The sequence below is a fragment of the Prunus dulcis genome, chromosome 5, assembly GCF_902201215.1.
Source record: "Prunus dulcis chromosome 5, ALMONDv2, whole genome shotgun sequence".
Lineage (NCBI taxonomy): Eukaryota > Viridiplantae > Streptophyta > Magnoliopsida > Rosales > Rosaceae > Prunus > Prunus dulcis.
Window position 1 is genome coordinate 2719440 of NC_047654.1, and position 71412 is coordinate 2790851.

At 40.1% G+C, this 71412-nt stretch overlaps 3 protein-coding genes and 1 pseudogene across 8 annotated transcripts; 3 read left to right on the forward strand and 1 right to left on the reverse strand.

Moving 5' to 3' along the window:
• Nucleotides 1-2982: 2982 nt before the first annotated feature.
• Nucleotides 2983-12499, forward strand: LOC117627315 (bZIP transcription factor 16). 2 transcript variants are annotated; one of them, XM_034359339.1, is made up of 14 exons: nt 2983-3229; nt 3847-3951; nt 4360-4531; nt 4638-4694; nt 4783-4857; nt 5946-6035; nt 6139-6198; nt 6289-6458; nt 6956-7010; nt 9801-9843; nt 9921-10207; nt 11029-11106; nt 11199-11324; nt 12067-12499. In XM_034359339.1, the coding sequence occupies exons 3-14, from the start codon at nt 4457-4459 to the stop codon at nt 12178-12180; spliced, it is 1230 nt and encodes a 409-aa protein (XP_034215230.1). In that variant the 5' UTR covers nt 2983-3229; nt 3847-3951; nt 4360-4456; the 3' UTR covers nt 12181-12499. The 2 variants fall into 2 exon arrangements, with proteins under 2 accessions (XP_034215230.1, XP_034215231.1); XM_034359340.1 differs by having other exon boundaries at nt 4360-4523; nt 12067-12323.
• An 837-nt stretch (nt 12500-13336) lies between these two features.
• LOC117627982 (uncharacterized protein At1g32220, chloroplastic) lies at nt 13337-18954 on the reverse strand. 2 transcript variants are annotated; one of them, XR_004585878.1, is made up of 8 exons: nt 18699-18954; nt 18458-18560; nt 18200-18288; nt 18049-18104; nt 16693-16839; nt 14757-14882; nt 13810-14371; nt 13337-13722 (listed from the first exon to the last, which is right to left on the reverse strand). XR_004585878.1 is itself a non-coding variant. In XM_034360315.1 (7 exons), the coding sequence occupies exons 1-7, from the start codon at nt 18800-18802 to the stop codon at nt 14091-14093; spliced, it is 906 nt and encodes a 301-aa protein (XP_034216206.1). In that variant the 5' UTR covers nt 18803-18954; the 3' UTR covers nt 13337-14090. The 2 variants fall into 2 exon arrangements, 1 of the variants encoding a protein (XP_034216206.1); XM_034360315.1 differs by having other exon boundaries at nt 13337-14371.
• An 8567-nt stretch (nt 18955-27521) lies between these two features.
• LOC117627549 lies at nt 27522-28021 on the forward strand (annotated as a pseudogene).
• A 23317-nt stretch (nt 28022-51338) lies between these two features.
• Nucleotides 51339-64629, forward strand: LOC117627713 (glycerol-3-phosphate acyltransferase, chloroplastic). Of its 4 annotated transcripts, XR_004585826.1 has the most exons (14): nt 51339-51760; nt 55063-55160; nt 56256-56342; nt 56465-56562; nt 58670-58727; nt 59391-59492; nt 59590-59651; nt 59739-59849; nt 61065-61143; nt 62415-62534; nt 62602-62715; nt 63505-63685; nt 63884-64008; nt 64150-64629. XR_004585826.1 is itself a non-coding variant. In XM_034359919.1 (13 exons), exons 1-12 carry the CDS (start codon nt 51451-51453, stop codon nt 63637-63639), a joined length of 1374 nt encoding a protein of 457 aa, XP_034215810.1. In that variant the 5' UTR covers nt 51339-51450; the 3' UTR covers nt 63640-63685; nt 64150-64629. The 4 variants fall into 4 exon arrangements, 2 of the variants coding, with proteins under 2 accessions (XP_034215810.1, XP_034215812.1); XR_004585827.1 differs by lacking the exons at nt 63884-64008; nt 64150-64629 and adding an exon at nt 62870-62928 and having other exon boundaries at nt 63505-63615; XM_034359919.1 differs by lacking the exon at nt 63884-64008.
• The last annotated feature ends 6783 nt before the right edge of the window (nt 64630-71412 follow it).

Genomic DNA, 71412 nt, shown 5'->3' on the forward strand with positions numbered 1-71412 from the left:
ATCGTAAATATTTTGAAGTTCAGTTTTTAAAACCCATATTTTTTCTTCTTTCTCTCTCTCTTCCCCAAAATAGCCCCCATGTATAGCCGATTGGTTTGTGGCTGCCACCACCACCTCCGGCCACCAATCTTGATGGGGTTGGTACCAAAAGATCCGTCATGACCTCCTATCTCCATCCCACCCCATCCCCGCCGCCAGCCACTGCCGCTGCCGAAAAATATCAAAAAGTCGTCTGTTTTGACCCAAAACTTCTGACGTTCGTTCCGGCGATTCCAGCTACCAAATATGTTGATCTAAGTATGCTTTCTCATCCTCTGAATGTGCTCTAGCTGATGATTGGGTTGATTAGGATCGATTTTTGAGTTTTGGAACTCGATTTACAACTTAAAGTTTCAGCCAGTTTTCGGCAAGTTTCGGTCACATTTTGGCCATGGTCGAAGAATAAAAGTTGCTCCACTCGTTGTTCTAATTACGTAGGTATAGGTATTGATGGGTGTTTTGAGAATTTTTCGGTCACAAGAATTTTTCAAGACACTTACGCGCTCCCGATGCGTGGGCATTGTTTGGGTGACCCATTTGGTCATAAAATGATCCCCATGTCGTCCCGAGCACGATTGTATGCTCTGATTTGAATTTGGTTATCGTTTGACTATCGATCGGATTATACATATTAGGCGTTATCCGGGTTCAATATGTTCAGACCGTTGTATCGACTCCAATTTCAAATATGTTGATTTAGGCATCTCTAATAAGGAGATATAGTCATCATCAAATTAGGAGATTTGGATCCCAATAAAATCCATAATGGAATCAATCTCTACGAATTTGGGTAAAGAATACAATAGTTTTATTCTCTACGAAACCCTAGCCTCCAAGGCTCCTATAAATAGATGGCTTCATTCATCATTCAAGGTACATCTAAACCTACTTGGAAAACCCAATAAAAATACATGAAGCTCTCTCCCTCTCTCTCTCTCTCTCTAGCTGGCGGCAACACCCTTAACGCCAACCTCTCAACTCCCCACTCTCCATATTTTCTCTATACGGCTCTGACTGCCCAGTTCACACCATACATACATCTCCGTACCCTTTTGTTAGCTATTGTTTTCTTACAAACACTCGAACTAACTTAGACAGCTTGGCCAACACCTCCTGGGTATGGTCTATTGACTCTAGTCTTTTTTACACGAATCGAGGTGAAGAGAGATGAAAGATCAAAGTGCGAAGGATCTATAAGCAAATATTCTCATGCAAGATTATTTGCACAAACATTTGGTGCTTTCATTAAGAGCATGAGTTATACTCAACGCGTGCTCAAGGAATCCGTTCCTCCTATTTTCCAATCCACCGAAGCCTTCCAAACAACCATGGTTGGAAGCAAGCACATGAGGAGCAAGACTGCCTAGATGGCTCAATCCGTGACAGCCACTCTTCCCACAATCCTGGGATCGACATGGTGGCACCACCTCCTCACGCAGCCATGAACCCCAAAAAAGAAAATACGAAGAATAAAAATATATATATACGTGTTCGACTTTCCTTGGGATGCACGGCAACTCCTCTCTTTGACAAGCGGTACAAATTCTCCAAAATCTCTCTCAAGCTAAGAAAGTAGAGAAGTTAAGTTTGTGATGTGAAGAAGAGTGAAGAGAAGCTCTACATTTATACATGTTGGGCATCTTAGGTAGAGAAGGAATCACAAGCCAATTCCTACTGGGAACCCAACTCTAAGAAAAGTCAAAAGCCCACTTCAATTAGGAATCCAATATGCAAAAGAAGTCTAACTCACTGAAGAAAGCCCAGACACAGTTGGAGAGCTCGAAAAATAATTTCATCTCTTACATGCCACACAAGCACCATGCAGAAGCTAGGGGGCGTTTGTGGGAGCAAATATTTTTGCTACAATCGCAGGATGCCAAGTGGAAAAGAAAAATATCCCTTAGATTAATTAATTGAGCCCATTTATTTGCCCAATTAATTAATACTAAAAATTAAGATAATATCTTAAGGGTGGTGATTTTCCCACTCCCTTTTTATCCACCTACACTCCCTTTTGTTTTTTCTAATACTTTTACTATAAGATAAAAGTGAGTGTAAGTGAACAAAAGAGGAGTGAAAACATACAATTTTAAAAAAATGGAGGGTAAGTGGATAGAAAGGGAGTGGGAAAATCAGTACCTTATCTTAATTATGTGATATTGTCTTTATTTAATAAGATAATACCACTAATTTAGATATTATCCTAATAAGGAGATATAATTATCATCTTCAAATTAGGAGATTTGATCCCAATCAAATCCCCAATGGGCTCAATGTCTACAATTTGGGGAAAGAATAAACTCATTCATAATAAAAGTTTTATTCTCTATGAAACCTTAGCCTCCGAGGCTCTTATAAATAGATGGCTTCATTCAACACTCAAGGTAACTCTAAACCTAGCTCCGAAACGCTACAAAAATACCGAAGATCTATCTCCCTTCTCTCTCATAGCTACCACACACGGCTCCAGCCATTCGATTCTCACCCTAGAGAACTCTTCATACCCTTTTTAGCTATTGTTTCACCTAGACTCAATCGAACTAACCTAGGCATCGGAGGGTTTTTGACCAATACCCACCAAGTGTGGTCGATTTACTCTAGTCTTTTTTACAAGAATTGAGGAAGATATAGAAGGAAGTTCAAAGAACGAATGATCTAGAAGTGAATATTCTCTCGAGAGATTATTTGAACAAACAAACGGGAAGGATTATATTGGCAATTTTAATTAGTGTGAGATTAAATTGGCTAAGTTTTTAGTTCATAAGTTTAATTTCTACAAGGTTATAATTCAGAGAGTAAAACATATGAAAATCCAAAAAACTATGAAGTGTGTTTTCGCGCACACACAAATTACCATGATGATTTGAATGTGAGACCAATTGTGGGCTCAAGGCCTATTTTGACACTAGACGAAAGTATAACTTAAGCGGTTGAGGAATTGTCACAGCAGGTGGGTAAGGAGTATAGTTTGGGAATTTTCCCCCAACCAAAAAACTAAAAAGAAAAACCCGGAAAAAACTATTTCACTCTCTAATCGCAGAAGACGCCCAAGAAGTAATAACACAGGACACAAACAAGCTCCATCATCGCCCATCCGCTCTTCTTCGTTTTCTCATTCTCCGTTTAATTCTTCAGCTCCTCCGTTGGCTCCCGTTGAAGCACCTATCGTCATCTCTGGTCACGCTGATGAGTAAGTATGGAGCTGATTTGCTCTCTCGCGTCTTCCCTTTTTGTATAGTTCCTCAATTTGTCACCGGTCGAGGACAGGCTTAAACTCGTTATGGTATTTCTGTTTTAGGGTTAAGATTAATGGGTTATTTACCGATCAATTTCACTGGCTCCTAAATTCATGTTAGGGTTTTTCTTGTGTATTTCTGTCTTGCAATTTTCGGATTCAGGGTTTCCGTAAATTATTGTTAGAATTTGCCAGACAATTTTTTTTTTCTCATTTCATATTTATGTTTCGTTATTTGTTTTTGCCCCGAACGTAAGCCATCAATGGTGAATATTCAAGCGAATTTTTTAATTTTAATTTTTTTTTTACAATCAAAGAGTTTAAGAGCTATGTCAGTGATATGAAAGTAGATAGTCTTCTTACTAAGTGCATATTACATCTATAATCTTGTTACATAGCACGCATTTGTGGGTTCTTAAAACATGTAAGTTCTTATTTATGTGATTTTTGTATAATGCTCATGTTTTGGTTTCATGCTTGGATTCAAAACTGCCTTAATACGAAAAAATTGGTAGTAGATCTACCTGCTATAACTTTGGTATGCCCACTATAGATATTTGGTTTCTCTGCAGTACGAGCCTCATACAGAGCCACGCCCCTTTAATATCCTGAGGAGAAGAGCAGCCGCTCTAAGCTTGTAATTTCTGTAGCTCCCAAGAAGCTCATCTGGCCCCAAGGTAGTACCTCTCCTGTAAAAATTGTCAGAATCATAAATGGGATTTGAGACACTGAACACACTTTTAGACACTCACTCTTGATGCTAGAAATTGACCTAGTAAATTAAGATTGATAACTTAACTACAGAGTTATATCTATCAAAATTGCCTGAATGAATTCGGTGGTGTACAGTAATACAATTTTGTGCTAGTTATTGAAGAAAAAAATAGTGTTTATACTTTTAGGTTTTCACTCTTTCCGTTTCAATGATTAGTGAACTTATTTTGGGATTTTTTGACGTAATGTAATGAAAACTATTTAAGTTTAGTGTTCAGCATGAGATAGATATATAAATTTAGCATCTGTTGTTTTTTTCCATCATGATGTACTTCATCTCACATTTGGGCACTGAACATTTGTGGCCTCAGACATTATAGGCCACTGTTGCGAACAGGGTCCGCTCGATGATTTTCTTGTGGTGATTGTGGGATGGTTCGATGAAATTAACATTGTTGATATAGAGTAATGGGTAGCAGCGAGATGGATAAACCTGCTAAAGAGAAAGAGAAGGAGTCGAAGACAACACCTGCTAGTACGCAGGTCCATTTGTGTGTCTTTTCGTAGTATCTGTTATGATAAAATTGAGGTCCTTCCATACTGGAAGTTAGTAATGAGCTTTAATCTTACTTTTTTTGGGAACTTTCAGGAGCAGTCTGCGACCACTAGTGCTGGCACTGTTAATCCTGACTGGTCGGGATTTCAGGTTTTATATTGAAAAGCCTCAATTTTTAGCATTTTTGTTGTTTTAGATATGTTTGAAATTTATTATGGGGTAATTGTTTTCTTAACAGGCGTATTCTCCTATACCTCCACATGGTTTTTTGGCATCAAGTCCTCAAGCTCACCCATATATGTGGGGTGTTCAGGTATATGCTTGTGTATTAGAATTATTTGTTTAATCTTAATAAATCATTGAAAGAAAATAAAAATGATTGATTATTCAATTTTTTGATTGTATTTTGTGAAACTTTGACTTTAATGCTATTTTTGACATGGTGGCTTTTGGCCATCTAAGAGTTGGGAGTTGATGTAGGATATGGGTGAATTAAGTATTTAGGTAGTTTAGCGGAAGCGAAAACAATGGAAAACAGAAAATAGAACGAACAAGGATGGGTCTGGAATCACTCCAGGGGTTTGGCTTCACAGCACGGAGTCTCCAATCTCTGGAGAATAAACTTTTCTTAATATCTCAACAAAACTTCCTAATGAATTACATGAGAGGGGTATTTATAGCAAACTAAAACCTAGAGACAATAGGATAAAAGATCCCTTGCTAAAACATAAATTCTAACCTAAATAAAATAGGAAACTTAGAAATTCAACTGAAATCTGGAAAACTTAAAAATCTTACTAAAATCTGGAAAACTTAGAGAACAAGTTAGAAACTAATCGCGGGAATACAAAATTACCAGATTTGAAGACCAAATTAAATGATTTCCTCTTCCATCTCTTTCTTTTGTAAACCCTAATGGGTTTGACAAAAATGTCCTCATCAGGAGTGGTAGGCAGTACAATGGGAACTTAAAGATATATGCTTGTACTCTTAGAAATCATTTGAAATGTGTTAACAATCAGAGAAAATTCGTTCATGAGAAAGATCTTGGCTTTAAGCTCCTGTGTAAATTTCTGAGGCGCTGAGCATGTTCATTAGAAAGAGATCTAGACGTAGTACCATTTTGGCTTTGTAACAGTTTGACTTTTTAACTGTGGACTCTTGTACAATTGGACTTAAATTGAATATTCTTTTTCTGGTTGATGGAGACTGGTACACTTATCTTTTTGTCTCCTGTTTCCTGTCAGCCTATATTTTGATTTTGTCTCTGAGGTTACCTAAGGAAGTGGGTATTTTTTCAAAAAGATTATACCGTTGATATGTACCATAATTTTCTTGAAATCCACAAATCCACAAACTGGTTAATAACTGGTTCATTTCTAATAAGCTTTTAAATTTCAGCATATTATGCCTCCATATGGTACCCCTCCACATCCGTATGTTGCCATGTATCCCCATAGTGGCTTATATGCTCATCCATCCATGCCTCCGGTAATTTCTTGTCTATCTTGCTTCAGCTGAATTACCTAGCTGCTTTCTAGCCTCATTCTCTGGATGGCACTAATAATTTATGCCATGTGCTATATTTAAACAGGGATCTTATCCTTTTAGCCCATTTGCTATGCCTTCTCCAAATGGTATTGTAGAAGCTTCTGTAAGTGTCTATAATCAAATTCTTTGTTGCTTGAAATAATTTCTTTATTCATTTGAGTACATGAGACATAATTTGTAAAATTGCATTTAGGGTAACACACCTGGAAGCATGGAAGCAGATGGTAAGCCCTCTGAGGTGAAGGAAAAATTACCCATAAAAAGATCAAAAGGAAGCTTGGGCAGTTTAAATATGATTACAGGGAAGAATAATGAGCCTGGGAAGACATCAGGAGCCTCTGCTAATGGAGTTCACTCTAAAAGGTATACTGATCATGTTTAATACCTACTGGCCTTTGCATCACGAATTGCAGTGTCCTCTTACTGAAATCTTTGGATTTAAAGACACTGTAGATTGGAAGAAAAGAAAAACGGGGGGAGGGGAGGATGTGGGATACTGTAGGTAGAGCCTTGTCACAGAAACACAGCAAGCCATTTATTTGAGAAGCTGCGTGTGTAATTTTCTGTGTCCCGATTTAACTGTTTGTTGATCTCTTAGCTAATAAAAACATCTATGAAAGTGATCGCGAAGCTCAGCAACTTGGTAATCATGAATTGTGGAATAGATAATTTCTTGTTGCATAGATGTTTATGTAGCTAGCTCACAATTCTAGTTCTGATTGGATACTTATTATGAACTCATATCTAGGCCCAACAATTTCGGATCCTTATGGAGTCTATTCTTACAGGGACCTCTCATTATTATATCATGTTGTTACATATTAATTTTGGTAATGGTTGAAATGTATTTCGATATGCAGTGCTGAGAGTGCCAGTGAAGGTACAAGTGAAGGAAGTGATGCAAATTCTCAGAGTGTAAGTTCCATACTATTGAAGTTTCTTATTTGTAGATCCGTTTGCATTACTTTGGTTTCTTTGATTCGGGCCAGATAAAGTGGCCCCTAGGCTGTTATATCAAGCCTACTGTAGGAAGCAAGTTACATGTTGATGTTGCGTTGACTGTGATAGAAGTTTGGTGTAATAGAGGAACTCTCCATAATTCTTAATATTAAAGAAAAAACTAAATGAAAAGGAAAAGGAAGAGTGAACTTATTTAAATAAATTTGTCATAATGAACTTAGATCTTTGTTCCCTGAGGTGCATTCACGCTGTTACAAATATGATAATTCTTCTGGGTCGTTAAGTTTAATAAAAAACTAGTAAAAGTGCAGAATTCCTTTTTCTGAGTGAAATTTCCTCTTAGCATTAGACATCTTTTCTTCATTGGGTGCAATTAGGACGTAGGTCGCTTGACAGCAAGGCAAGATTGCTAATTTTAAATTTGCTTGGTGTCCTGAGGCTTATTGGAATAGTAACTTATATATGTAAACTTATTAAGAGGGATCCCTTTTGGTAAAAATTGAAAGGGATCGCATGTGGGCCCAACCCTCGTTGGGATATGAAGATCCCAACTGTCCATTTATTATGCCTCCATGCAAGCATTATTCTTACAAAAAATCAACTAAATCGGAAATGATTTAGCCATCTTTTGCTGACCAAATAAATAAACACACACAATGGTCCATATAAAATTGAACTGTTCATAATGGCAATCAAATGATCAAACGATTTCAGATTTTGCTGACCTTTTGCATTGTTCAATAGGTATCTAATACTTTTAGATAGTTCAGGTCATTGAACATATTGCGACATGGCTTGACAGCGTGATCACTTTGGCATATCCTCAAAAGGGATCCCTCTTATAAAGGGGAACGCGATTGTGTGTGTATACACAAATATGTTTTTATTTCTATCTCATGGCCTCTTGATGCGGACATCTATGACAAACCTTTTAAGGTTTACCAAAGAAGGAAGAAACAATCAGCCAATCCAACATTATCATTAAGGTTGGGGTGAAATCTTAGTTTCCAGATTTCAATAGGAAAACTAGTTTTCCAGATTCCAGATTTCACTAGGATTTCTAGAGCTTCCAGATTTCACCAAGTTTTAGTTTCCAGTTTTTAGTAGGATTTGATTTAAGTTTCCTAGTTTATTTGGATTGGTTCCATTGTGGATTAGGATTTTCTTTTTAGTAAGGATTTTTATCCTATTCTCTCTAGGTTTAGTTTGCTATAAATACTCCCTATGTAGGTCTTTAAAATGGAGATTTGAGATATTAAGAAAAGTTTACTTTCCAGAGATTGGAGACTCCTTGGTGTGAAGCCAAGGCGTCGTTTACCACCTATTTTCTGTTTTTCCATTGTTTTCGCGTCCGCTAAATTACCCAAATACTCAATTCACCCATATCCTACATCACCTCTTATGTTTACCGAGATGCGGATCATACTTGCACGAGTAAAAGAGTGGTGCTTAAAGCTACGAAAGTTTTCTAGGTCATCTAATGGTTGATTGTAAGAATGCATAGTGGGTTGCTAGATGCATGTGGTAATCACTTTCAACAATAAGAAGCAACAAATTGAAGAATTTCTTTTTAAATTGAAGCGTTGGTTGATCTAGAGTTTTAGAGAGTACCTCAAGGCCTGATAAAAACCTTGTGAATGGAAAAGTCCATTTCTTGTTTCACTATCCTACATAAGAAATAAATCATATTTCCACCTGACAAATGGTTATGTCCATACCTCCAGAGCCAGTTGACTATTGACTGCTCGGAGGGTCTCACATAGGGGTTTGGGACTTGACACTTGTGGTTCAATGGCTCAGAGCTGTAGGAGGAGAATCTTGTGTTTTGTAAATAAGTTAGTGATGTAGGATATGGGTGAATTGAGTGTTTAGGTAATTTAGCGGAAGCGAAAACAATGAAAAAAACAGAAAATAGATGATAAGATGTCTTGGCTCTGCACCAAGGGGTTTGGCTTCAACCAAGAATTGTCCAATCTCTGGAAAGTAAATTTTTCTCAATATCTCAACAACTCAACTCCGTAATGAATTAAATAGAAGGGGTATTTATAGCAAACTAAAACCCAGAGACAATAGGATAAAAATCCATTGCTAAAACAGAAATCCTAACCTAAATAAAATAGGAAACTTAGAAATCTGGAAAACTTAAAAATCTTACTAAAGTCTGGAGAACTTAGAGAACGAGTTAGAAACTAATCGCAGGAGTAAAAAAAATTTCAGATTTAAAGACCAAATTAAATGACTTCCTCTTCCATCCCTTTCTCTTGTAAACCCTAATGGGTTTGACAAAGATGTCCTCATCAGTTAGGGCCAGGAAATGATAAGTGGCAAATGGTGGCCAGTTTTCATGAGGGCAGGTTTTGGAGGGATAACTGGGGGGGATCAAGGATGTGAACACATTTAAGTATGGTTCAAGTTAAGGAAGAAATGGATGAAGGATTTAATGGTGCAAAGAAGCTAGAAGAGCTTATAGGGACTGTTTAGTGGGTGTGAAAAGTACCTGCGTGAAGAGCGCATAGTTGCACAGCACGTACACAAACAGGTTTTAAATTTGTATGGCATAAGTTGCGATTATTCAAAAACTTATGAACTTATGTGTCAGCCTTTGATTTGCACTAGATTAATGCACATCTTCTGTTACCTATGGGCAATATATTTTTCAAATGGCTCTTGATTTTCTTTTTTGTTTAATTATATTCCTTTTTTATGTGTGTTGCTTCAACTTTCTCATTTCCATTACTTTTGTAGGACTCACAACTCAAGTCAGGGGGCAGGCAAGATTCTTTGGAAGGTTTGATTATATTATTTTTTGTGGCTGTCAATCTGTGTTAAGAGATTTTTACTAAGGATTTTTATGTTTTATTGCAGGTGATGCATCTCAGAATGGCAGCTCTGCACATGGTTCACAGAACGGAGCACCAAATACTCATAGTATGTTGAATCAAACAATGGCCATCATGCCAATAACGGCTGCTGGTGCTCCTGGTGCTGTTCCTGGTCCTGCAACCAACTTAAATATTGGGATGGACTATTGGGGTGCTCCACCTTCTTCTGGTGTGCCTGCAATGCGTGGGAAGGTTCCCACTACTCCAGTAACAGGAGGATTAGTTACTGCTGGGTCTCGGGATAGTGTTCAGTCACAGCTTTGGTTACAAGTTAATCTCTGTCCCTGTATTTCAAGTGCAATTTTTTTTTTCTTCTTATCACGTTTTTTCCAGCTCTGAGTTGAGACTGTTTTAATTTAAGTTACTTTATAGATCTGATTAAAAATGGTGAGAATAATCTTCACTTTGAGTATCTTGTTGGAGTTGTGAGGGTAGATTTATGTTAATTGGCTTTAAAATTGGTTTAGAGCACCTAGTGTAGGTTACATTTTAAGTTGCATTACTTGTGAAAATTGATATTTGCACATGGATTCTTATGGGTTAGGCTATGAATAGAATTTTGGAAACGTTATACCCTGTGTTTGGAGTATAGTGTGACTTGTGTGGATGGAGGTTGTCATATGCAAATATGGTCTAGTTGAGTTAATGGAGCTCATGATTCGTGGGTTTAACAATTATTTTGTTGCATATGAAGAAAGCAGTAACCGCCAGGGCATCCACTTGAATAACTTTTCCTCACTTATTCTGATTTTCATGCATGTTTGGAATCACATTCTAGCTTTTTTTCTGAGCTTTTAGCCTTGTACTGCTTTTAACATGAACATATTAAGATTGGCAGTTAACTAGTTCTGATTGCCAGTCCCCATGGTAACTCGGCAAGTACCTGCTTTGTTTATGATTGTTATTACCTCTAATTTATTTTAATTATGCCTTTTTATTTACTTTTCTTGCTTTGTGGCTATAGCATACAGATAAACAGGAGTTTTTTGCTTCTCAATGCACAGAGATGTGCTCTATCACCTTTTTAAGCACCTCTTTGTTTGTCTTTATCAGATTTTTAAGCACCCTCACCTCTTGTTTTTCTGACTCAGGATGAGAGAGAGCTTAAAAGACAGCGAAGAAAGCAGTCAAATAGGGAATCGGCTCGTCGATCTAGGTTGCGCAAGCAGGTAATGATGTAACTTTTTGCATCTGTTAATTATTTCAGGCTATTTGGCACTGTATGTGCAATATGGCCTCAACGGATGTACTTTTGAGTTAGGCGGAATGTGATGAGCTGGCCCAGCGTGCTGAATTATTGAAAGAAGAGAATGCCACTCTTAGATCAGAAGTTAGCCGGATCAGGAGCGAGTATGAGCAGCTGCTCTCAGAGAATGCATCTCTGAAGGTAACATCCACTCTTGGTTTGTTTTCGAACTTGTTTAGAGGATGTTGGTTGACTTTGCAGTCACTTAGTACCACATTTTTTGTTTTTGTTTTTGTTCTTTTAAGGGAGTCAATTATGCTGATCCAACTCTATCCTGCTTTAAGCACAAAGGATTTGTTGAATCGTCACTATAATTTTTTGTTAATTCACTGTGTAAACAGAACTGATCTGAATCGGTCTACATCTCTGTTCCAAACCGTGATTTGGCAAACTTCAAAAATTCTTCAAACGTTACTAGAAATTGTTCTAGCAAACCTTGATTTAGGATTGCTTTGATCCAAAACATAATGCACTTACGTTGGTGTTCTTTAGATTTCCATTTTTTCCCTTTTTACATTTATTTCAAAGGGGGCGTGCATCAAGTGACAATTCAATTCCACACAGATTTTACAAATGTGAAGATAGAACACTTTGATAAGTTTTGCTAAAATGCAACATTCTAACTCCTTATAGTGTAATCTGCATAATCTATTGCATAAGCCTAACTGCACGGTTCCTTGGTTTGGGATCAGCGATGTGCTATCAGTCTGATCCAGATCCCATGCTTTTATTTCCCATAAAAGTTTTGTGCATCCAGACTCCAGATAAATTAGTTTAGCTAATAATCAAACAGAAGTTATACCACAGGGCTTAATTAAGGGAAATGCAATTTTAATTTGCAATGTCCGAAGTTAAACTTGGAGATGCTATTTTGCTTCTACAGGAGAAGCTTGGAGAAATTCCTGGGCACGAAGATCCAAGGTCTGCCAGAAGTGAGCAAAAATTGAGCAATGACACTAAACAGATTGCACAAACAGAAGTGCATGGAGGCCAGTAGGATGAGTAACCCAGCTTTATGGTGCTTTCCAGGGGCACCATCTAACCAATTAGCAGCAACAGGGAGTTTCTTTTGCATAGCAGCATGTAGTTTGACTTTTGTCCAACTTTTAACTTTTTATATTTTAGGATATGTTTATTTGCATATCATCCTTTATTTCTCACTGGGCCTACCTTTAAGAGTGGAAGCCCTAAGATATGTGGTGTGAAAGTCATGTCCTACCCTTGTCTCTTTCATAAGGGTGGTAGTATTCACACTAAAATTCATATGTATTAAATATGGTTGGTGAATGTGTAGCTTGGGATATTGATTAACTAAAGTATGCTACTCTAACAGAAATCTTGATTTATAAACTCGTTCTATGTTGGTTGGCATTACAGGCGTGTTGAAAGCCAATTGGGAGGGAGCCGAGAACAAATGTTCTTAGGTATTTCTCCAGTTGTGTTTTGTCATCCCTGGCTGCGTTTTGTTTTGTTTTAATTGTTTATATATTTTCTAGTTTGGTCATTTTTATCCATATGGTTTAAATCTAAAGCAATTCAATGACAATTCTCAATTTAGAAACAGTTCTTCAAAATTTCAGAAAAAAATGACATTCTCAATTTTTGTCAAATATTTTAAGCTTCCTTAATGTGAGAATAATTTGGTACGTAAATTATAATAAAGTCACTCCTTTTAAAAATAAACAATACAAATATAAATTTTTAAAAATTTAGTTTAAAATAAAAATAAATCCCCATCTCTGTTTCCTTTCTTTTTTTCTCGTAAGATTATGAATTAAAAATTCCTTTTTACTTTTCCTTATTATGGGGACTTGGTTATGGAATATCCTTTCCCCAAAAAAAAAAAAACAGAAAAAAAAAAGTTATGGAATATTCTTAGGGCTTCTACAAATGGTGAGTGACGTTTAGACATGTTATGGGGTTGCTTGGTGCAGTCTCTATTTTGGAACATTTGGCTGGAGTGTAACAGGAGGATTTTTGATGAGTATGAGGGAGTGGGTGTTGGCGAATTATGGGATAGAGTTAAATTCTGGGCAGCTCTATGGGCTTCTGCCACTTCAGATTTCAAAGATTATTCTTGCTCCACTACAGTCTTGACCTCCCTCAACAAGGTCCACCAAAGACTTAACGAAAAGGGGCACTATAAAAAAAGATGATACACGCTTTCCTCACTCATTTTGCATAGAACACACCAATGTGGAGACAAATACATGTACAGTCTTCGTCTTTGGACATGATCAGATGTGTTTACTTTCCCATGGACCACCAACCAGACAAGAACTTTAACCTTAGGATGAGATTTGGCCTTCCATATTAGAGAATAAGGGGAAAAGGCCTCTGCCATCCCATTGTTGAGAAGAAAAGAGCGAAAAGATTTGCACGAAAAAGACCCTGATCCCTCGAGCTCGCACAATCTCCTGTCCAATCTGGAAGGAGACAATCTAATTCCGTCAAGAATGTCCAGCATCTTGATCACCTCAGCTAACTCCCTCTCATTTAGATTCCTCCTGAATCCAAAGTCCCAATTATAAGGGAACACCTGAATGTCCACGAAACAAGAAATGCATAAGAAGTGCTTCGTAGACAGCGTGAAAAATCTTGGAAAAATATCCTTCAAAACCCTTACTTTTGTGGCTCTCTTGGCCTGCTAGTGGATTGATGGTCTTATCTGGCCTCTCTTTTCGATGCAAGTCATTTTCGAAATACCAGAACAAAATCTAATGGCAAGTTCCAGGAATTCTTGTTGCTAACATTTTTTATTCAATTAAGAAACAATTTGCACGTCTTTACAACAGCAGAACCAAACTTATCCTCATCTTCCCAACAAGGGGTTGCAGAACCAGGTGTTCTGTGACACTCAGACCTGTTTGCATTACTTACCTGCTAATTTTACATGCCAAAAGATATTCACACCCTCACCTTATCTGCGGCCTCCTTAATTTGAGCAATTGTAAAAATGCCGAAGAAGTCATCATCTCTGATTCCATTGATTACAGCAAGTGCAACATCATCAACACTTACAGGTGGAGCCAAGAGCAGATCGGATGCCGGAAGAGAACTCAATGGTTTGGTAAAGTTCTCTGTAGCACTCATAATTCTTTCCACTGGTTCTCCTATCAGATCCAACGGAAGCTCAAATCCATCCACCCTCCTTTTCCCATATATGAAACCAGGTCTTAGCACAATACCTGAGGACGTTCAAATTGAAAAGAAATGTTAGGAGAGAAAGAAAGGAAACGACAAAATATAAGGAGGGAAGGTAGATTTAATTAGTAATCAATAAAGCTAGAAAACAACGTCGATATGATTTATGTAGGTATATCAATGAGTACTAAATTAACAAAGTTGCCAGTTGCTCCAATTTAGTTGAGAACTCTATATCAACTTAAACAAATGGGCCAAAGGGCTTTAAATAATGATGTTTTCCAATCAATTAAAAACATTTTTCTAACAAATACTATTCTTTCACTCATCATCATTGCTTCTTTAGCAAAATACTTGATAACTAATTTTACACGTTCCACACTTAGTCTTCTAAAATTTCCAAAAACGGAGAAAAAACTTAGGTATTACCAGAGTTGGGATATTTGGAGAGAACCTCGGATTCAGCTTTTCTCTTTCCCGTGAAGTATCCAGATGAAAGTAAAAATGGAGGCAGATTGTAATTATGCACTGAGATCAAGATAAACTTGGGAACTCCTGCCAAGGAAAAAAAGAGGAACAAAAAAGTTACATATCTAGCGTCTTTTGCGTGCAATTGTGAGACATAAGAGTAGCTTTAATTAACATCTAGGATATACAAATGAGACCATCATTGTTCCATTAATGAATACATGATGAGAAATTTTCAAAATGCAAATCAGTATGTAACTTAATACGGATCAAACTAATCTTTTGGGTCCACTCAAGAAATGGTTTTATGATCTGAACCTTTCATGTTTTAAGTATTCCTTCAAAGACAATCCACACAAGAAATCAACAAAATCGGAAATCAACTAGCCATTTGAATGTATTCGTCTGGTAAATTGATTAATGTGAGATGACTAAATGACTTCTGAATTTGGGTGATTGTTCGGATGGACAATCTTTGAAGGGGAACCTAAAAAAGGAATAGGTCAGATCACAGAGCCACACTGTTGAGTACCTTAAATGAGTGTTTTCTTGTATGCATTTCAAAACAAATTCAGCATGTATATATATATATATATACAGTTATGCTCTAGTCCGGACGTCTGTATATTTTTTAATATGCAGATGTGCTGGTTTAGCCATTTTCCTTGCATCCAATTAGTTGTTTTTAGATAACTCACAGCTTACATTTGTATAAAACAAAACAATGAGAGACCAAATAAAAGCAGCCTACAATGGGACATCAAAACAAAAGCGGTGAGAAAGTGGTGGAATATATGTTTTTACTTCCTATGCACTAATATACAATGATATGAAAATTTTTGAGTTGACGTAAGTAACACAACAAGTGAAAGAAAACACACATTCGGACATTAAGAAAAATCCAGATGTCCGCATTAGAGAACTCCTACACTTTGACTACCAGCTTGACCAGAGTCAAACCCTATAGCCTTAACCATCTCCCTCTTTCAAAGAATATTGCTGAGAAGAATTCTTAAGCTACCTCTATCCGTTCCTAACGGGTGCTGACTCTCTTGGGAATTCAAGGGTCACAACAAGGTGCCTTTAATGTTTTGAGGGTTCTATGTCATCCTCTCTATTTAGGTGAACAAACAAAAAGTTAGAAGTCCTCAATTGTAACTAAACTTATAAAAAAATAAAAAATAAAAATAAAACTACTGTCAACTTATAGGTCCTTCAAAGGCAGTACCTTGACTCAGAGAAGTGAACTAAAAAGAACTAGGAAGATCAACGGAAGACTCTGAAGGGAAATTGCATGAGTAGCTCTACAATTGTTATTTACGAATTTCTGTTAGCTTCTTGTTGCAAAGAAAACAAGCATGATGAATAGAGTTTAGACACAAGGTTACTTATAAAAGGAAATGAATAAAAGAGAGGAAAGTGAGAGAGGGAGGAAGCTTCAGTACCAAGAAGAGTGAATCAAATAAGGGAGATTCACTATTAGACCCAATATAGGGGCCCAAATTATATAAATAAATAAAAACCCTACATAAAATAGACTTTAGAAACACACTCAAAGCCCATTTACAACATAATAAAGAGGCTTTTAACTTCTATAAATTACAAAACAGCCATCAATTTCTTAAAACGAGCCCAACCCCAAAACCTCATAAAAATACCCAAAACATTCAATAGGGCATCAAAGTAATTTAATAATCAAAATTTAATTCAATAAGGCCAGCTGTCATTTTTTGGGTTTGTTTATAGAAATTAAATGGGGTAGGGGTTATCTATATTATTAGTGCTAAGAATGGGTATATGACTAAATATCTCATAAAATAATAGATGTAGCAAAAAAGAAGGAAAAAAACAAGCAAAAGAGTATAATTTACTGCAATATGATAATTGACATCACTACCATAATCCTTTGCAGCATTTACAGCAACAACATTTGCATCCCCATTGATCCTTTGCATCTGTTCCTCACTGCCAAAACCACCGATGGTTGAAACCACAGCAGTGGCCCCAACAAGTACATCATCCCAGTTTACGTAGAAAACATCTCCTGCATCACACGAATTACTTCAAAAATTGCATGCCATTTAACCAGCCAGTCCAAGATGGCATCAAATTGAACATATTCAGAACAATGACACCAATAAACTCTAAAAGTGAACCAATGGTTTGGTCGAAAGGAATAAGGCCACATCATGCTCAAGCTAGGGTTATATCATATTCACTTCAATCACACATCATAAATTTCCAGGTCAACAGTTTTATATGCATCAGTTTTTATCTCATTTTACTTCTATATTCTACATTCTCCAGGAAGCATCAAGAGCAATCTTCCCTCGTCACTTTATTTTATTTTTACAAATATCATTTTTCTATTTCGGAGAGGATTTTTAGCCGTTTTGCCCCCTGAACTATTAGGCAATTTGAACTTACCCCCCCTAAATTATTTCGTCTGCCGATTTAGTCCTTTTACTCATAATAAATATTCAATTTCACCCTTACCGTCAAGTTTTTCTAATTTCATCCACTTTTCTGTTAATAACAAGGACAAATTTGTAATTTAAAAAATATATAAATTAAACCCCTTTGAAATACGAATTATATTTTTAAAAGTTAGAAGAAAATCAACAAAATGGACAAATACCCAACACCAGATCCCTATCCCCTCCCATTTCTCTCAAATGGCTTCTAAGCTACAATGAAGTAGAAAGACCTAGTTTGGCTGCTCCAGTTATTTGTATGTCAGCACTGGCGACTGAAGCTGTGGCAGCTGCAAGAGGTTTAGATTTGGCTGTTCAACATGGGTATAAAAATGGGATTTTGGAATCTGACTCACTGGCTCTTATTGATGGTCTAAAAGGGAGAGAAGAATCGGGCTTTGACAATTTTGCCTATTATCAATGAAATCAGAAGCAAGTCTTCTCTGTTCTTGTTTCTGATGGACTTACTGCCCTCCCCCCGGGTAGTTGGTCTTTATGGTTGGGGGAAGTTCTTTTTGGCTGGGGTTGGTTTAGCTTGAGCTTTTTCCCTTTTTATTGTTCTGTCTTTTCTGTAGCTTTCCTTTTGCTGGACTCTGTCTGGTTTTTCCTTTGCAATGAATGAGATTTCAACCAAAAAAAAAAAAAAAAAAGATCTAATGTACTTGACTCCCAGGCCTTTCGAGCATCATGAGTGGAAGCTTCATGTTCTTAAAAATTAGAAAATTTTTTTTAAAATAAAATAAAAGAACTAAACACGAAGATTGAAGAATGTAATATACCTGGCACCCAGTTAACCTGATCTATCCATGAACCGGAGTAAGTAGGACGCCCTGACCTGCGAAATTGAGCAAACATTTCACACATAAAACAATGGAATTCACAATTAAAAAGGTGCAGGCCAAATGAAAAAAGCAATGATGTCTTCAGCACCTGCTTACACCAATGACCTCTATGCCTTTGGACACCGCAGCTTTGCATATAGCAGAACCAACAAAACCGCTGCCTCCTAATACGACAACCTACTAAAGGGAAGCATACGACATCATTCATAGGCACAAAAAAATACCCAACACAACAAATATCTGAAGCTGAAGCTGAGGAATTAAAAACGAAAAATTGATTTATAAACTAAATAAATGTGAAATTGTTTGCAAGTTGTGTGGTGCTTTGGCTTTGGCTTTGGCTTACCCGTTCAGGCTTAACATCAGCCACAACATCTATGGTGGCGGAAACGGAATTGAAGGCGTCCTTGTTCACATTTGCCTCTGCATATCTGCATTTTATGTTGAACCTGCATAACCAAATTCAGATTTCAAGATTCTTAGCAGAAGAACACCAATTTGTTAAGGCAAGGCAATAACCAAATAAAACCCTGTCAAAGTTCCAGCCGAAGGGAGAGAGAGAGAGAGAGAGAGAGGAGAGAACGAACCGGGTCTGGAAAAGCGAGTTGGGCCTGGAGCCCGCTGGGAAGGAAGCTCCGCGCAGAGGAGAGGGAAGTGTGAAAATGGCAGGGAGGTGCAAAAACGACGCCATTTGACTGAAACAGACGACACTCGCTCAGCTCCGTATGCTGACTTTGAGGTGCAGAGCGTCGCGTAATTCAGCCCCATGTGGTGTGTTTTAGCCTTTGGACGGCTGATATGAAATGCTTGTGGGACCACAATTTTGTAGTTTGTTGATGGGAGAAGGGAAAACAGCGCAAAATTTTGTACTTTTTCTACACATTTTGCTAGTCCTATAAATACATACTCATTGCCCACTTAACACTTTTTCTCACTTTTCTGCGGCCACCACCACTTTCTGTCTCAGCCTTCTCTCGCAAAACCCATCTCATCCTCTCATCTCTCTATTCTGAATCGTGAAACCCACCATCGAGCCCATCTTCTAGCTCTCTCTTTCGAATGGCCTAAATTCGCAACTGCTTTCAACCTCGAAACTCAACTTCATCGCCGACTTCCAATAGGTTGTCTTCTTTTATTCTTTGGTGTACTTTTCTAAATATGTGTGGGTTTCTATCAAATGGGTTTGTTTTGATCGCTTTGGTTTCATGCTTTTAGTTTATATGGTCATTTTCTTCATCTTTGTGGGTTTCTCACAGAATTTGATGTTGTTATTGCTCTGGGTTATCTAATTTCATAATTTGATATTGTTAGTGGATTCTATGAATCTTGAAACTAGGTTGTTCAATATAATGTAAAAGTTTTGGTTTTCTAGTTTGAATTGTTCTTTTATGATTTTTAACACTTGATGACAGGACTCGACCCAAATTCCACTTTGGAATCGGCACCGAACCATATGCGTGTCCGACACCCACACTTGACCAAATTGCCCTTCTAAGACTCAAAATTTTCACCTGTATAAAATGCAACTCATATATCCACAATCGTTCAGCATGCATCAAACAAATAACTTTGAATGGCCTCAGACCCCTTATACCAAATAAATCATTCTACCGACACTGGTCTCAACTCTTAGAACAACATAGATACGTTATCAAGTTCCAAAATAACTTACTTGGACAAATTTTCAACACTTGATCTTGTGGCTGCACCTAATAGCTCTAGGTTGCCTACGTACTCTTACCAAGGGATCAAGCTATATGTAGTTCTTTCTATATAAATTGTAAGTAACCAAAGATAATTTAATCAAATAAAATCGAGAAGCCTTCATAAATAATTCAAGTCAATCCACTGAAACTCAATCAAGGGCTATTGAGGTTAGAACATTCTTCTACTCATCCCACATGTGCATATATATATATATATATATAATTAACTTATTATTTATAAGTAGAAAAATGAGAAAATTATTAAAATAGCATTTACCACGTGAAACCTTAATGTCAATATCAACAATTTAAATAAAATATGTTTCCCTCTTTCACATATAAAAATAAATTCATCACTTAAGAAAATAATTGTAAATTATATAAAATTCTTAAAACTTAGAAAACTCTCAATTCATGTCTCATAAGTTGGAAAACATATATTAAAACCTTCACCAATTAGTACCAAAATAAAATCATCATTTTAGTTTAAAACATTTCAAAACTCAAGTACTCCCCACCTAGGCGTACCCCCATTCATGATCCATCAATTCCAATAATATTTCTTCAATTCCAAGTGTCACATAAGCAACACATCCTCGCAGACCTCGGAAACACAAAGTCAACTTGAGCCACATTCCTAGCAAGACTCAGGGGACACTTTGTCAGCCTGAGCCGCATTCCTTACAAAACTCATGGGACACTTTGTCAACCTGAGCCGCACATTCTCGCAGAACTCAGGGGACATGTAGTTAGCCCAAGAGCGCATAACCTCGCACCTGTAACACCCCGACTCTAAAATAAATTCCTAAATTAAATTTCTTAATTAATTAATTTTGAATTTACGGATTTACTCTTGGGGTACAGGTATTTTGGTCATTTTATTACCCGGGCAGAGTTTGGGGCAGTGGGTGGTATTTTTTTGGTAGATCATATTGAGTTGAGTCCGTAGACACGTAGTGGACTCGATTTGGAGTTGTAACGAAGAAGTTATGATCAAAACATCGACAATGGCAAAACCGTAAATATTTTGAAGTTGGTTTTTTTAGAAAACTAGATCTCTCTCTCTCTCTCTCTCTCTCTCTCTCTCTCTCTCTCTCTTCTGCGAACCAGAAACCCCCTCCCTTTTTATTTTTTTTGGCTTGCGACGGCAGCAACTTCCCACCGTCGCCACCGCCACCATACACCCCACTTGGGGCGGCACCGGTCCCGTTAAAACAGCCTCACTTCCCTCTTCGATTCTAGACCGGTCCCAGCCTCGATCCGCTGTCATGGTCACCGAAAACAGCCACGAAACGAAGCTGTTTTCACAGTTTTTCATCCAACTTTCGGCCTCTCGTTCTCTCTCATTTCTCGACCAAATTTGACGAGTAAGGTATGGTTTTCTACCTAGTTTCCATGCTCTAGCTGTTGGTTGGGTAGGATTTCGTTAATTTTGAGCATAGGTCAATTGAATCTCAACTTAGGGTTCGGCCGATTTTGGATTTCCGATTCTGGCCACCTCCGGTCACTTTTTGGGGTAGGGCCAAGAACAAAAGTGACTCCAAATAGGATGTTGTACCTAGGATAGGAGTCTTGTAACGAGATGTTGAGTTTTTCTGACGAAGGGTTATCGCTATTGACACCCACGAGCTGCCAGCGCTTGGTACGGCGCGTGGGCACTGTAGCAAACTTGTATTTTTGTCCCAATACGATCTCTTGGTTGTCACGAGTCCGTAGGATTTCGCGGATCATGAATCGGAGCCCCGGATGTTATGATTCAATAATTTAAAGTTTGTAGATTTTTCGATAACCGTCCGATCGTGAGCGATCTGCGATCTAACTGTCCTTTTCGGACGAAACTTACAGGACATGTGTTTTAAACCTTGTGGAACTCTTAGGAACTTCCAGTTTGTTCCGTTCCTCGTACACTCGCTAGAAACCTAGGAAATTAGGATTTTAATTCAAGTTCTCGTTCAAAACACTTTGTATTAATCTCGTATTCGTATTCTGAAATAGGTACTCCGACCACGCATACGCAGCAGGCGGGACCCTCTCAGGGTCAGGCAATGTGGGGCTACTTGTGAGTGGACTTTGTTTTCAACTTATAAGCATGGTTTTATAATGAGAATTTTATGCATATGAATTAAATAGTTATTGAAATGCATGTTATATTTAATAGTTAAATTCTTTATTTTCACAAAGTATTGGTAATATATTTTGGGTTTTGACATATTTGAGTATCTTGAGTATGTATATATGGATTTTGAGAATTTATATATATGGTTGGCTATGTGTGAGGTACTTGGGTTGTTGAGATGAGATTGTGAAAAGTGGTGAGTATAGAATGTCAATTTGGAGTGCTATAAGCACTACCCTATGTACCTCCCCAGATTTGGAACTTGGATACGGAAACTTGAGATACTTGGAATTGTCGGAACCCGGGGCATCCTTGACGAGATGTTGCTGTAGACCCTTGATTGGGTAGTCTGTGCGCCTAGGACTGATCACAGACGTACGAGTTTTGAGGGTATCGCATGTACGTGCTGGCTGAGAGTTAGTCCCCCAGTTGGACGGCTCGTTCCCTAGTTACATAGTGAGTTGAGGACTCTTCATGGGGACTTTGCCATGGTGACTAGTCAAACAATCCCCCGGTTGGATTGTTTCCCCGGTACAACTGGGTGTTGGTCATATTTGTATTATTATTGTTATATAGGTATTTATATCTCTTATATTATATATATATTTACATATGTATATAACTTTTCATTCATTCTTGTTTTTCGGTGAGGATACTTCCTTGCAGGTCGTGCCAATGGGTACGCTTTCGAGAGTTTGGTTTGGGACTTATAATATTTAATTGGTGGGTTTGTTTAGTGTTCTGTTTGGATTTCGAACTTGGCATCCGGCATTGGTTTGGTTTTGACATATATAAATATTTATTTGATTTTGATGATTTGGGATGCATTCGGATTTCTTGCTTGGTTTATTAAACAGTGGGGTTATATTATGTTGGTTTACACCGAACTGAACTTTATTTTTGTCCACTCACATTTTTCTGTTTTGCGCCCCCAGCCAGTAGTCGACTGAGCTCCGCAGCTGAGCCGGATCGTGTGCTCACGAGCCTTGAGCCTTCGTAGGATTCCTTCATTCTGTTTCCCTTGAACTTTGTTTTTGTTGTATTTAAATTCCTTAGATATGCTCTGTTATCGTCCTTGCTAGGGTTTGATCTTTGAGGCCAGAGGTCTTTGTTGTAAACTGTTTATTTGCTTTAAGCATGCTGCTGGTTGGGTACCTTAAACTGTGAATTTTGAGCAGGTTGAATTTTTGGGGAAATGTTAAATTTACAGGGGAGACTCTGCAAAAAAATTTGGTAGAAAGTCTCGATCCTTAGTAAGTGGGCCCGACATCGAGGGGGATGTCGGTAACAAGACGAGATTCGCTCCGGTTTTCGAGAATTATGGGACGGGTCTTGTCAGCTTGGTATCAGAGCATTAGGTTCACTTTCCTTCGACTTTTGCGCTTTTGTTGCATTGTTGAAACTAATGATTCTATGGTGCCCTTTGTTTAGAATCATGCATCCTCGACGCCCTAGGACGACGGGTGGTCGTGTTCTGAGATGGGGAGCCAATCCTCCACCTCCATCCCCGCCACATTCTCCACCTCCATCTCCACCTGTTGAAGAGCATGCGGAGGGGAATGAGCCCAAATTCTGACATTTATTATCCCAGTTCACCCGGACCATATCTACGGCTTTACAAGGGAGACAAAGTACTGAAGGTTCTGATATAAAAAAGGTCAAAGAATTGGGGGCAAAAGAATTCTTTGGTACTTCGGATCCTGCTGAGGCCGATGCTTGGCTTACAAATATCGAGCGGATATTTGAGGTTATCCCGTGCCCTGATGGAGATAGGGTTCGTTTGGCTGCTTTCCTTCTGAAGGGGAATGCTTATCACTGGTGGAAGACAGTCTACAGAGGGTATGCTAACCTTGCTGCCCTTACCTGGGAGGAGTTTCAGAGGGTATTCTTCGATCAGTTCTACCCGCATTCTTACAAGAATGCGAAGAAGTCTGAGTTTCTGCATTTGAGGCAGGGTTCTATGTCAATATTGGAGCATGAGCACAAATTTAATGAGTTGTCCAGGTTTGCACCTGAGTTGGTCACCACAGAGGAAGACAAGTGCGCACGTTTTGAAGAGGGTTTGTGATTAGACATTCAGGCGGTGGTCACTACCAACACATATCCTACCATGAGGGCCTTGGCCCAAGCAGCAGATAGGGTGGCCAGGAAGTACAGTTTGGGTGCAGGCATCGGTAGGCGCCGCAGGGACTCATCAGGTTTTGGTGGGCATAGTCAGGGTCCATCAAAGAGGGGTGGATCTAGTTCCAGTTCTGCAGGCAGTGGTCGGTTTGGAGGACGTGGGTCCAGTTCAGGTAGTAGGAGGTCTGGTTCTCGACTTGCTTGGAGCCAGCACTCGAGACAACAGTCAGTGGCCAGTACAGCCAGGGATTCCTCACAGCAGTTTAATGTGACATGTCACGGTTGTGGGCAGACTGGATATCTCAAGAGGGATTGCCCACAACGTGGGCAGACTAGTGGCCCTAGCCAGAGGCGCGGAGTGACATGTTTCCATTATGGGCAGATAGGGCACTATAGGAGCGAGTGCCCACTCCTTATTGTTGGTGGCTCTGCTAGACAAGAGACTGGGGCCCACCAGGGGCAAGGCGGCAAAGGACAGAGTCAGACACAGGTTCATCATCAAGTAGTGGGGTGCAGTCTACTTTTAGGGGCAGGAGTGGTAGGGGCCAGTCTGGACGCTCCACTACGCAAGCTCGAGTGTTTTCGATGACCTAGCAGGAGGCCCAGGCCACACCCGACGTGATCACTGGTATGATCCCTATTTTTGGTTACTTTGCACGTGTTTTGATAGATCCCGAGGCCACACATTCTTTCATTGCCCATAGTTTTGTACCTTATGCCAGTGTTAGACCCACACCCATGGCAGGAAGCTTTAGCATTTCTTTACCTACGGGGGACGTCCTATTTGTGGACATGGTTTTCAGGGGTTATTATGTCCAAGTGGGTGATGCAGGTTTGGAAGCCGATTTGATCCCCTTGGATTTGATTGATCTTGACATCATCTTGGGAATGGATTGGTTGGAGAAACACCATGCGTCGGTAGATTATTTTTGAAAAGAGGTTGTGCTTAGAAGTCCAGGACAACTGGAAGTTGTATTTCGTGGAGAGCGTAGAGTTCTCCAATCTTGTCTCATCTCAGCCATAAAGGCAAAAAGGCTACTCGAGAAAGGTTGTGTGGGATACCTAGCTCATATCATAGATACTCGTGGGACTATTCTGAATCTGGAAGACGTTCCTGTTGTTTGTGAGTTTCCGGATGTCTTCCCAGATGATCTTCCTGGTTTGCCTCCTCAGAGAGAAACTGAATTCACTATTGAACTCCTTCCTGGCACAAATCCAATTCATCAAGCTCCTTATAGGTGGCACCAGCAGAGTTGCGTGAATTGAAGACCCAGTTGCAGGAATTGGTTGATCTTGGGTTCATTCGACCTAGTGTTTCCCCTTGGGGTGCACCAGTGTTGTTTGTAAAGAAGAAGGATGGAACCATGAGGCTTTGTATCGACTACATGCAATTGAACAAGGTGACAGTTCGTAATCGATATCCTTTGCCTTGAATCGATGACTTGTTTGATCAGTTGAAGGGTGCCAAGTATTTCTCCAAGATTGATCTGAGATTGGGATATCATCAACTCAGAATACAAGAAGAAGATATTCCGAAGACAACATTCAGGACTCGTTACGGCCATTATGAGTTCTTGGTGATGCCTTTCGGATTGACAAATGCCCCAGCAGCGTTTATGGATCTCATGAACAGAGTGTTCCGACCTTACTTGGACCACTTTGTGATTGTGTTCATAGACGACATCCTTGTTTATTCCCGAACTTTGGAGGGTCATAAGAAGCATCTAAGGTTGGTGTTGAAGACTTTAAGAAGGAAACAACTTTATGCCAAGTTCAGTAAGTGTCAGTTTTGGTTGGATAGGGCGGACTTCCTTGGACATGTGATATATGCAGAAGGAATCTATGTGGACCCTCGCAAAGTAGAAGCTATTATGAATTGGGTGCAACCCACAAGTGTAACAGAAGTACGGAGTTTTCTGGGGTTAGCAGGTTACTACCGTCGATTTGTGGAAGGTTCTCTTCGATAGCAGCACCTCTTACTCAATTGAGTGGACGGAGAAGTGTGAACAAAGTTTTCAGGAGCTGAAGAAGCGGTTAACCACCGCACCCGTTTTGGCACTTCCGGATAACTCGGGGAACTTTGTGATCTACAGTGATGCATCTTTACAAGGCTTGGGATGCTTTCTGATGCAGCATGATCGAGTGATTGCCTATGCCTCGAGGCAGCTCAAGAAGCATGAGCAGAATTATCCTGTCCATGACTTGGAACTTGACGCAGTGGTGTTCGCTCTTAAGATTTGGCGGCACTACTTGTATGGTGAGACGTGTCAGATTTTCATTGATCACAAGAGCCTCAAGTACTTTTTCACTCAGAAGGAATTAAATATGAGACAATGACGTTGGCTGGAATTGATTAAGGATTATGATTGTACAATTGAGTATCATCCCGGCCAAGCTAATATGGTAGCAGATGCGCTGAGTAGGAACGTCAGTGGGAACTTAGCCCATCTCAGAACGGCCAATCTTCCATTATTGGTGGAACTGCGGAAGGACGGTGTAGATTTGGAAATGACTCAACAGGGAGGATTAATTGCTAGTTTGCATGTGAGGGCTATTCTGGTTGAACGAGTGATTGCAGCCCAATTGGAAGATCCTAATCTTTGTGTGATAAGGTTGGAAGTAGAGAATGGTACACAGACGGATTATGCTATCAGAAAAGATGGGGCCTTGGTAACTAGAACTCGTCTTTGGGTGCCCAAGGATAATGATGACTTGAGAAGAGAAATTATGGAGGAAGCTCACTATTCCACGTACTCTGTACATCCCGGTAGTACTAAGATGTATCAGACTCTACGTGAGTACTACTCATGGCCACATATGAAGGGTGATATTGCTAAGTTTGTGAGCAGATGTCTGATTTGTCAACATATGAAAGCGGAGCGGCAGAAACCATCGGGACTTATGCAGCCACTTCCGATCCCTGAATGGAAGTGGGAGCATATCACAATGGACTTCGTTTTCAAACTTCCACGTACTTCAAAAGGGCATGACAGAATTTAGGTGATAGTTGACCGACTCACCAAATCCGCCCATTTTCTACCTATAAAAGAAACCTATTCCTTCTCAAAGCTGGCGAAACTCTTTGTGGATGAGATAGTGAGATTGCACGGAGCTCCTGCGTCCATTGTATCAGACAGGGATGCAAGGTTCACGTCTAGGAGGCTATGGGTTCTAAGTTACGTTTTAGTACTGCTTTTCATCCTCAAACCGATGGACAGTCAGAAAGAACCATTCAAACCTTGGAAGACATGTTGAGAGCTTGTGTGTTACAGCTGAAAGATAATTGGGATACTCACCTTGTCTTGGTGGAATTTGCATATAACAACAGTTATCATTTGAGCATTGAGATGGCTCCGTATGAGGCTTTGTAGGAGAGGCAGTGTAGAACTCCTATTTGTTGGAATGAGGTGGGTGACAAGAAAGTGAAAAAGGTGGACAGTATCCGAGCAACAACTGAGAAGGTGAGTATGATTAGAGAGAAGTTGAAAATCGCACAAGACCGACAGAAGAGCTATGCGGATAACAAATCCAAGGATCTTGAGTTTATAGTTGGGGATTGGGTATTCTTGAAGTTATCTTCATGGAAGGGTGTGATGAGGTTTGGTAAACGTGGGAAGTTAAGCCCTTGTTATATTAGACCTTGTGAGATCACGGAGCGCATTGGACCAGTTGCCTATAGACTTGCTTTACCTACCGAACTATCTCGGATCCATGACGTGTTTCATGTATCCATGCTAAGGAAGTACATGCCTGATCCTTCTCATGTTCTGGAACATCAACCGTGGAGTTGAGAGAAGATTTGACGTATGAAGAACAATAAGTGCAGATTTTGGATAGAAACGAACCAAGGTTGCGCTCCAGATCCATTCCTGTGGTAAAAGTTTTGTGGAGAAGTCAAACTATTGAAGAAGCTACTTGGGAGCCCGAGGCGCAGATGCGGGCCAAGTACCCTTATCTCTTTAATTGACAGGTACGTAAATATCGAGGGCGAAATTTTTATAAGGGGGTAGGTTGTAACACCCCGACTCTAAATTAAATTCCTAAATTAAATTTCTTAATTTAATTAATTTTGAATTTACGGATTTACCCTTGGGGTAGGGGTATTTTGGTCATTTTATTACCGGGACAGAGTTTGGGGCAGTGGCTGTTATTTTTGGGTAGATCGTATTGAGTTGAGTCTGTAGACACGTAGTGGGCTGGATTCGGAGTTATAACGAAGAAGTTACGATCAAAACATCGACAATGGCAAAATTGTAAAATTTTTCTGGTTTTTTTAAAAAACGAGATATATATATATATATATATATATCTCTCTCTCTCTCTCTCTCTCTCTCTCTCTCTCTCCTGCGAACCAGAAACCCCATCTCTGTTTTTTTTTTGGCTTGCGACGACAGCAACTTCCCACCGTCGCCACCGCCACCACACACCGCCACTTGGGCCGGCACCGGTCCTGTTAGAACTGCCTCACTTCCCACTTCGATTCTAGACCGGTCCCAGCCTCGATCCGCGGTCGTGGTCGCCGGAAACAGCCACGAAACGAAGCTGTTTTGACAGTTTTTCATCCAACTTTCGGCCTCTCATTCTCTCTCATTTCTCCACCAAATTTGACGAGGAAGGTATGATTTTCTACTTATTTTTCATGCTCTAGCTGATGGTTGGCAGGATTTCGTTAATTTTGAGCATAGGTCAATTGAATTTCAACTTAGGGTTTAGCCAGTTTCGGATTTTCGATTCCGGCCACCTCCGGTCACTTTTTGGGGTAGGCCCAAGAACAAAAGTGACTCCAAATAGGGTGTTGTACCTAGGATCGAAGTCTTGTACCTAGGGTAGGGTTATCGCTTTGGACACCCACGCGCTGCCAGCGCGTGGTACGGCTGGTAGGCACTGTAGCAAACTTGCATTTTTGTCCCAATGCGATCTCCTGGTTGTCACGAGTCCGTAGGATTTCACGGATCATGAATCGGTGCCCTGGATGTTCCGATTCAATAATTTAAAGTTTGTAGATTTTTCGATAACCGTCCGATCGTAAGCGATCTGCGATCTAACCGTCCTTTTCGGACCAAACTTACGGGACATGTGTCTTAAACCTTGTGGAACTCTTAGGAACTTCCAGTTTGTTTCGTTCCTCGTACACTCGCTAGAAACCTGGGAAATTAGGATTTTAATTCAAGTTCTCGTTCGAAACACTTTGTATTAATCTCATATTTGTATTCTGAAATAGGTACTCCGACCACGCACACGCAGCAGGCGGAACCCTCCCAGGGTCAGGCAGTGTGGGACTACTTGTGAGGGACTTTGTTTTCAACTTATAAGCTTGGTTTTATAATGAGAATTTTATGCATATGAATTAAATAGTTATTGAAATGCATGCTATATTTAATAGTTAAATTCTTTATTTTCACAAAGTATTGGTAATATATTTTGGTTTTGACATATTTGAGTATCTTGAGTATGTATATATGAATTTTGAGAATTTATATATATGTTTGGCTATGTGTGAGGTACTTGGGTTGTTGAGATGAGATTGTGAAAAGTGGTGAGTACAGAATGTCAGTTTGGAGTGCTATAAGCACTACCCTATGTACCTCCCCGGATTTGGAACTTGGATATGGAGACTTGAGATACTTGGAATTGTCGGAACCCGGGGCATCCTTGACGGGATGTTGTTGTAGACCCTTGATTGGGTAGTCTGTGCACGTAGGACTAATCACAGACGTACGAGTTTTAAGGGTATCGACTGTACGTGCTGGCTGAGAGTTAGTCCCCCAATTGGACGGCTCATTCCCTAGTTACATGGTGAATTAAGGACTCTTCATGGGGACTATGCCATGGTGACTAGTCAAACAATCCCCCGGTTGGATTGTTTCCCCAGTACAACAAGGTGTTGGTCATATTTATATTATTATTATATATGTATATATATCTCTTATATTATATATATTTACATATGGATATAACTTTTCATTCATTCTTGTTTTTCGGTGAGGATACTTCCTTGCCGGTCGTGCCAATGGGTACGCTTTCGAGAGTTTGGTGTGAGACTTATAATATTTAATTGGTGGGTGTGTTTAGTGTTCTGTTTGGATTTCGGACTTGGCATCCGGCATTGGTTTGGTTTTGACATATATAAATATTTATTTGATTTTGATGATTTGGGATGCATTCGGATTTCTTGCTTGGTTTATTAAACAGTTGGGTTATATTATGTTGGTTTACACTGAACTGAACTTTATTTTTGTCCACTCACATTTTTCTGTTTTGCGCCCCCTGCTAGTAGTAGACTGAGCTCCGCAGCTGAGCCGGATCGTGTGCTCACGAGCCTTGAGCCTTCGTAGGATTCCTTCATTCTGTTTCCCTTGAACTTTGTTTTTGTTGTATTTAAATTCCCTAGATATACTCTGCTATCACCCTTGCTAGGGTTTGTTCTTTGAGGCCAGAGGCCTTTGTTGTAAATGGTTTATTTGCTTTAAAGCATGCTGCTGGTTGGGTACCTTAAACTGTGAATTTTGAGCAGGTTGAATTTTTGGGGAAATGTTAAATTTACAGGGGAGACTCTGCCAAAATTTTTGGTAGAAAGTCTCGATCCTTAGTAAGTGGGCCCGACATCGGGGGGGATGTCAGTAACAAGACGGGATTCGCTCCGGTTTCCACGAATTCTGGGGCGGGTCTTGTCAGCACCACACGGTTCAAGCGTCTCCGAAACTCATGGGGCACTGTCATAAGTGACAAAACTGTTTCAAAAGCAACTAGGGGGTACTCCTGTGGTGGGTTTGAAAACCATATTCCGAAACTTATCATAAAATTCCCCTTGTTCCACAAATCCATATTTCAACTATTTTCTCAACTTTCCAAAAATCAGTTCTCAACTACCTTTGAATTTACACCACATATTGTTGAGAACTAGTGTCCATAATTCATCATTTTCAAACCACTGGGTATATATATTAAATATAGACATGTACTTATATTTAGTTAATTTATTATTCACGTCGAAATCCGATTAACAAACCATTCCCAACTCTTCACAACTAAACACAATATAATATCCTTAGAAAGTAAAAGCGATTACATAGTAACTCATAAACATTAAATCGTCCAATAACACTCAGTCAAATACTTTAATAATAATCATAAGAATAATAATAAATACATAAACAAATAAATAATAACCCTTAGAGATTCCATCACTTTCAATAATGCATAATCTTCGAATATCAAAATAATACCCAAGAATACCATAAAATATTATAACATAATCTCATAATCCAAACATAATCAAAATACTCTACATAACGAACAAGCCTCGTTTAAAAGATCATCCTAGTACTTCTCGAAGGATGAAACTACCTCAGAAGACTTTCGGTCAACTAAGGAATCAAACTCCCCAAACTTGGTCAATCGGGCGCGCAGGACCCACGACCTCCGATTTTCGATCCGAGAGTTCCTACGAGTTCAACAAGGTTTACTATGCATGGCCTTCAAGTTTGGTCAGAAACTAACGGTTGGATTGCTCGCGATCGCACGATTGGACGGTTATCGTTTAACGCAAAATTTAAGTCATTGAATCGGAGCATCCAAGACTCGATTCACAATCCGCGAATTCCTACACGATCTTAGAGATACCTAGATCAACACATTTGAAAATGAAGCCGATCCAACGGTCCCAACATATGGAACCTGGATAACGCCTAATACGATATCCGATCGACAATCAAACAATAACCAAATTCAAATTCGAGCATACTGTCTTGCTCGGACGACATGAGGATCATTTTTGGACTCAAAGACCCGCCACAAGGTGGCCTACATGCCGCCACATGAGTTGGCAGGGCATGGGTGTCCAAAGCGATTTCCGGCCATCAGAAAATCTCCAAAATCCCGATCAAGACCTATACCCACATGATCAGGACGTTGTGGAGCAACTTATACAACTGAGCTGACCTCCAATTTGGCAGGGAAGTGGCCGGAAAACCAATTAAAAATCGAAATTCCTATGTTTCAAATCGAGTTTCAAAAACCCAAAATCGATCCTCAATACCTTCCAAAAAAAACTAGAACACAACGAGGGGATGAAAATACATACCTGATCCGACAAAAACTGTAGCCGGAGCCGTCGAAAACAAAGTCGGAAAACTGGCGAAACTACCAGTCTCCACTGCCACAATTTCTCGACGTTTTCGGCCTGGAAACTGGGTGGTTCTGGTAGAAGAGCTTGACGCTGTTCATTTGGGACCAGTGTCGTGACCTGCGGTGGTCTGACGACGGTGCATCGATGACGAGAAGAGAGAGAGAGAGAGAGAGAGAGAGGAGAGTCGGGGGGAGTTAACTTTGAACCCATTAAAATATTCTCAAGGTAAAATTGTCTTTTACTTGAATATTTTATTAATTAAATATTAATTTAGGATCTGGTTATTACACTTGAGAATTTGAAAATTCTTATGTGGGAATGTTAAGCTACTATTCTGGTCATGCATGTTACTAGGTATGAGTTTTCATTCTTAGAGTATTTTGGCTCTAACCTTAGTTGGGTTATAATATTCCCTTCGTTAGGCTATATTAACCTTACTTGGCTTTCTGTCTAATTCCATCTTTCTTTCTTAATGTTGTGGGGATTTTGAATCAGGGTTGTGATGCTTCAGTCCTCTTAGATGAAAGCAATAGGAATAAAAATCATATCATAAAGAAGTAGGCCATGCCAAACAAGACCTTGAAGGGATTTGATAAAATTGATCAGATCAAGAAGGTACTCGAAAATGTCTATCCAGGAGTGGTATCTTGTGCTGACATACTCGCTCTTGCCACTAGAGATGGCATTATTCTAGTATGTTTTCTTGCTCCTATGAGTTTTGACATGCTTTTTCTTGTTCTAATTTTCAGAGTTTGATCGTTACTCGGCCAAGTATATATGTCTCAACAATGAAAAAAGTGCTACTGGATTTCTTAAATTGGAGGATAGAGATTAGGGTTGCTGAAAGCAATAAATGTCATCCAAAAAACTTCTCCCTTGGTGATTATTTAATTAAAAAAATTGGTGGTCGAAGTTATGTTAGTAGTATGCCCTCAAAGCCAACTAATTCTTATATGATAATTAATGTGAAGGACATCTTATGTAGTAACTAATTAACTTATTCATGGGCAAGACCAGTTGTTTTCAACCATGATATTTAGTATATTACTATAACTGTAAAACAACTATAGTCCTGGGAATATATAAGTAGACATGAGAACTATGTAATGAGGTTGCATATATCGAGACTTATTATGGTTCTTAATCCTAAATATGTTCCTGGTGATAGGAGTATCAATTGGGCTTTTGTGGAAACAAAATATCTACGAATTCTAAGTCAAATAATTAAGCCAATCAATTTGGGAATTATTTGGCCTAATAGGGAGTTGTTTGATTTAATTGGCAATTATTCGATTCTTACCCTAATTAGGGATTGGATTTAATCAAATCCCTATTATGTCAATCTCGGGGAAGAATAATTCATTTCCATATGTGGAATTATTCTTCTGAAACCCTAGCCTCCGAGGCTTCTATAATACATGGCTACACCAAGGGTTGAGGTGCATCTAAACTTCTATCTCAAACAAGGCTCTGGCCACCACTCTTTCTCGCTCTCACACAAGGCTCTGGTTGGCCACCACACATGGCTCCGGCCACTCGGTTCACACCATACATACATCTTTGTACCATTTTTCTTAGCTATTATTTTCCTACAAACACTCGAATTAACTTAGACATCAGAGGGTCTTTGGACAACACCCCCCGGGTGTGGTCCTTTACTTCGTATTGTTTTGCAAGGAGAAAGAGAAGCGAAGAGGAAGACTGAATCTTAGACGAATATTCTCGTGGGACGAAAATTACTCACACAAATTGGTGCTTTCATTGAGAGCACGAGTTATACTCAATGTGTGCTCAAGGAATCTGTTCCTCATATTTTCCAATCCACCGAAACCTTATAAACAACAATGGTTGGAAGCAAACGCCCTAGGAGCAAAACCACCATGACGGCGCACTCCGGAAAGGCCGAAACATCGCTACCACCACGAGATGCAGCTACTGCCAACATTTTACAACAGCTTCCCATGGCTGCCAACACATTCCAGCAGTCTCCCCGCTGCTACCCATGTCGTCCAACCACCTATTGAAGCCTCCCAACCTCTCTAAACAACTACTGTACAGCTGGCCACCCACCAAACTGTGAGGCCAACTCCTCGCAACTGCGATCACCTCCGTGAACCACTAAATAGTTGTTGGAATTGCCGCACCAAGCCACTGCCTCGTGGCCTCTTTCCGTCATGCAACCGCAAGGCCTAGGCGCCAGCATCACCACTGATGATGGTATCCCCATTTGCGGCTACCTCAATATCTTCTCGAGCCATTTCCTGGGCTTGGAGCAAATCCATTCATAGCCTTCTTTGTAACCACACTGGACGTATGCACCTGTGCACGCCTCTCATGGAGCCCTAGCCCATGTGCCGTTGGGCCCAATCCACACCTCTCTTCCCGATGCTCGCGATCAAGTGGGTCTTAATTCGCCAGTTGATCAACTCACATAGAGGGTCGGCGACCAAAATAATCTAATTGACCAACTATTCAAGTAGATCAACTTGAATCAAGGCCCTGACCTTGGATCCCGTGATGAGGAGATAGGACCCACGAGCACACCGATGAGCATTTCAAGAGATCCCAGACTGGTCGGATAGAGACAAACAGGCAGGGGAGAGAACGAAATTGTGCTGAAGAGATGCATGCATCTGCAACTCGTTCTCTGAGCAGGTCGACGATCCATTCAAGGTTAGGTCCAAGGACCAATGTGCACCAGAGACACGAGATACTTGGTGAATGGAAATCTGCCAACCAACAAGTCCGAAGCTAGAAAGGTCCAGCAGAAGGCCTCAAGATACTACATGCAAGATGACAAGCTCATTCACATATCATACTCCGGCCCTCATCTCACCTGCATAAAGTACCCTCAAACACTTAAGGTCCTCTGTAAAATTCACGACGATGAGTGTGGCAACCACTCGAGGGGCAAGTTACTCGCCCAGAAGGCTCTAAACATGGGCTATTTCTAGCTTACCATGCGCCACAACTTCACCAAATATGTCAGGAGATGTGATTGCTGCTATTGGTACAAACCAGTTCCTAACCTACCTGTCGAAGTCTACTAGTTGCAGAACAATCCATGGCCATTGACCTAGTAGGTCTGCTGCCACCAGCGCCCACCAAGAAAGACATGATGATCATCGTCACAGACTACTTTACTAAATGGATCGAGGCCGAAGCTCTATCATCTACCAAAGAAGCCGACGTGGAGCTATTTATCTGGAGAAACATCATTTCTCGGTTTGGCTGTCCGCTATCACTGGTTATTGACAATGGATCGTAGTTCATTAGCAAGCAGATCACCATCTTCTTTGCAAAATACAAGATTAAGCAACACCTGTCCACCCCGAGGTATCCTCAAGGCAATGGACAGGCTGACGGGTAGCTGAGCTCCTTGGAGTACCATGGGCTTATTGCACCACCAAGCGAAAATCAACTAGCGAAACCCCATTCTCTCTCACCTATGGGATGAAAGCGATCATCCCTCCTCACATCACTATTCCCTCCATAAGCCTTGAGGTGGGCAGTGTTGATCCTACTAGTAGCAACTGAAATCTTACGATGACAAAGGGGCCAAAGTCAGACAATTTCAGCCTGGCGACCTTATCCTCAAAAAGACTTTCATCACTGCACCAAGACAATGGTTAAAAAAAAAAATGAATCTTAATTGGGAGGGCCCTTACATGATCAGTCAGTTTGGGGGCAGAGGAAGCTATACACTTGACACCATGGATGAAAAGGAAATTCCACAACAATCGAATGCTTACCACCTCCAAAGATATCACCCATGACGCTTCCTCCTATCTGCTTAGTTCCATGTTCTTTATTCAGTTATTTCCATTTCGAATAAAGTGATGAAATCTTATGAACATCAATACAAGTTTAAGTTTTCATTCCTGAGTGTCTAAAAAAAATATATAAAAAAAAGACAGTTGCCATAAGGAGCGTCTTGAGGGAGACGCAGGGAAACAACCAAAAGTGTCATTCGGGAGATGCAGCACGTAAGAAGCGTCCTCCAAGAAACGCAGGGTGTGCTTGGAAATTTATAAGGGACGTATTCAGGTTCCTATCCGTTTCCTAAGGGAGGCAAGATGGTCACACAGCTTCTTTCGAGATGCGCAACCCATAAGAATCATCCTTCGAGAGACACAGGGTGAGCTAGGAATTTCCTAAGAGAGGTATCCAGGACCTTATTCGTTTCCTAAGGGAAGCAGGATAGTCACACGGTTGCTCATACACCACTTATATTGTAGAAATTGCTTAGATTTGACACACGTGGGTATGTGTCCGTGTTGGTCTGCACGCTTAGCAAGTCCCAGCTACTGGTCCTGCTTTCGAAACCTCCCAACCTCTCTGGTGTGTTAGTTTTCTTGCCTTTATTGTTTTTATTTTTTTATTTTATTTTATTTTTTTATTTTAGGGCATTTTCTTTCTTTTTGCTGTTTCGTCTATTTATTTTCCGCACCTTGAGGACAATGTGTGATTTAAGTTTGGGGGTGGGAAAGTAAATTTTAGGTTTTTAGTTTTTTTAAGTCTTGTTTAAAATTTTCATTTTTGGGTTAATATCCATAGATTATTTTAAATGTTAGAACAAATAGACAGGGTGAAGATTAATCCCACAGTAGAGTCTTTCCTATTTATTATTACTTAGACACTAAAGAATTATACTTTGGAATTTGCACATCACACCAACATGTTTTGTGGGGAGTGAGGTTGAAATACTTACTTTTTGTCTAAGTGTGTTCTAATTTTTATTCTTTATAAAATAAAGACAGTATGTGTTATAAAGTAATAATTGCCTCACCGAAACTTTGCTAGTAACCGGGCTAGTCCTGCCTAATCAGCAATAATTCTTGAGTCAAACATAGAGTTTTGGCATGAGGCAGGGTGGTTAGTTGGTTCCGTAGCCTTTTCAGCTTGAGTTAATAAGTCCTTAGGGGTGTTCTACACCTAGTGCCCTAAAGCCTTAATGGTTTGGGAGTCATTGACCTAAAGCTCGCTACATGGGTTGGATCGAAAGCTTAAGGGAACCGACATTACACGACCACTACTATTACTCAAAAATAAAATAAAAAAAACAGAAGAACCAAAAAAAAAAAAAAACAGAAGAGAATGATTATATAAGTATTTGAAGTATGAATAAGAGGGATAAGAGGTAAGGGTTTTAATCGAGTCTCCTTAACTATGATGGTACACATTACAGCGGAGGAAGCTTGTGAATTCTTTTCTAATTGATTCTAAATAGTTTAGACTTTGTGGTGGGATTAGTTGGATCTATTGAAAAGATGTTCCAGTTTTAAAAATTTGCTATGGATTACAACTTGAAGGTAGAAATTTTGTCGTGGTTCAGTTTGAGCCAGGTGTCCAGTTTGTTAATCTTTTATTTTTGTTTGAGTCTTGTTTTGCTTCAGGACAGGAAAAGAGCTAAGTTTGGGGGTATTTTGATGAGTTGATTTTATATTATATATTTAACCATATTCTTAGTATATTTTGGTTAATATTTTGGAAGAATTTTGATACTTTAAATTGTATTTTCAATATAGGGCTTTCGACTTCTTCCAAATCAAAACGTGGTCAAACGGATGAATTGTGGAGTAATTCTAGTTGGAGGACGTTCGTGAGTCACTTATCTTGATTGTGTCGAAATTTCAGATTTTTCTACTATGCGGTTATTTTCTGGTAATAAAATAAAGGAGCAGTGTGCGATGCTGGAATAGTGACGTTTCGTGGCCTTCTGGGGGAGTGTTCGGAATATTTTTATCTTTAAAATAAGCTATCTTGGGTGGGCTTTGGAAGAGATTTGAGGCCAAAACGTGGCTGGGTAGATTGTGGGCAGATTCTCTTAATCCAATTTGGATTTTATATCGTAGTATTATTTTATTTTAACTTAGTTTCCTAGTCAGGATGGGGTAGCTAGGTTTTAGGAGGTATTTAAGTTCTTTCTCACAGCAATTTTGGGGACTTTCCTTTTATGCAATTCTGGGGAAGGCAGAGACTTTTGGCTAGGGTTTTCGAAGAGCTTTTACTTCAAGGTGTTTTTATTCCTATTCATTCGAATAATATTTTCTTTGATTTTAATTATGAGTATGCGTAACTAATTCAAACTGCTAGGGCGAGGCCATAAGCCTTAGCATGAATATGTAATTTTATTAATTTGCTTATGAATGGATGCATGTTTGCTTTGAATTATTTATCACTACGTTTAAAACTATATATCTATTGTAATGATTGATCACCATTAGGATACGTAGACAAGTAATTTGATGCAATTTCTGTTGGAACATCACCCTGAAATTGAGGATGACTTCTTATGTTTAGTAGTTGTACGTTCACTTAAGGCGAACATCACGCTCTTAAGGGTTGCATGGTTTTCCAAAGGGTTTTCACAAAGCTTAATGAGTCTTGCATGTTTATATTTGATCTAAACATCACAGACGGATTGCATGTTAGATATATGTTTTAGCTTGAACATCACAGGGAAAATATGCATTAGGAAAACCTAACCTTCAAAGCATATATGTGGAAATTCATAAGTAATTGATAGAATTGCATAGGATTGTGATGGTGATTTCCCAACTTGTTAGTTTTAAAAAGAAAACGTTTTTCTTCTTTGCTATTAGTATTTCCTAACTTTCAGATTTCTTTTACTGTTAATTTAATCTTTTCAAATTCATAAACTTCAAGTATTTGATAAAATCTAATTTAGTTATTAATTAAGAGTTACTTTAATTACAGATTAGTCAAACAATCTTAGGGGACAACGATTTTGCATGAGCACTTATACTACAATTACCTTGTATTCTTGCAAGTATCTGAAGGGATTTTAACCCTATTACACAGGTTCTAAAAATCCTATCATAGTTTAAGAACATCTCAAAACTGAACTTCTCTCCACCTAGGCGTACCCCTATTCTTGATCCGTCACTCCATTAACATTGTCAATTCCATCCTCGTAGTCCTCGGAGACACCAACTATACTTGAACCGCAATCCTCGTAGGCAGCAAAGACACCACTTCTATCCGAGCCGCAATCCTCGCAGGCTGAGCTGCAATCCACGTAGGCCTCGGAGATACCACTTCTATCCGAGCTGCAATCCTCGAAGGCCTCGGAGATAGCAAGTCTACTTGAACCGCAATCCTCGCAGGCCGTGGAGACACCACTTTTATCCTTGCGAGCCGCCAATCCGAAGCCTAGAGCACTGCGGAAGATCACTACTTGACCCTCATCCGACCTTTATATCCTTTCTGCAACTATAGGCCACAATCGTCATGGCTATTGGGCATACTAGCCTATAAGTAACTATCTATACTCAATCGTAACGGCCCAGATAACTCATTCTCAGTCAAGACTCGTTTACATGGTCATTTAAACGCTTCCCAAAGGATATAATTGCCTCGGAAGACTCACAGCAACCGAGAGGTCAAACCGCCCTTGGTCAACCGCCCACACCTTATCACAAATTTGGGAGTCCCTAAAGGTTCCAATATGCCTAGGGCATGTCCCGAGAGTTTGGTCTTGATTGGACGGTCGGATTATCCCATATCGCACGATTCTAATTACTGTAAACCATAGGAGGGTCTGGCTCATGATACATCATTTTCAGCTATTGGGCATACTAGCAATCTATAAGTAACTATCTATACTCAATCTGTAACATGGCCCAGATAACTCATTCTCAGTCAAGACTCGTTTACATGGTCATTTAAACGCTTCCCAAAGGATATAATTGCCTCGGAAGACTCACAGTCAACCGAGAGGTCAAACCGCCTAAACTTGGTCAACCGCCCACGACCCCCTATCACAAATTTGGGAGTCCCTAAAGGTTCCAATATGCCTAGGGCACATGTCCCGAGAGTTTGGTCTTGATCAGACGGTCGGATTACCCACGATCGCACGATCGACTAATTACTGTAAACCTAGTCCTAGGGTTGGCATTTTTGGAGTATCTGGGACTCTGTTTTACAATCTGTTGAATCCTATATGATCCTAGAATTGCCTAGGTCAACATATATGAAATTGATTATGATCCAACGGTTCAAACGTATCGAACCCAAAAATCGTACAATAGGCAAGATCCGTTTGTGGGTCCAAATGTTAACCAAATTGGAATCTGAAAGTACCTACGCGCTCGTGAGGACCAAGAAATCATTCTAGGACAAAATGTGGCCCCCACTACCTTTGCCACGCGCCGCAAGGTGTGGTTGTGCATATCAAATTTTGGCATCCAAAAATACTCCAAAGCGCCAGCCAATATTCCTACCCTAGATGTAAAACCTCATTTTGAGTCACTTTTGTTCTTTGACCTACCTCGAAAATTAGCCGGAAGTGGCTGGAATCAAAGATCGAAAACTTATAGATCTTCAATCGCTTATTTACCCTCCAAAACTCAGAAATTTCTCATATCCAACACATCCAGCAACTAGAGCATCTCGAGAGCTTGAGAAAGCATACCTGGAATGTAAAATTTGGCCGTCGGAAGCACCCGAACGAGCTTCTGAAAAATCTGTCAAAAACTGTCCAAAAACAGCTCGGATTTCTTCAATTTTCGGCCAGCACCGGTGGTTCCAGTCGTTGAGGTCGGTCGGGATGGGAAGAGGGAGGTGGCCCAGTTCTTTTGGGACTGGTGCCACCAAAAATGGTGGCCCGTCGCGGCGGTTGCGACCCAAAGAGGGGTCGGATGAATAGTAACAGTGCAGAGGGGTCTGATGCCAACCAGAGGGGGGGAGAGAGAGAGAGAGAAGGTTTTTTTTTTAAAAAAAAAAAAACTAGTTTCCAAAATTACATTTTTGACCCTGAATGTATTTTTAATCGTATCTTTCTCGATACAACTCGGATTTGAGCCCACTACTTGTCTACAGACTCGTTTCGTCGCACTTTATGCAACGGTATAATTGAAATTCCCAAATTCCTTACTGAATCAAAAGTCAACTTTATACTAATAAAATATTCCATGGGCAAAATAGTCTTTTATCTGAATAAATTAATAATTAAAAATTTGTTTAGGCTGGGTTATTACAGATTTAATGAGAATCAAATCCCTAATTTAAGGCAAGAATCCCCCAATCAAATAATCCCCAAATGGAAGGAAATATTTGACCTAAGGTTTTGCTAAAATTCAGTTCCCACAAATGCCCCCCAGCTTCTACATGGCGCGTGGTGGCATGTAGGAGATGTTGATTGACTGTTGGACTAGGGTTCCTTCTTGGATTTGGGCTCTTGAGTGGAGGAGGTATTCGACTTACTAATTTTCTAAACACCCAATTGGAAAGAGTTTGTGATTCCTTGTAGATCAAGGAATTTTGATCATTATAAATATTGAGCTCCTCCAAATTATTCTTCATAGAACAGGTGCACGTCATGGCGCATACGTGCACAGCTGGGCTTTAGGCACGAGTTGGGCTGGAGGGAGCTTGGACTTGGGCCGGACGCAAGCTGGGCTAGAGCTGGTAGGCACGCTGGGCTTCTCTTGCGGTTTGGGCTACTCCAAACTAAACCTCTTCCTCTTTTTTTTTTTTTTTTTTGCTGTTGTTTTATTTATTTATTTTGCTACCACCATTTATTTATTTATTTATTCTAACTTGCAAAAAATTTTCCTTTGTAGTTGTTGATCATGTCTTTTGAAGATGGTAGCAAGTCACCAAGCTCTCAAGTGCCTTTGTATTTGTGGGGAGGCCCCAAGTGTACAAGAAGAGGTTTGTGGCTAATCTACACCGCATTACGACTGAGGCTCAGTTCTAAAAGTGGCGAGCCACTTATGCTTTTGCCATTCCTGATGGTGTGCATGTCGAGTTGGCGAAGTGTCTCACTGACGACCTGCCCTGTATGGATGCGAATGATCTAGATGCTAGCTTTATCACCTTTCGTCCTTTTTATTTTGCCATGGGCTTCACCTTCCCATTGTTAAAGTTTTTTAAAGAGGTGTTCTGCATCATGGGATGTGCTCTGAGTCAATGTACTCCGAACGTCTACCAGGGGATCATGGGTTTTGAGAATCTGAGCCGTTTCTTTAAGCTGGAGTTGACAGTGTGAGAGTTCTACTACTTTTTCGAAGTGATGCACTTTGAGAAGTACGCTCAAGTTCGCATCTATAATGTCAAGCTGTATGACAGTTTCAGTCAAGGGGTCACGTATGGCATGGTGACATACTGGAAGTCAGCAGATGGTAGGAAGGCGATGTTGATGATGGTCCGCTAGTTCCCATCTCCTGTTGCAACTGTATGTCATATTGTCGTTTTGATCTACTTTTAATTTGAATTTCTTGAAATGTGGTTGATTAACTTCTATCTTTTGCTTGTAGCGAGTGGCATCTGCAAGAAATTGGAACTTGGGCTGGACATGGCTAAGGTCGGCCAAGCTCTGAATATCCCTCCGAAGTTTCGCGAGTATCGAGAGGAAGTCGGTAGGTTGCCCCTTTCCTCGAATGTTGAGAGATGGAAGCAAAATGGTCCTGACCTTGATGATCTGCTTGTCGGACAGGAATCCCCCTTAAAAAGGAAGGTTATTGCCAAGTCTTCAAGAGATGAAGTTGCTTCTTCGCGGGCGAAGAATATGTCTCTATTGAGGAAGAAGCTAAAGTTCCCTTATGCTAAGAAGACTCAAATGAGAGCTGTTTCCTCGTAATCTACTAGGGTTAAACATCTCGTTAGTGTAGATAGCAAGAAGTGGTGGTATGCGTAATGCTCGGGATGTTCTCTCAAGCCTCCTGCTGACAAGCTTGAAAACCATGATCTGCTCCTTGAAATAGCCCGTGCCCGATCTAGCTCACCTGTTGAGAGGCAAAGAGATGCAGATATTCCTCTTTGAAGTTCGGGTCGTTTGCATCAATCAAAGGATGGAAATCGAATCTGGAGGTCTGCTCACGGTCCAGCTATTGAGTCACAAACAATCAAGCGTGGAGTTGATTCAGCATCAATGATATCTGAGCTGAAAAGCTCCCTTACCAAGAAAGATTTTGAGCTTAGCCCTTCTGCTGTTGACTTGGCTAGTCGAAATGATGCCTATTTTCTTCTTGAGCGTAAGAATGCTAACATCTCCCTCAGCTATGATAACCACCAGGCTAGACTTGGCCTCACTGCGACATCTGCCACCATCTCATCTACTCAGGTATAGATGAAGACTTCTTTATTTCTTGCTGGTGTCTCGGAGTAGACGAAGACTTCTTTATTTCTTTTTAGCTTTTGTAGTTAGCTTTCTTGTTTAGAATAATTGGTCTTGTTTGACCATGTTACTTTTGTTGAACTTGACCGATTGGTCAGCTTGCTATGGAAATTTTAGTTATTTTTTCAACTTCAATTTCATATTGACTTATGAACTGCTTGAGTAACCAGCCAGTATCTTGATCATGTATCTCTCTTAGGAAATTTATAAGTGCCAGGGTCCCTTTTAAGGGATTCTGGGCATGTTCTGCATATCCTATAAGATGTTTTCCCTTAGGAAATTGACAAGTGTCAGGGTCCCCCTGAGGGACTTCGTGCATGTTCTACATCTCCCTTAGGATGTTTTCCCTTAGGAAGTCGACAAGTGTCAGGGTCCCCGGACTCTAGAAGGACACTGCTTATGGGCAATTGCATAACTATCTTGCCCTCTTTATGAAGCGTATGTGGGACTCTCTATCTTCTTGGTAGATAATAGATCGTCTATCATTTTGATAGTGAGTAGTTTTATAATAACAAGTCAAGTCAAGAATAATAATCGAACTGGAGGAATGAAGCCACTTTATCGAGTTTACGAGGTGAAGGAGCGATCACCCCCTTGTCATTTACAGGGCGAAGTCGCTGAAGCGAGTCAGGAACCTAGATACCTCTTTTAGGAAGCATGGAAACCTCCCTTAGGAAAATTCTGGCTCACCCTGTGTATCCCTGAGGATGCTTCTTTGTGAGCTGCATCTCCCGTAGGACACTTCTAGTCGTTGCCTTGCGTCTCCCTTGGGACGCTCCTTATGAGCAATTGTATGACTATCCTACCCCTTTAGGAAATGGATAGGGACATGGATACCTCGCTTAGGAAGCATGGAGACCTCATCGGGAATGGAAATAGCTGAATAAAGAACCTAGAACTTCCAGCAGTTGCTTCTCTTCTTTACAAATGTGCTGGGCTCAGTCATTTATTTGGGACTGAGCAGATAGGGGAAGCGTTATATATAATATATTCAAAGATGGTAAGCATTCCATTGTCGTGGAATTTCCTTTCCATCCATGGTGTTAAGTGTGTAGCTTCATCTGCCCCTGGACCAGCTGATCACATAAGGACCCTTCCAATTAGGATTTATCTTCTTTGACCCTTGTCTGGATGTAGTGATGAAAGTCTTTCTTAGCACAAGATCGCCTGGTTGAAATTGTCTGATCTTAACTCTTTTGTCGTAGTAAGACTTCAACTGCAGCTGGTAGGATGAGACTCGGATAATGGTCTTCTCGCGCTCACCCTCAAGTAAGTCAAGGTTGAGCCTCATCTGCTCGGAGTTCTGATCAACATTTCCCACCTCAAGGCTTATGGAGGGGACAGTGACTTGAGGAGGGATGATCGCTTCCGTCCCATAAGTGATGGAGAATGAGGCTTCACTAGTCAATCTTCCTTTGGTGGTGTGATAAGCCCATGGTACTTTGGGAAGCTCATCTACCCATTTCGCTTTGGGGCCTCCTAACCTCTTCTTTAGGCAATCCAATATAACTTTGTTGCATACCTCGGGGTGGACATGTGTTGCTTGATCTTGTATTTTGCAAAGAATGTGGTGATCTACTTGCCAATGAATTGTGAGCCATTGTTGGTAACCAGCGATTGTAGGCAGCCAAATTGGAAGATGATGTTTCTCTAAATAAATCGCTCAATGTCGACTTCTTTGGTAGAGGATAGAGCTTTGGCCTCGATCCATTTAGTGAAGTAGTCGGTGGCGACGATCATCATGTCTTTCTTGGTGGGCGCCAGTGGCAAGGGACCCACTAGGTCGATGGCCCATTGCATGAATGGCCATGGACTGTTCAACAGGCAGTAGGCTTCGGCAGGCAGGTTAGGAACCAGTTTATACCGCTGGCAGCAATCACATTTCTTAACATATTTGGTGGAGTCGTGGCGCCTGGTAGGCCAGAAGTAGCCTATCTCTGGGCGAGTGACCTACCTCCAGAGTGGTTGCCACACTCACTATCATGAATTTTGTAGAGAATTTCAAGTGTTTGAGGGTACATTATGCAGGTGAGATGAGGGCTGGAGTATGATCTGCGGATGAGCCTGTTACTTAGTGTCTCACGGCCTTCTGCTAGACCCTAGCTTCGGACTTGTTCGTTGGCAGATTTCCATTCATTAAGTAGTCGATAATGGGGTCTTGCCAGCTAGGGTCCTAGTCAATTTGCATTGTGTCAATCGTCTCTATTTCTTCGATGCTTGGTTGGTCAAGGTGTTTGACCGAGATGAAATGTCTGAACTGGGTATCTAGTGCTGATCCCAGGCTTACTAGTGTGTCTGCGTGCTCGTTCTCTGCTCGAGGTACTTGTTAGATGGTGAAGGTAAGAAACGCTTTCAACAACTCTTGGACTTTGTCAAGGTACAAGAGCATCCTTGGGTGCTTCGCTATGTATTCACCTGAGGCTTAATTTGTGATCAGCTAGGAATCTGAATAGATGACCAGCTTCTTGATTGATACCTCCTTTGCTAAGCACAAGCCAGGGAGCAATGCCTCATATTCTGCTTTGTTATTTAAGGCTGGGAAGTTAAACGTGATAGCTTGCCCTAGCAGGATTCCATCTGGGGTGATGATGATGATGCCTGCTCTAGCTCTAGCTCCTTTTTAATTCGACACTCCGTCTAAGCGCAATTGCCACATGTCTCTGGGTTAGCCAAGTTATGCGGAGGTCCTGTCTGCTCTCGAACTTTCCTTCTTTTGCTGACCAGGTTCTCTTCTTTGGCTGATATGGTGAATTTTGCGACGAAGTCTGCTAAAGCTTGAGCTTTTATTGCAGTTTATGGCCAGTAGAGGAGGTCATACTGGCTTAACTTTATAGCCCACTTCATGAGTTGCTCAGAAACGTCATGGCTATAGAGTATTGATCTCAAAGGAACGTCGGTTATGATGATGACTCAGTGAGCTTGGCAGTAGGGTCGCAGCTTTCTCACAGAAACTATAAAGGCCAAAATGAGCTTCTCCAATTTTAGGTATCGAGTCTCTGCATTGAAGAGAGCTTTTAACGTGTAGAATATCGGATGTTGGGCCCTTAGTTCTTCTCGAATAAGAGCTTAGTTGATGGCCGAGTTGGACACTGCCATGTACATGAACAAGTCTTAACTAGGAACTGGCTTTGAGAGCATGGGAGGTGAAGTGAGGTAAGTCTTTAGATTCTGAAAAGCTACTTCGCACTCCTTGTCTCACACTTGTCCTTTTATCATTTCTTCAAGGCTTTGAGAGGAATCGGTTAAGAACCGCTGCTCAGCCCTTCAGACTTTGTATATCCTTCACTATGGAAGGTGATTTCATCTCGAAAATGGCTTTGATTTGGCGTGGGTGTGCCTTAATACCTCGTTACGTGACTAGGTATCCCAGGAATTGGCCGGACGATACACCAAACGTGCATTTACTTGAATTCAGCTTCATGAGGTACTGGCGGAGCAGGCTAAATTCCTCGGCGAGGTTTTTCATGTGATCTGCACACTTGGGGGCTTTGACCAACATGTTGTCCACATAAACTTCCATAGTTTTGCCGATCTGCTTCTTGAAGATTTTATTCACGAGCCTCTGGTAGGTTCCTCCGATGTTCTTCAATCCAAAAGGCATGACCTTGTAGTAGTAGGTCTTTCTCTGGATGATGAAAGAGGTTTTCGCCTTGTCATCCTCAAGCATAAGGATTTGATTATAGCTGGAGTAGACGTCCATAAAGCTGAGCAGCTGATTGTCGGAAGTGGAATCCACGAGCTAGTCGATTGGTAATGGGAAGTTGTCTTTAGAGTATGCTTTTGTTGAGGTCGGTGTAATCGACACAAACTCTCCATTTGTTTTTTTCTTGTTTCGCCACTAGAACAACGTTGGCTATCCACTCCGAGTAAGAGACTTCTTCGATGAAGTTGGCAGTTAGGAGTTTGTCGATCTCGGCTTCAATAATCGCGGCCTGCTTGGGAGTGAAGTTGCTTCTCTTCTACGCCACTGGCTTATTGGCATGGTTGACATGGAGCCAGTGGCAGATGATGTTCGGGTCGATGCCGGGCATGTCAGATGGCGATTATGCGAAGATATCTTTGTTGTTTTAGAGGAATGTGGTTAGCTTCACCTTCTCATCTGGGCTCAGGCGCAAGCCGATTTGTGCTTTTCTGTCTAGCTAGTCAGGACGCAAGGGTACTAGCTCGATGTCCTTTTCGGGTTTTCATCCTTCTTCAGGAGAGACCTTAGGACGAATTCCCTCCACTTAGTCTTGATGCTTTGATTGCTATAAATGGGTATCTATTCCCTTTCCTTTCTAGCCTGCTTGGTCACGGAAATCTACTTGTTTTACTCCCTTTAGGTCTGCCTGACTCACAGGGAGGAACTGTGTTTGCTTGTTTTTCTTAAGACCTTAAGCCGAGCATTTCCTCGTCATTGCCTGATCGCTGTTGATTTGGCCGACACCATCCCCAAGGGATTGGATAGCGGATTTTCTGATGTATGGTGGAGGTGATGGCGTTGATCTTGTCGAACCCTGGTCTGCCCAGAAAGCCATTGTAGGGTGAGACTTCATCAATGACCATGAATGTTTGCAAGCTGATTACAGGTAGGGAGTAAACATCGAGATCTATGGTGCCCATGGTAACCGTTGTTGAGCCATTGAAGCCAGTCAATTACCTGGCTGATTTGTTGATCATTGTCTCCAAGCTCATCTATTGGATGATTGCCAGTTACAGGATATTGGATGCGCTGCCCTCGTTTGCACGGATTCAGTGCACCATGGCCTGAGCGATCTTGAGGACAAGGGCATCGTTGGAAGCCAATCACGGGATCGTCTTCTACTGGTGGAAGGCCGGTCAAGATTTGGGAGATCACAGTGGCCTGTTTGGTCTTCCACTTTTCACTACTGATCGACCCAGACTCCTCAGAGTCAGCTACGATTGTGTTAATCCTTATGACCTTCTGAGGTGGCTCCTTGGAGGTATCGCGATCCTCAATCTACCGAAGGCACAGTATTTTATGATATCCCTCTTGTTCAGGTCTCCTTTCAAGAGGGCAATCTTCTTACCCAAGGTTTGTCCTTCACTTGGGCTAACATTTGATGTATGAGGATGAAGAAGTTGGTGTAGTTCTCTCCTGCCGTAGCGTCTCCTTGTGGGTGGGACTTCGGTCTGTCCTTGTTCATGTTGCTAAACTTGTCTCTTCTTTGGCTTGCGCGCTTGATTGGCTGATCTTCCTACTTGGTAGACTTCTTCGCGGTGATTCGATCGTCATCCTAGAGCGCATAGCTTTCTGCGGTTACGAAGACCTCTGCTAGAGTCCAGCTGGAAGTGATAGTCAGCTCGCTGTATAAGTCGTGCTCAGATGGATGACATTTCTTGAAGGCAGATGACACGATTCGACCGTCGCATCCTACAATGTTAGCTTTTTCTGCTTTAAATCTCTTGATGTAATCTCGAAGGCATTTATCAGACTTCTTGCTTGGGTTGTACAGGTGGTTAAGGTTCTTCTTGATCGTCCGATAAGAAGTGTATTCTTTGGTAAACACATAAGCTAGCTCCTTGAAGCTGCTGATCGACCTGGATGGTAGGGTATGTAACCAATCTTGGGCTGCTCTACAAAAGGTCATTGCAAACACCTTCCTCCAATCTTTAAGTTTCGAAGTCGGTCATTTACAAGCTTCTCGACATCTTTCGCATGCATGGTTTTCCAATCATGTTGGTGACCTTCGTGATTCAAGCAGGGATGGTTGACTTCCTCGTTGAGCCGCAGAGGTCCACCTCCTTGGTTGCCCTGCCTGTGGGGCAAATTAGTATATTGAGCTTGAGAGGATTCCTCCACGAGTTGTCGGCGTGAGTTGATTCTAGAGCGGGTTGGTGAGCATCGGTTGTTGTGTTCATCATGCAGTCGTTCAGAACTCGTACCTCTTGTAGACCCAACCTAGAATGGATACTTCTTTGCGGGCCCAAGTGAGTGTGGACATTGGACTGTGGGCCTAATCTCTTGTGCACATTGGTCCTTAGACCTAACCTTGAACGGATTGTCGACCAGCTCAGAGTATGGCTTGCAGATGTCTGTATCTCTCCCTTGCCTATTTGTCCCTGTCCGACTAGTTTGGGATCTCTCAAAATGCTCATCGGTATGCTCGCGGATCCTCTTCTCCTCGTCAAGGACTCCAAGGTCAGGGCCTTGATTCAAGTTGATTTGCCTGAGTAGTTGGCCAATTATATTATTTTGGTCCTCGTCCCTCTACGCGAGTTGATAAACCCGTGAATTAAGGCCCATTTGACTGCATAGGTTAGGAAGATAGGTGTGGATCGGGCCCAATGGCATATGGGCTAGGGCTCCGTTAGATGAGCACACAGGTGCATACGTCAAGTGTGGTTGCAAAGGTGGGAACTAGTGGATTTGTTCCAAGATCGGGGAATGACCCGAGAAGTTATTGAGGTAGCCATGGATGGTGGTAGCCTCTCTTGCCGCTGCAAGGTGGAGGAGTAGGCCATGAGGCCGTGCAGTGCTGCGGTTCCAGCAGCTTCTGTATGCTACTACTGCCTTCCAGTAGTGGTTATGCTGCTGTTGTGTTCCGGCAGCAGCTGTACACTGCTGCATGGCAGCAAGGCGCAGTTGAGTGGCTCCAACAGCTGCAGTTGGAAGTTGCGATGGGCCGGCCTCCACGGGAGGTGGCTGTGAAGCGGAATCTCTGCAATTCCTTGCGGCAGAGCAAGTTCTCTACCATGGTGTCATGAGACGGAGGGTCGGGACCCGCCATGGTGGTATTGTTCCTCGTACGTCTTGTATCAACCATGGTTGATGGGAGCAAAGTATGAAAAACAACTTTGGAGCATGCTTTGAGTATATCTCTCGCTCTCAATGAAAGCACCAATTTATGGGAGCAAATTTCGTCCCACGAGAATATTCGATCGATTGATTCCCCTTTCTTCTTCGCCGTATCTTTCTTCCTGCAAAATATATTGGGATATGAGGACCACGCCTGGGGGTGTTGGCCAAAGGGCCTCCAATGCCTAAGTTAGTTCAATTGATTCATAGAGAAACAATAGCTAAAAAGAGTACGAAGATATATGTATGGTATGAACCGGGTGGCCGGAGCCTTGTGTAAAGGAGGGAGAGAGAGGGCGGCAATGAGGGAATTTTTGTGAGCTTTAGAATGGCTTACCTCATGCCTTACATAGCCTCATATTTATAGAGCCTCGTAGGGTTAGGGTTTATAGAAAAATAATCCTTGTTGGGAAATGAATTATTTTTCTGATTTTCGGAGATTTAAATCAATTAGGGATTTAATAAGAATCAAATCCCTAATTCAAGGCAAGAATTCCCAAATCAAATAATCCCCAAATGGAAGGAAATATTTAATCTAGGATTTTGCTAAAATTCGGTTCCCACAAGTCCCACATTGGAATATTACAAGAAGTGAAGACTTCTCCTCACTTATAAAACGAGACCATTCTCCACTTAAAAGGGGTTCTTGCTCCCTCACTCTTCTTCCCCTTATCTTTAGGTCTTACCTTTTGTACAATGTAAACAACTATATTATAATGAGAATACCCTTCTTGGAACGTAGTCCATTATTCGGGTGAACCACGTATATTATTCTTGTTTACTTTCCTTATATTATTACCTGTCTAAAGAAATCACTTACCTCTGAAGGCATGCACCCACTGAAAATCCTCGCCTTCACACATCACATTTTACATTTTTAAGTTGGGCCGAATAGTGGTCATTCATTGGGCATCAACAACAATGATTAGAATTACATGGATAATCAACAGTTTTGTAAAATAGCGTTCTCATGCCTTGAAGTAACTCCGATTCCGAAGTGTACAATAGGTGGTGGTATTTTGTTGACCATTCTACTATCCAACATCGCATTTATCCAATTCGAGTTTCCAACCCAAAGCAAACGACAGAATACGCAGTGTCGGTTTCTCAGACCACCCTCCAAGTTGGCCACGTGTCCGTACGCCTGCCGCTGGTGTCACTCTCTCCCCCACATCTAAAACCAACGTCACCATTCTTCCACCATTGGCCTTGGAAATAGCACGTGACCCAAAACCACACCCCCTCTTCGCCTCTGTCTCTCTCTCTCTCTCTCTCTCTCTGTAACTTCAGATCATCGCTAGCCTACCACTCTCTCTCTCTCACACTATGTTTATCCTTTCTGGTTCGCCATCCACCACATTCTTCAGGCCTAGGGTTTCGTCTTCGTCTCTCTCCTCCTCTTCTTCTTCTTCTTCTTCTTCTTCTTCATTATCATCCTCTTATAGGCTGTGTTTGGTCTCTGTGAGATCGAGTGCGCGAAAGAGCTCTGCTTGTCCTTGCCTGTTTTACTCCTTGAAGGTGAGTGCTATGGCAGAGCTGGTGAAGGATACGGAATCGTCTTTATCGCCCATTCAGAATGCGCAGAGGAGGGAGACTAACCATTCTCGTACGTTTCTCAATACCACCACTGAAGAAGGTGAGAGTTCTTTGTCATTTCCGCTGTTTGGCTCCTGAGAAAATGCAAGAATATTATACTCATATTTTTGAATTGAAATGTTCCCCCTCTTGATAATTGAAATTGGTTGTCAAATTTATTTTTACGACCGACTTAAATTTCTGTATAAGACTTGAGTGGTGGTTGTCTTTCCTTCCATTTTCTTTTTGTTCAAAGCTTAATATTCATGTGCTTTTTTTGCATGATACTTTATGCATAGTAGATTCTTTCCTTCTTTGAGAGCCAAACTGTACTCTACTTCTGTGAAGTGTTAAAAAAGCAAATGAAGGTTAGTTTATTTCTTGATCACGTAGCATTTCTTTCTGTTTCCCAGGAGAAGAGCATGAACTTTTTGATATGTATGTTCTTTCCACTACTTTCTTTTTTGCTGCGTAGGAGAATATTGAAGTGTTTGCAATGTTACTTTTTCTTTTATTTTTAAACTTTCCTGAATGAGCTGAGTATTTCACTCGGAAAGAATTTTGTTCTCCCAACTTGGAAGTGATGAAAATTCCTTTCAATTTCCTTTAACTTTAATTTGATGACCAAGTGCAGTGGTTGAAGTTCTGTAAATGTGGAGTAATATGTATTTATTATGCCACATTACAAATCATAAAAAGATAGGGCTCCTTTGTTTTTCCAAGATTGGTAGTCTTCCATAGCAACTTTATTTAGTTCTTGAAGTTCCAATGAAGTGCTATATGTACTCACTGTTCTGTTGGTGCTTTGGTAATAGCCGACCATATATGTGTTTGGTGCCTGATTTCTGCATGAATTAAATCTACATAGGGGAGTGAGAGAGTTTTCTCAAGTAGGTTTTGGGAGAGGATGCATCTCTAATGTTTGTTATAAATTTGGAAATGTTAACAAAAAAGTTCGGGTTGCAGTAGCCATATTTATGTTGAGTGATACATGTATGAGGACCCAACGTTTCTTGTTGGGCATGTATATTTGCCAAGTGATGTACATTGTTTGATTGTTAATCCTTAATATTTCACTTTTTAAAACCCAGTATAGAATATGATATAAAAAGGCTTAGATACATTATTTGTGTTTATGATGTCTTCAAATTGGATACCCATCTTATGTAACACTATCAGGCCTAGGTCTGTTATTGTTGCATCATGCACTAGGGCGTGAAACTGTAGACTGGTTTATGTATATATCTGTGGATGTAGATGTAGATGAAGATGTAGACTAAGTCTGAGAAAAGGACAATAAGGAGAATGATAGTGTCCTATAGAAGGTATTTTATGGGATCTAGTTGTTACTTTGGGGTTGTAAACGCTTTGTGCAAATATGTATATATAGAATCTTTTGATATTCTGTTTATAGGAAAAATGATTTATTTACAGAGGAGTTATAAAGTTATGACAAATTTCTGGAATCTAATTAAAAACCCAAAAGTCTTTCATACTCTGAATACTTTATTTCCTTATACACAGTTATTAGAAAATATTGGTTTTTCACTACACATGAGCTGTCACCTTCACATCCAAAATGTTAAAAATGGCTTATTCAATGGTGGTTGCCTATTTTTGTGTGTTAAGCACCTTCCTTGTGTTTGTTTTCACATAGAAACTCATCTTGGTAAGATATACTTAATGGTTTCGCCGTTCCAAGTCCATGCTAATTAGATATCCGTCAATGCGTGATATATGGACTCACCAATCTTGCATGATAAATGAAATGGGTTCACTAACCATATAAAATTTCCAATAATTCAAAGTGGTGCAAAAAAGACGTAAAAACTGAACATGTGGGCATCAAATGGTTAACCTTTCATCATGGGCTTGTATTTCATGTAGGTAGATTTTTTGGCAGTACATATTATTAACTATTGTAAAGCCATATCAAGTGAACTTTCTGGCTGTTCTTAGACTAGGAGATGGCCTGTGTAGTGATACTACCTCTAGTGCATTGGTTCTGTATTATGCTTACCCACGATAAAATTCCTATGTTATATCCCCATCATGGACCCAAAAGAGAAAGAAAACAAAAAGAAAAAGAAAAGATAGATTACATAAAACATAGATTAAGAGGAAAAGCTATCTATGTGTACATGTTTTATGCTTCATAAGCTATAAACTTCTCCAAAGAAAAGGACGGTGCAAGTCTGTTGGAAGTCTACAGGAGATATTTGTTTATTCAAGTCCATAGATTCCGAATTTCTAAAATTGGAATGGTATACTTCATAGCCCTATGCATTTATATATTAGGTAACTTATTTACACGTCTACATGCCTACATATACATATGCATAAGTACCTACATTTATAGAGATACGTCATACTTTTTTCTTTGGAGGGGCCAAAATTTACAAAATCATGTCTGATGTTCTATGAAATTACAAATTATTTGACCTAAGATAATCAAACTTTCTACTCGAAATTATGATATCTTAATCTATTCAAACTTGATTTTGGTGCAAAAATGAAAGCCAATAACATCAACATTATGTTTTTTAGGAATGCGTGTGCGGTTTGATTGAGCTTGTTATCTGGAAAGAACAAAAGGAATACCTGAAGAACTCATTTCACGTATAGCCATTTACTTTAATTTAAAGTTTGATGTTTAACTGCTACCCTATCTGAAGCAGTGGTCTTGAGCTGTGGAAGGGAATAGAAGAATATTTGAGGAGGAAAGAAGGGTTGTTTTCAGTGTGGGACAAAATTAGATTCCTTGTGTCCCTGAGGGCTTCATTATGGATGTCCCTTCTGGTTTAATTTACCGGGATTGGTCATCTATGCTGACTTAAGTAGTTTGCTTTATTTGGTTTCGGGTTTTGCTGTATTCCTGTTGGATTTCTTGTCCAGCCTGTTTTGTAACTTCTTTATTTAATAAATTGGTCATTTCCTATAAATAAAAAAATTGTACACGCTATGCGCCCGCGCACACACACACACATATGTACATAGATACATATGCACACTACTTTCATCTTTGGAGTGCTCTTGATTGTAAGGTGAAACAATTATTAGAAGTCCTAGAAGAGTTATTTGCTTTCCTATTCTTTCATTTATATACTTTCATATTTTCCAATTGCAGTCTATAATTTTTTCACTAAGAAATTAACATTAATATACTAATAATGATGTTATATATATTTTTGGCTGACCTGACTTCCACCAGGATGCTTGTAGTTCAACAAAAGGTCCAGCTTTAAATATTCTACGTATTTTATCTTTGAATAATGGGAGAGGGGACCAAGAGCTAGGCGGTCTTTAGAATGCAGAAAATCTCCTTTATTTAGCTGTTGACTAATTTGAAATGTTCATTTGTAGAGCTGCTGTGTGCAATAAGGAAGGAAACAGAAGCTGGAAGGCTTCCCTCAAACGTTGCTTCGGGAATGGAAGAATTATATCGGAATTATAAAAATGCTGTAAACTTTTATTCTTAAGCTCATGCTTTACTATACGTAGTTTGATTTGCTTCAGAAACTTTCAATTTTGAATTTATTTGACATGCATAAACATTTTGGCTCACTTTCTTCTGAATGAAATTTGTGTAAAAGATACATGCATGCGTAAATTTATCTATTTTTAACGATTTTAACATTTAAAATTGCCAAAATAAGAAGATTTAGTATTTTCTTCTCAACAAAAGAAAAGATTTTAGTGTTTACTATTTGATTGGAGCTGCAACCATATTATTTAGAGATGATAAAATACGAATGACATATCATATAACCCACACAATTTAGAACTTGCTTGTGAAAAAGAGAGTATCATCCAACTTGCTAAAATATTTCTACTTAGAGATATTATATGTCTGCTGGTGAGTAGGATTTTTAATACTTAATTGAAGCAATGGGGGCCCAATCTCGACTTACTACTACTTAAAGTGACCACGGGACTTACAATTGAATGAGAAGATAACATAGATTCAAATCACAAGCTAACATGCATTTGTTTCTTAGTTATTTAAGGCCAAAAAGAGAATGTGACTTATTTTCTATCAGAAATCTTAAACCATTCAGTCGGAGCATCATGCTTACACGATCAAATAAGCTACTATGTGACCACTGTGCCACTGACCAAAATTTTACTCATGGTTATTAGATTTCAAGTTTGTTTATGAACCCTTGTAAACTTTCTAAACCATGAAAAGTTATCTTTCCTATGCTTCACTGGTTAACTCATCCTAGGGTATTTATATCACCTTCTTGAATGAAATGAACTTCATATATAATCTCTATGTGGAGGGCACTTCTAGAGAGGATGCCCTTTTTTCCTTAGCAGACATGGAATACTGTGTTCAATAACGTGTTGTGTATCATTACTCGTGAATAATTGTCGTTACGTATTATTGATTAGTCATTGACAGAGTATTGACATGTTATCGAATGTATTATTGTATGATATATTTTGAGGGATCCCTCAAATAACCTCAGATGCGTTAGATGCCCAGCAGTCATTTAATCTGACAGCTAAGAAACTCATTTTCTGTTTTGTAATTCTACGGTATCATGATTCAGATTCTCCAAAGTGGAAATCCCAAGGCAGATGAGATTGTGTTGTCCAATATGACTGCTGTATTAGATCGTGTATTCTTGGATATAGAGGTAATATTTGGTTTTTTATGCGTTATCGCACAGCTGCCATAGTTTCTGGTGTATCTATGGGTTATATCAGAAACCACATTATCATTTTGTTTTCTTGTATATGATATACAGTAATTTTTCAGGACCCATTTGTCTTCTCCCCATATCACAAAGCAATGCGAGAGCCTTTTGACTACTACATGTTTGGTCAAAACTATATTCGTCCTTTAGTTGATTTCAGGTAACTTGACAAGTTCCATTCTTTGACCATCTTCATCAGTTACTTTTGGTACATAGTAAGTGAGAATTAATGGATTTATCCATGTAGTCTGCTTTTTCGGAAAGTGAATGTACTGTTTATGCATTGGCTCATGAAGTCCACAGAGCCTTAAAACTGACTGGGTGATGGGTGATTTTTTATCCAACGTGCTTCAGATCATTCATCATGACACTGAAATTAATTAATTAAATTTGTATGGGAATTTCTTTTATATACTAATTATATTGAAAATTGTAAATATTATTTCTATGGTTTTCTACGATTCTTTAATTGCTCTTATGCAACAAGTTAAAGACTAATGTGACTGATGTCTCTTTAAAAAAAATTGTTTGTATTGAAGTGGCTGGAATTGTGAATGGTTCATCATTCCTCCACTCCAACTCGCAGTTGGATGGTTCAAACATAACTCTGAATTAGTGACGCAGGAGCAAAGTTCAAAGTTTTGTAAATGATAATTTTTCTAGTTTCCTATGCTTATTATGCAATTTTCTGAATGTTACTGTCTTTGACTCTCTATGTCGCATGATTAATATATTAGGTGTCATAATTATGTCTATAGAATTCCTAAGTGTATTAATGTGGATCTTTCCAGATTCATGTACCAATTAACCTATAAAAGGGGCTACTTTGTATGCTTTTAAAATCATTTAGTGAAAAAAGAAAGTTCTTGTGAATTCCTGGTTGTGTGTGAGGCATAGGTTGACTTGGAGTGATTCCAAGGCACCTTCTGTGTGATGCCGGAATTTTCTAATTTGTTTACTGGACACCTTTTGTACGATGCCAAAGGCCTGAGTGAGTCCGGATCTCTTTATTTTTCCTATCTGTTTCTGCTATCCTATGTCAATTGGTTTGAACTTTGAAGGGTTATTCGGATATGATGTAAGACTTTTAATTGGTTTCTGGGTTTGCAAAACATTGTGGTAGCTGATTTGTTAAGGTTTGACATATTTGAAATAATGTGATGAAGTAAAATACTGTTGTGTTTGGAATAATATAAATTCTATTGTAATCAGGACTTGTGGTAGAATAACTTGTCCAAAGAGATAGGAGTTGCAGTAAGCTAAGGTGTACGTTTAGAGCATTGAATCAACTGATTGCTCACAATCCCATCAGAGGAATAAGAACCTATAAATCATTTGTATGGACTGCAGATTAATACTTTTACCATCTTCATCAGTCATTTGTATGGTCTGAGGGTTAATACTTGTCATAATGGTCAGTGGAGAAGGCTTAGTGTATGTCTTTTGCCTTCTTAGTGTTCCATTTGTAGAAGTGGAGCAGAGGATACTGATTAGTTATTCCTATATTGGACCATTGCACAAAGATTGTGGTATACACTCTTCGAGTAGGTGAGACTGAGCTGAGTTTTCCTGGCTTCTTCTGTACTTGTTGAGAAGCAAGGAAATTTTTTTGTGGAGAGGTTGTGCAATGGCTGTCTTTTGGGTTTTTCTGAAAACTAGCCCTTATAGAGCCTATTTGGAGTGAAAAACCCAAAACTAGCCACTTATTATTTTCTATGTGGTTCATATAAAATTTTAACACACTAAGAACCAATTAGAAAATGACAAGTGGCTAGTTTTGGGTTTTTCTCTCCAAATAGGTTCACTATGAGTTTTTGTATAATATGTCATGCTAAAATGGGTTTTTGAATAAATATCTCATTTTATAAACCTTCCATCTTGTTATTTTTGGCTAAATTTTTCACTGTATTTTTTGGTAAATCTGAAATCTACACTACGTCTTTTTACTGTTTCACATATTCTTGTGGACTAGAAAAATTCAATAATTAGGGTGTTCGATTACCAGGAAGAGTTTTTGCAAAAACTGGTTAACAGAGAATACTCAGATGAGAAAACAGAAAAATAGATCACCACTCACATTTTCTGTCTTCTTTGCTGTTTTTTGCTTTCATATAAGTTGTATTTCACTTAGTCAATCTAACTATATTCATCATCTAACAGTTCTATTCACATGGAGGTAATTTCGTCTTTTTTATATCAATATAATATTATTTCCCTTGTGTGTTTTATCATTTTGATGTCCTAAGCTCTGATGATTATATGTGCAGAAACTCATATGTTGGCAATATTTCTGTTTTCAAAGATATTGAAGAGAAGATTCAACAGGTACGTTATCTGAGTATTGAGCTTTATTTATTTTTTGGGTTGTGCAGTAACTACTAAATATTGTTGAATTGTGAAACGCTGTTACTTTCTAGCACTAAAATTACACTGAACTTTGTTCTTGTTTTGTTGTTTAAAAGTTATATAGTGGCCTTACATATGCATGAGATCTAAATGCAAGTTTGGCAGTTCAAGTTTTTGTTGAAGTCTTTTGAAACAGTGTAAAAACAATTGTTTTGAAAACAAAGTCATAGAGAGCGCATGCCAAGTGTAGTCAGTCAGTTCCTTTCTTGGGCTATGAAAATAATAACTATTCTTGGTGATTTTGGCACTAGATTAAGGCAATAGCACAGAAGCAAACTGATCTGTGTAGAATGGGATACAAGATTTGGGCTATAACTTCGTTTGGGTGCTAATATCTTAATTTTGGTTGACCAGTAGTTGTCTTGTCCTTTTTGGTGGTGTGATCCTGATGGTACTGTGGTATGCAGTATGCAGTATGCAGATGCCCTATTATCTTCATTAGTTTTGTTGTTGTGTCACTGATGATCAACGCCTGGTCATTTGGTCAGTAAGGGGATAAAATTTGAAAAATATTAATTAGTGTTTCATGAAGACACTCAGAGGTGACTCATGTGATGTAAGGCTTCTGGATTATGCGTGCAGGGTCACAACATTTTTTTGATATCAAACCACCAAACTGAAGCAGATCCAGCTGTCATTGCCTTATTGCTTGAAACAACAAACTCATATCTTTCTGAGAACATGGTGAATCGCTGTCTTCATTCTAACCGTACAATGGACACATGCTATTTTGTGCATTTTTAACTGTTTGCATAACCAAATTTTAGACTTTGTACTGCAGACCTACATAGCAGGAGATAGAGTTGTGACAGATCCTCTTTGTAAGCCCTTCAGCATGGGAAGGTAAAGTTCTTAAATAATGTTATGCAATTAGTATGCAATGCTTTTGTTAGTTAAGTGATGAAATTCTCATTTTTCGCTTTCTTACAGGAATCTGATATGTGTGTACTCAAAGAAGCACATGAATGATGTTCCTGAGCTTACTGAAATGAAAAGAAAAGCAAATACGCGGAGTTTGAAGGAAATGGCTTTGCTGTTGAGGTACCTCAGTTGTTTTGTTTGCCTATGCATTGGTCAAAGTTGGCTTGATTATTATTAGTTGCTCTTCTTATTTTTGCTCATCATGGTCCATGGTGCTACTACAATGTCAAGTTGTTTGTAGAAAGTTTTTTCCTTATTTATTGTTGTTTCTTTATTTTGTTTCCCCAGACAATGAGCCCTGATGTCTTATTCCATTATATCTTTGTTTCCTTTGCTCTTACATTGTTCTTTTCTTGTCTCTGTGAACCTTAGAGGGCATTATACATGTCCAGAACAAACTGAATTTTTTAAAGTACATCTCGTGGTTGGGAAAAGTAGCTAGTAACAAACTGGTGAGGAGCTATGCTGATTTTACTTGTTAGCATACTACAATGCATAGCAACTCATGGTGGTGCTGCCCTCTTTTCTCCATGCATCCTTCTGGTACATAATGGACACATAACTCTGTTTTTCTATATTAGCATGTCAAAATAGAGGAATTGTATCAGAAGTGAGAATGAAGATACTTTTCTTTCTTGGGGCGAGACGCAGACAGTGAAGGTTCATCAATGTGACTAATGCTGAATGGTATTGTCACCTTTAGGTGGATCTGGTGGTAGGTTTGCCAAATAGGGGGGGATGATTGCTTTAATTTAAATCACTACAGGAGGTGATTGCTAAATTCAATGACTGTAAGGGAATAATTTACACTAAATCACAGTATTTAGCGGCCAGTGCCTGTGTTGGTAATGCTTTGGAAGTATGGTACAACTGCTGTGCAACTGAGACAAAATACCAGTCTGGTCTTTACGTGTAGCTTTGGATTGGCAGCTTTAAAGTTGTCAGTGATAAATATGTAGAATACAAGGTAATATGTTAAAATGCAGATAAATTTCCCTGATATGTGAAAGGTGTGGGTTAAGAGATTGTTCAGCTGTTTGCTCTTATTTGCATATTTGTGGCAGTGAAAGAAAATGGCCAGAAACAGAAAGAGTTGGGTTGTAAAAGTTTTCATGGTTAATGGCATAATGTACTTTACACTGGAAACTGTTCCTTTTTTTTTTTTTTTTTTTAAAGAGACAATACACTGGAAACTGTTCTTGTATTATGGTTTTTTGTGACACGTCATGCATTTCCTTTTCTATAAGAAAACATAAGACTCTTTGAAGTAATCAAATCTATGTGTTTTCATATGCTTTCAAATGCAGACATGTAATCAAACATGTTTAAGTGCAGGGGTGGGTCGCAAATTGTATGGATTGCACCTAGTGGTGGAAGGGACCGGCCAGATCCTGTAACAGGAGAATGGTACCCAGTAAGCTCTTTCAACTTTATCATACATGAGAAGTTGGATAAGAAATATTTATGGATTTCTGATATATGTTATTTTTTATTTTCTCTAGTGATCTTTTTGTTAAAAGTTTTTATCTCGATAAGAGATTCATTGTTCCTGTGATGATTTTTATCATGCATTGTCTCTGTAGTGTTGCTACATAAGGTCTTAAATTTGCATCCATGTGTTGTGATTGTAAATTATGGATTCAGCTCAAGCAAACCATGTACTGAGCATGGATAGAACCGGGACTCAACATCTCTAGAGGAAACCATAAATAGATTGTGGATTATTTTGAACTACACTCCAGCCTATTTTTTTGTTGAAATAATTTACTAAAGAAAATATTTACTAAATTTGACGTCAACTTAGTTGTGGAATAGGCTACAGCTGGTTAATGTTGGCATATACTATTCCTATGACTAAGAATTTACCAATATAGAGAAGCATCCACTTATATTGCCAAGGATATGGAGTTGGTGGTGGTGCTATATTAAGTTTTCTACTTAGCTGCAATCATTTTGTTTTACTATGGTTTCTCAATTTGGATATCAAGAAATCTTGTTAGAACAATATTTGAGAAAACCAATGACTCTGTGATGTAGGATATGGGTGAATTGAGAATTTAGGTAGTTTAGCTGAAGTGAAAACAATGGAAAACAGAAAATAGAATGAACAAGGATAGGTCTGGAATCACTCCAGGGGTTTGGCTTCACACTAAGTAGTCTCCAATCTCTGGAAAATAAACTTTTCTTTATATCTCAACAACTCAACTCCATAATGAATTACATGAGAGGGGTATTTATAGCTAACTAAAACCTAGAGACAATAGGATAAAAAATCCCTTGCTAAAACAGAAATTCTAACCTAAATAAAATAGGGAACTTAGAAATCCTACTAAAATCTGGAAAACTTAAAAATCTTACTAAAATCTGGAAAACTTAGAGAACAAGCTAGAAACTAATCGCAGGAATCAAAATTTGCCAGATTTAAAGACCAAATTAAATGACTTCCTCTTCCATCTCTTTCTTTTGTAAACCCTAATGGGTTTGACAAAGATGTCACTATGAATGAATTTCTTCATAATTGTTGGAACTTATGACGAGATAATTAAAATTACCAATGGCCTCTTAGTGTAATCTGTACCCAGCAAAATAGTTTGCCATGGAAGCCTTACAAGTATAATTTTTTTTCCTGTATATTTTTCTTTAGAACACATTTTTACACACTAAAGAAACTTATTGACTGGTCAGGCACCTTTTGATGCTTCTTCACTGGACAATCTAAGAAGGCTTGCTGAACATTCTGCTGCTCCAGGGCATATATATCCCTTAGCATTGTTGTGCCACAACATCATGCCCCCACCGCTCCAGGTTTGTTGTCTCTGTTTTGGTCTTTCCTATGCTACTTTTCCTCTTTTGTGATACAATTCTTTTCCAGGTGGAAAAAGAAATTGGAGAGAAGAGAATGATCTCCTTCCATGGTACTGGATTGTCGGTTGCACCAGAAATCACCTTTTCTGATATTTCTGCTTCCTGTCAAAATCCTGAAGAGGTGCGTGCTGTATACACGTCTTCCACTTGCCTGGTTGATGTGGATGGTTCCTGTCATATGCTTCTTGATCTTTACATTATTTTGCAACGAAATATCTTATGTAATTTTGCCTTTGTCATATGCATTTAAATCATGTCATCATGCCATTTTACAGAACCGCTGAACAGTGTGGAAAACTTTTCTCCGCCTGTTTATTGGTGATGAACATTAGCAGTTAAGTAATAGTCATTTCCTTAGCAAGTCAACAATTATGTAATGACTGGTGCACAACCGGAATAGATTGGTCAACAATTTGTAATTGTTAAATCTCACCTTTATCCCTCGACTTTTGACCATTCTTACTCTGGTTCCTGAACTTCAAAACGTCCCAATTTTAGTCATCAAGCTATATTTATGCTACTAAAGGAAAAAAGCTGCATGCGGTTGAAAACATAACAGAAAAAGGTCATGTTGTTTATCACTAAAGCCCTAAAGCCTGAGAAATCCTGAGAAATTCGGCCTATGTTTTTTCAGATTTACAGGTCTTTTCAGTTTTAACTTCTGTTTGTTTCTTTTTTTCAGCTTGAGTGATCAAAATTACCTTGAATTAGTGGTGATGTGTGTGACATATTAACTTTTTGAAGGGGGATTAACTGACACTTTCTGTGAGGGCCAAACTGGGACTTTGTTGAAGTTCAGGGACCAAAGTGCCACGTGTGTCAAAGTTCACAGCGCAAAATTGAAATTAGCTCTAATTGTTGTATAAACTTCTGTATTGTTTCTAAGTTTTCTGGCTGTTCTCTCTTGCAGGCTAGGGAGACATACACACAAGCTCTGTATAAAATTGTTACTGAACAGTACAATGTGCTCAAATCTGCTATACATTGCAAACAAGGGCTAAAGGCATCTACGCCAAATGTTTCTTTGTCACAACCATGGAATTAGTCTATCTTTAAACATATTTGCCTTCTTACTTAGCTTTAATAATCAGGTACTTTCGCAGATCCTAAATTTTACATTTAAAGTAGGATAATGATCTATTGCCTTCATTTTCTTATATTAGTGAAACATATTTTTAACTCCGAAGAAATATACAAATCTTGGATAAGGAATCCATTCATGTATATTAATTAAAGCTTATAAAACCTGTCATGAAATGCTAAACAAATAAGTGTGCACTTGACTGCAGTGAAATGTATCTAGTTTTTAACTTTTCTATAAACGGGAAAAAGTTGGCTGGCAGCATGTTTTACAGCGTTTAAGAGTATCGTGTTCATGAAATCCCTAATACAGAATCTGGAAAATCAATGAAAGGTAGAACAAATATTTTCTTAGCTGATTTTTGCTCATTATAAGTTAATACTTGTGCTCATTTGGGGACAATTGAATTTATTCCAATCCACATTGGTGATTATCTTGGTTCTTTTATTAACTAGATTTTTTTGAATCTTGCAGATTAGGACTTTACCTTAATTTTGCAAGTCCTGACCACAAAAGGCCACTGGTCCTTCGAACACAAGTATGCACTGTGCCAAGAAGATTTAATTGAAGCTGATGACAAACATAAGTTCAACGTCATTTAGATGGAGATTCTTTTTGTTCATACGGTTTAGGCAAGAGCTGGATTCTTTGGAAATTGAAGCTGTCTGGCAAGGGTTCGGTTTTTAGGTGTATACTGTAGATATGGGGCCAGTTGTTGATGAGCAATGTAAATTGAACTTTAGATGTTATTTTTAAATCAATAGCTCTTTCTCTAGCACCTGAGAAATCTTAAAAGTTTCAAGAGAACCCTATACAGCTGAGAGAATATTGGTGACTGCCTGCCAGAGAGGCAATTGCCGTCTCATGTTCAAATTTATGCTGTTTGTACTAGTTTCAAATATTCAATGGTTTCTTTTTCTTTATTCATCTTTTTATAAGACGTTATTAGCACAAGTATCTCTTTTCTTTTCAATTCTTTTATTAAGAGTTAAATGCTGCAATGATAATTCACAACTCGAATGGTATAATATTACGTGCATCGTTGCTCTTTATTATCCTTTTATTGGAAGTTCTGATTCACTTACGCCGGCTTCGAATTATCGTATTCAAATCTCTCTGCGTGAACCTTCTTCAGCTCCTTCAACATGTGCCAATCGAAGTGTTGGCGATGAAAACACCACTTGGTTCCTGGCCGCCTCCATCTCCAACACTCTATTTTCTTCATTCTCTAATCCTCTGTTTGGATGAAGGAATTGAAGATTGCATAGAATTCTACAATGATGGAATTTAGATTTTCATGATTTCAATTTCTGGCAATTGAAAATTTCAGTGTCTGGATTTATATATGTCGAATTTGTACATGGCACTACGGAAATTGTGAAATGACACATTTTGATCGAAATTAAACTCAGGAATTTGATGCCCCAATTTCCACGATTTTTTCCTCACTTCATTTAATAAATTCCGGGCTTAAGTTGCCAAACAACATAATTGTCAATTTCTCCTCTTAAATTTCGAACTTTTGGCTAAATTTTGAGTTATTTTCCCTCATCCAAACGAATGGTAATACTTTGTATGTCTTTTTTTTCCTCGTTTATTTCTTCTTCTTTTTCTGCTCTGAAATATGTTATCCTTTCAAATTTCCTTTTTTCTGAAACTCCTTATGTATTTTTAGTTTTAACTATTTATTAGTAAATTATTGTGAAACTCCTTAGGTCCCTTTGATAACCATTTTAATTTTAGTTTTTAGTTTTCATTTTTCATTTTGTGTGCTAGAATATACAGGAAAAAGAGGGGGAATGGTAGTGAGACTAAGAGTGAAGATGGGATTGAGAGGGAAGATGAGAGGGTAGGATGGGGGGGAGGAGTAACAAAAGTGAAAACAAAAACGGAAAATTGAAATGTATTTGAAACTGTTTTCACTTTCAATTTTTTATTTTCACTTTTGTTACTCCTCCCTCCCATCCTCCCTTCTCATCCTCTCTCTCAATCTCATCTTCACTCCCATTATCACTCTTATTTTCCTCTATAATCTAAGCATAAAAAATAAAAACTAAAAACTAAACACCACAATTTTCAACAGAATTTTGGATGGAGTCAGTGTTAAGTGAATTTGGTGTATAATTCCATAACATATTTCAAAAAAATTTCTCATATAGAAAATAAGACATGTGAGAGGACTTTTTTGGGGTGAGTAACACCTCTTGACTAATATAAGCTCGTGCTTATCTCTCACTAATTTTAAAGTCTCTTAATAAATTGCATGATGTACAACCATAGTAAATTTCAAGGGCTTGTTTGATAGGAAGGACTAGACTAGACTGGACTAACTAGCAAAATGCCTATATTTCATATGTATTCAAAGCATAATATGGATATTGTTGTCTAACGTGGAGGACGAATGAGAATTATCTATAAGAGGTTGATGACTAAAACTTATTCCTCATAATCCCCCTATGAGGAATAAGTTTTAGTCATCAACCTCTTATGAATAGTCCTCCTCCATCCTCCAAGTTAGGCAACAATGTCCATTTTAGAGGTAAATACCGAATACCCCCTTCAACTATTTCGACTATCGAACTTAGCACCCTAACTTATTTTTTTAGACAATTTAGCCCTTGTTTTAAATTTATTTGCCAATTTCGCCCATGTTGTTAGCTTTTACACAATTCCATCCAAATGTCTGGAAAAAACACCACGTAAATGGCACGTGCGTCACTGTTGAGGGTAATCTTGTCCTTCTAATCCTCATCCCCCTTTTAGCCCTCCCTATTCCTAATTCCCAAATTAGAGTTAGTGTTCAGACTAAAAGATTCAAAAAAGGGAGAGAGAGAGAGAGAGAGAGAGATATATATATATATATATATATATAGATTTGGGGGAAATTAATAGACTTCAAGATTTGAAACAAAGGTGAGACAAAGCTGATTTGGTAAAGGCAAGAGATTGAATATGAAAATCAAATATGGTGGGGAAGCTCCCACATACAACAAGTAGCTTACTTTATTTTATTCGTTTGAAGCACTTGTTTGGTTTGATTCTTTGTTTATGTCGAGCTTCATTCAGTTTTATTGTTTTGGTTATGTCAGACTTCCTAAAAAAGCCTAATAAAAGGAAGAAAGTGGTCCCAATGTATGTTGTCTATCGACTCAGACTTTAACAATGTCGGGTTGTGAATGTGGTCCCTATGCATATTGTTTGTTTATTGTTTGTACGACAATATGTAAGTTGTTTATTGTGTTTGTATTGTATTGTATTGTAGAGGGTAGATAATAAATTAATTGGTGTGCATCTAATCCTGACATGTTTACACTTAAAGTACACCATAAGGGTTACTTTGTTGATGGTTTATATATAGGAGGTATTGTACAATGGGTTGATTTGCAAGATTCAAATGAGGTGTCAATGCTTGACTTATTTGAAGGGGGTAAATACCTTGATTATTATGAAAAGAGCATTCAATGCTATTAGAGCACCTCCACCGCAACCTAACAACCATGTCACAGGCCGCTCCCCCAAAAAAAATATTTGGACCTCCAACGTGCAAAAGGCAGCATGGACAAGGCATGGGATCCACCAGCCCGGGCAAGCCCACAGGCAAAAATGGACTGGGATGTCAACGTCGGCGCCTAATTTTCAAATTTTTTTTTACTATTGGTGCGTGTATTAGTAAAACAAATTGAAAATCAGCCACTAACCCACCAGCCCACATAGCACAACAGCTATAAGCCACGCGGCTTCTCCTTGAGCCTCAAATCAAAAAATCTTGCCTAATCCAATGGGTGTCCAATTTTTGGCTAAAAAATATTGAAAAAAAATATCAAAATTTTTTTCTATAAATACTACCAATATTATTCATTTTCTACTACAAAATTCCATTTGTGCAAAAATACAAATTGCCTCTTCCATTGAAGCCGAAGTGTCGTGAACAAACGTTCGAAGAGGTCAAAATCTTGGCGATGAGGTAAAAAAAATAATAAAAATTGCCGTTTTATTCAATTTAAAGTCATTATATATATATATATATATATATTTCTTGCATTTCCAATTTCATTTTTTTTAATAGATTATTCAAGGGAAAATAAAAAAGAGGAAAACCATTACACATGGCTCCACAAGTGAACAATGCTCGCCGTCGGTTCTAGTGGTGCATTCCATGTCGGAAATAATGGCACTATTACGTCCTCCGAAGGAAAATACACCCCACATCGTGATTTGGTGGAACCGCCTCCGCCAATGATTTAGTCGTCCTTGTACTCCATTGTGTCAAACTATGAGGATCGGGAGTATTTCAATTGTATGATGAGTGAGATGTGAATTTTATAATAAATATGGACACGTGGCAACCAAAAATCTTATCCAAAAATTTAATTTGAAAATTTTATCCAACAATGTTATTTGAATTTTTAGGTGAGAATTTTATAATAAATATTGACACGTGGCAACCGAAAATCTTATCCAAAAAGCTTATCAAAATTAATGGTTTTGTTTACACCATAATGAACCGAGCAGTCCCAGCATCAAAGCGACTAGCACCAAGGCAACCACGCCTTCTCCCATGCCGAAGGAAGACACACTTCCAAGGACGAGCAGACCCAGCATCAAAGCGACTAGCACCAAGGCAACCACGCCTTCTCCCATGCCGAAGGAAGACACACTTCCAAGGTGCCGGACACCTGCCGAAGCTCCCAAATGCCAAACCTAATATCCATGACACGTGGCGCCACTACAACGGCTTGCACAAAGTCCCACATTGGAACTTTGTGCAAAGCTCCCACTTTCACTTCCCTATAAATAGGGAACAGTACCCAGGTAAAACCAAGAGACCATTCCCCTACTTTCACTGTTACTCTGCCAGAATTACTACCTGTAACTGACTTAGGCATCGGAGAGCCTTCGGCCGGCACCACACCGGTGTCCGAAGCTTAATGGTTGCTTCTCCTCTTTTTACCTTCTACAGGTCTTACCAATCCATTTCACCCAAGGGCTTCAGCCCTCTTCCCAGCTGAAGACCTAGTACCTCTGATCACTAAGTTGGACTCAAATAGTGGCCGAGCCATTTTGAGCATCAACAGTTTGGCGCCGTCTGTGGGAATTCGACACTTGAATCCCTTTTTTCTCTATCAGCCCAGCTGGCTCCTTCACCCCTCAGGCCCCGTCGCCTCTTCTTCACCCCACATCCTGCTATGCCGACCGAGGATAGCCACGATACCCAGCACCAGACCCCCCACGAGGGTACTTCCCGAAGGAAATCTCCGGGAGACGCCTCTCTCCGGGAGACGCCTCCGTGATAGTATGACTAAGATGTCGGAGAAGTACGAGCATCTTCATACCCGGAATGCTGAGCTAGAGCATGACTTTCGTGTTCTAAAGCGGAACCAGGAGAGGACTCGTGCCCAGGATGCCCAACAGGACCTGACCCAGAACGTTGGGAATCCTCAGCCGAACCAGCCAGCACATTCCAGCCACAGCTCCCCGGCCAACTCTAGGATCCGCAAGGGAAAAGACCACCTTCATCCGGAGCAACCCCCGTCGTGACCCCTTTGCGTTCCCCCACCAAAGGACCGGCCTCATGAGCCAGTCAGGATCTACCAAGATTGCCGGGATCGCATCTCGGACCGTCAGCCAAGGCCGATCCCTATCCCTGTCAACCTCGAGGACCCAAGGGTGACACACCTGGGCCCATCGCCAGCCCCCGTCCGCGCACCTAACGGAGAAGGTGTCGGGGACTCGGATGGTTGGGAATTCTATAATTCAGAAGATTGGGAACATTCCCCAGCCCCGGGCCTTTGGCGCTTGAAACTCTTCCTCATGCCGACCCTGCTATGAGGCTTCTCTTCGAGAAGGTCCGGCGCCTGGAAAGCGAGCAGCATCGCAGCCATCAACCCCTCTGGGCGAAACCACGGCCAGGGCCTTTTACCGAGCGGATCCTCCACTACCACCAGGAGAAAGATATCCAGCCACTCCGCATCGCTTTCTACACTGGCACGGAGGATCCTCTCACCCACATCCACTCCTTCCAGTCTGCCCTTGGATGCAAAGGCCTTACCGATGAAGGCATGTGCCTCCTCTTCCCTTCCACCCTCAGCGGCGCGGCCCTGAATTGGTTCTACAGGCTCCATCCCCGCACCATCAACTCCTTTGATAGTCTCAAGCAGACGTTCCTGGACCATTTTATGATCCAGACTGATCGCCTATACTCGGCCGACGACTTGTATATGCTTCGGCAGGCTGAGGACGAACCCCTTCGGGAGTATGCAGCTCGGTTCAGCCATGAATACTCCCGCTGCCCAGACACTGACGATCGCGCTGCCTTCGGCGCTTTCAAGAGCGGCCTCCGCGAGTCCAACTTCCGCTACCAGGTTCATAGCAATAGTTGGAACACATATACCGAGCTGATGAAGCAGGCAGCGATCCACGCTAAGGCTGAATACTTCAATTCTAAGCGTGGCCCAGCCAACCTGGCACGCAACACTTTTGCCGATCCTCCACCTGCTTCAGCACCCACCCCGGCCCCACCTCAGCATTCTACCCCTGCCCCGAATGCCCAAGACAACCAACAACATAAGCGGAAGGATAGCTACCAGCATTCCTTCGGCAATAACAAGCGTGGCAGACATGGCAACCACCACCAGTCTAGCGGAGGCAACCCTCCCAAGACCAATGATCGGGCCCCTCTCCCCCTCACACCCAGGCCCAGGTTCGAGGTGTTCACGACCCTCAACACCACATATGAGAACGTCCTGGTGCTTGAAGCTCCCATCATCCCCAAGCCACCCCCTCGGCGACCATCCAACAAGCCTATGCCAAACACTGGGGTCTTCTGCCGTTTTCACCAATTCAGCGGCCATGACACTGAGTCTTGTGTTGCATTACGCAACATAATTGAAGGGCTCATCCGGGAGGGAAAGCTAGACAACTATGTCCACAACATACCAGCCCCGCCTAACCCTCACCAAAGACAAATCAACATGATCTCCACGATCAACGGAGGCCCTACCCTGGCTGGCACCTCCAACAACTCCATCAAACACTATGTCCGCTCCACCTATGCGCGCCAGGTCTTCAGCACCGAGCATGGACGCTTGCCGAAGACACACAGATCTGGCTGGGCCCCCATTACCTTCAGCGAGGAGGAGGAGCGCGGTGTTATCCTCCCCCATGACGACCCACTCATTATCCGGGCTGACATTTCTAACTTTGACGTTGGGCGTATCCTGGTGGACACTGGCAGCTCAGTCAGTGTGATGTTTGCCGAGGCCTTCAATGAACTCCAGGTCCCGCCTCACCTACTCGACCGAAGCATCCCACCCCTAGTGAGCTTCTCGGGCGATGTGGTCCAGCCCATTGGCAGCATCCATCTCCCTATATCAATCGGGGTCGCACCCCAGCGGACGACGATCACTTCCCCCTTCCTTATCGTGGATTGCCCCACGGCCTACAACGTCATCCTTGGCCGCCCGGCCTTGGCCCAAATGAAGGCTTTTATTTCAACACATATGCTGCTGTTGAAGTTTCCCACTCCTAATGGCCCAGGCACGGTGCGCGGCGACCAACTCGGGGCCCGAAGCTGCTACGCTTCAGCAGTCAAATCCACCAATCGCCAACATAAGAGTGAAGCCCTTGCGGTAACCCAGGCTCCCGCCCCTCCCCAAGCTGGCACAGAACCACCTGAGGACCCAAGGGAGGAGTCCATAACACCACAGGCCGAACCTATGGAGGACCTGGAACTGGTTA

Bases quoted from the DNA above. Each gene is read 5' to 3' on its own strand.
- LOC117627315 (XM_034359339.1), top strand. From the start codon at position 4,457: ATGGGTAGCAGCGAGATGGATAAACCTGCTAAAGAGAAAGAGAAGGAG. The intron at 4,532-4,637 runs GTCCATTTGTGT...GGGAACTTTCAG, and splicing joins CAACACCTGCTAGTACGCAG to GAGCAGTCTGCGACCACTAG. The intron at 6,459-6,955 runs GTATACTGATCA...TTCGATATGCAG, and splicing joins AATGGAGTTCACTCTAAAAG to TGCTGAGAGTGCCAGTGAAG.
- LOC117627982 (XM_034360315.1), bottom strand. From the start codon at position 18,802: ATGGCGTCGTTTTTGCACCTCCCTGCCATTTTCACACTTCCCTCTCCT. The intron at 18,289-18,457 runs GTAAGCCAAAGC...TCCCTTTAGTAG, and splicing joins CTGATGTTAAGCCTGAACGG to GTTGTCGTATTAGGAGGCAG. The intron at 14,372-14,756 runs GTAATACCTAAG...GAACGTCCTCAG, and splicing joins CTCCAAATATCCCAACTCTG to GTATTGTGCTAAGACCTGGT.
- LOC117627713 (XM_034359919.1), top strand. From the start codon at position 51,451: ATGTTTATCCTTTCTGGTTCGCCATCCACCACATTCTTCAGGCCTAGG. The intron at 51,761-55,062 runs GTGAGAGTTCTT...GTTCATTTGTAG, and splicing joins CAATACCACCACTGAAGAAG to AGCTGCTGTGTGCAATAAGG. The intron at 61,144-62,414 runs GTAAGCTCTTTC...TTGACTGGTCAG, and splicing joins TAACAGGAGAATGGTACCCA to GCACCTTTTGATGCTTCTTC.